This window comes from Suricata suricatta, chromosome 6, assembly GCF_006229205.1.
Source record: "Suricata suricatta isolate VVHF042 chromosome 6, meerkat_22Aug2017_6uvM2_HiC, whole genome shotgun sequence".
In the NCBI taxonomy this organism is placed as follows: domain Eukaryota; kingdom Metazoa; phylum Chordata; class Mammalia; order Carnivora; family Herpestidae; genus Suricata; species Suricata suricatta.
This window is the reverse complement of record NC_043705.1, coordinates 25,342,709-25,414,145: the sequence shown is the minus strand read 5'-3', so window position 1 is coordinate 25,414,145 and position 71,437 is coordinate 25,342,709. Positions and strand designations below refer to the sequence as shown.

General features: G+C 42.2%; 3 protein-coding genes across 5 annotated transcripts in view; all 3 read left to right on the top strand.

Moving 5' to 3' along the window:
• Positions 1 to 8,235, top strand: part of CDKL3 (cyclin dependent kinase like 3) — a 97,380-nt gene extending 89,145 nt beyond the window's left edge. The window contains exon 13 of the mRNA XM_029942427.1: positions 8,054 to 8,235. Coding sequence (XP_029798287.1) covers positions 8,054 to 8,101 — 48 coding nt within the window. The 3' untranslated portion in view covers positions 8,102 to 8,235. The remainder of the gene's footprint in view (positions 1 to 8,053) is intronic.
• A 12,465-nt stretch (positions 8,236 to 20,700) lies between these two features.
• PPP2CA (protein phosphatase 2 catalytic subunit alpha) lies at positions 20,701 to 46,552 on the top strand. Its single transcript, XM_029941918.1, has 7 exons — positions 20,701 to 21,049; positions 36,855 to 37,064; positions 40,811 to 40,984; positions 41,543 to 41,632; positions 42,089 to 42,250; positions 43,488 to 43,606; positions 44,333 to 46,552. The coding sequence occupies exons 1-7, from the start codon at positions 20,948 to 20,950 to the stop codon at positions 44,403 to 44,405; spliced, it is 930 nt and encodes a 309-aa protein (XP_029797778.1). The 5' UTR covers positions 20,701 to 20,947; the 3' UTR covers positions 44,406 to 46,552.
• Positions 46,553 to 64,954: 18,402 nt separating this feature from the next.
• The window catches only part of SKP1 (S-phase kinase associated protein 1), a 20,386-nt gene continuing 13,903 nt past the window's right edge, over positions 64,955 to 71,437 (top strand). For 2 of the 3 annotated variants that reach the window (XM_029941917.1, XM_029941916.1), the window contains exons 1-2: positions 64,955 to 65,085; positions 68,548 to 68,644. In XM_029941917.1, the coding sequence (XP_029797777.1) occupies positions 68,548 to 68,644 (97 nt within the window). In that variant the 5' untranslated portion in view covers positions 64,955 to 65,085. The remainder of the gene's footprint in view (positions 65,086 to 68,547; positions 68,645 to 71,437) is intronic. The other variant, XM_029941915.1, reaches the window with a different exon arrangement.

The window sequence follows — 71,437 nt, the reverse complement described above, 5'->3', positions numbered from 1 at the left end:
CCCATGAACGTGAGATCTGACCTGAGCCAAAGCCGGAGGCTTAACCGACTGAGCCACCCAGGCGCCCCATAAGTTAGCTTTATAAAATGTGCTCTTTTGGAAAACTTTAAAAGTAGGATTTGATTTAGGGAATTTTTTACACATAAATCTTTGGGAACTGCATAAACCAACCTCTGTGTTTATGTAATACTCTTTTTATTAATTTTAAAAAATGTTTATTTTTGAGAGAGCGAGAGTTGAGGAGGGGCAGAGAGAGAGGGAGATAGAATCCGAAGCAGGCTCCAGGCCCTGAGCTAGCTGTCAGCACAGAGCCCGATGTGTGGGGTTCGAACTCTTGAACTGTGAGACCATGACCTGAGCCAAAGTTGGACGCTTAACCAATCGACTGAGCCACCCAGGTGCCCCTGTGTTTATATAACATTCTTAAAGGAAACATTTGTCAATCAGTACAAAGGAATACAGGGAGTATGTATATATCCCTAATAAAAAACCCTCCCCCCCCTTTTTAACATGACTCTACTTTCTCTTCACTTCCTTATGAATGACACTAAAGGATTTTACAGGTCCAATAAATTCCTGTAATATTTCCAAAGAAACAGAAACCAGTAGAATTAGGCATTGGAAGACTCTCATAGACTGTTGCTTCTGGATTGTGGGCTGGATTTGCAAGTAATTCCCTCGCCCACGGTGCTCACTCACATTCCTGAGCTATGTGTATAGCTCTTGAGGGAACGTGAGTGACACCATGGCATTGGCTAATTACGTGGAGCCTCTAATCCAAGAGAACTGCTCATAAGGAGGCAGGCTCTCTAATTTTCCTTTCAGGGGGATTTCATCCCCTGATTTCCCCACCCTGAAGTTCAGAATAAACAAACAATAAATATTAGGTTGACTATGAGATTCCATCACCCACTCTCGGAGGTTTTATTGGCTAAGCTGGCAATGAGTCCCATTTCATTGTACAGTCTGTGGGAATGGCAGTATTTCACACCTCTCCTCTGGTCAACACCTTTTTTTCAAAAAATTTTAATGTTTGTTTGTTTGTTTATTTATTTTGAGAGACACAGAAAGAGAGACAGAGTGCTAGTGGGGCAGGGGCAGAGAGAGAGGGACACATGGAATCCGAAGCAGGTTCCAGGCTCTGAGCTGTCAACACATAGCCTGATGCAGGGCTAGAACTCACAAGCTGTGAGATCATGACCTGAGCTGAAGTCAGTCGCTTAACTGACTGATGAAAAGTTGTCCCCTGGTCAACACTTTTTATATGCTGACATGATGACCTGGATATTACAGAATTAATAGTTTCAAGTATGGGAGTGATTATGTTTAAAATGAGTTTTTATCTTTTGGAGTTACATATTGAATACTCATGAAATTATATTATGTCTAGGATTTGCCTCAAAATAACACTGGATGGAGGAAGTCAGTGCGGATGTAGATAAAATAAGGATGTGTATGAGTTGCTGGATGTTGAAGCTGAATAATGGGTGCATGGGGGATTGTTAAATTATTCACTATGTAAATTAGTGAATAATTATTTGCTTTATGAAAGGTTTACTTTTGTGTTTGTTTGAAACTATACACTATTAAATTTTTTTTTTACATTTATTTATTTTTGAGAGGCAGAGACAGAGCACAAGTGGGAGAGGGACAGAGAGTGAGGGAGACAGAGAACCTGAAGCAGGCTCCAGGCTCTGAGCTGTCAGCACAGAGCCCGACGTGGGGCTGGAACCCATGAACTGTGAGATCATGTCCTGAGCTGAAGTAAGATGCTCAAGCGACTCAGCCACCCAGGCATCCCAAACTATACACAATTTTTAAATGATCACTCTTTAGATTTTGGGTTGAATACTACAGTGAAAAAGAAACATTGATAAATTGTTTATAGAAAAATGTGCATAACCAGTCATTGTTCTTCTCAATGCATAGTACACTAGTCAGTCTGTTTCCTGTCTCCAAGCCTACACTCACTCTGTAGAGTTGTGATTAGTTTCCTATGCATTTGTCCATGCCTTTAATCTATATTCCTAGAGCTTTTTCTCCTCTGCCTTGTCTCTTTCATTAGATTAATCATCTCATCATGGCAGGACTTTTCATGTAACCAGCCCTTCATCTGTGGTAGTATGATTTCTCAAGAATGAAAAAATAAAATGTTAAAGATAAGAAAGGAGATCATATAGTATAAGCTAATATTTTTCAAAAAGGCTTGCAAAAGGTTGGTGATTATCTAAATGTCAGCTTATGTGTCAGGAACATCTGAGTCCAATTCAGACACAACAGTGATTCTCCCTGAAGCTGGGGGGGGGGTTACATCCTACTTTTTCTTCTTGTAAATCAGAAATAAGTTGGTCTCAGGGTAGAGAAGGGAGGGAAATGGGAAGGAAACAGAGATGAGAGAGGCAGCCATGTTCCCCGGTGAGCCAGTGATTATTCCAAAATTCATCCTCCAATGGTGGGGACTGTGGACCTGTCCCCCAGCGTCTGTATGCATAGCCCTGGGTCTCTGTCTTATTGGTGTGGCTCTAACACAGCTCTAGTCCTTCTAGGTTGGTGAAGTTGTCGCCAGAAGTCTTCTGTAGCAACTGCAGCCCCTTTTCCTCTTTTAGCCTACAGTTGTAGAAAATTTTATTGCTGAGAAAGGTCAAAGCATCATTTTTAAGGTTATCCAAAGGCCCTGAATGTGCACAGACTTGCTCCAGGTCATATAATTACGCACCAGGGCCCATAGTAGACAGCAGGTCTCAGCACTTTTGGCCAAGTCCCACCTCCTAGAAGTTCGTTTTGAAAATTTCAGGCTAATAAGAAGTAAAGTGATATGTTAAGAACTATGATCTGTAGCTTGGGCCTTGAAAGGAAGTGTAGGACAGGTGGCTCACCTGCGGAGATGTCTGAGTGAACTCTATGGGGAAGTGGTGATGTCGTCAGCCCTTTCTGGCCTCCACACTGAAACTGGAACTACATTCTCAGTTAGGACACAGAGGAAGTGAAGTAGATTCATCATTGCTTAAGTAGCCTGGTATGAGGAGCTGGGATTCTCGCTTCTCTAGATGTTGATGGAGGCAACAGGAGGAAACTTTCTCATGCACATGCTGGGCCCCAGCTGAGAAGGGCTGGGAACTGCCGGTTGTCAGAATGGACCCATTTACCCGTGTGCTCCGAGCAGCTCCCTGGGAATTGCGGTGGGCTCCTGTCTTCTCTATCATTGCTCAATTCCTCCAGGAAGTTTTCTTTAGGAGAAACCTTTTAGACTAGTTCTTTGTGGATAATTGCCAAATGTAGCTCTGCTACAACAGGTATGATTTATTTGATTATTTGAACATTTCTGCCACCAAATGGATATTAATATTTGAAAGAAAGAAAGAAAATTGGGGCACTTGGGTGGCTCAGTCAGTTGGGGGTCAGCTCAGGTCATGATCTCATGGTTTGTGGGTTCAAGCCCTGTGTCGGGCTCTGTGCTGGCAGAGACTGGAGCCTGCTTCAGATTCTCTGTCTCCTTCTCTCTCTGCCTCTCCTGCACTCGTGCTCTGTCTCTCTGTGTCTCTCAAAAATGAATAAACGTTAACAAAAAAAAAAATGGCCAAGAAAATCAACAGTGAGCACATTCGTTCTCCAGGGGCTCAGGAGAGCAGACATAGCAGGTTATCTGAGCTCTGGGAGTCCTAGACAGGCTCTCAGCACTCCTTTGTCCTCTAGGAATAGGTTTTTTTTTTTTACATTTTATTAATTTTTGAGAGACAGAGTGTGAACAGGAGAGGGGCAGAGAGAGAGGGAGACACAGAATCTCAAACAGGCTCCAGGCTCTGAGTGAGTGGTCAGCAGAGCCCGACGCGGGGCTAGAACCCGTGAACCGTGATATCATGACCTGAGCTGAAGCTGGCCGCTCAATCGACTGAGCCACCCAGGCACCCCTATTTATTTTTCATTAAGTAATCTTTATGCCCACTGTGGGGTTCAAGCTCATGACTCCAAGATCAAGAGTCACATGCTTCACCAGCCAGCCAGGAGCCCCTTTTAAAACTATTCTTATGAGCTTGAGCTTCTCAGAAGAAAGATACTTTTATTTAATTTTTAAAGGTTTTATTATTTATTTATTTAATTGTTTATTTTTGAGAGAGAGAGAGAGAGAGAGCACCAGTGTGGGAGAGGCAGAGAGAGAGGGAGACACAGAATCTGAAACAGGTCCCAGGCTCTGAGTTGTCAGCATAGAGCCCAAGATGGGACTCAAAGTCACGACTAAGATCATGACCTGAGCCAAAGTCGGACATTTATGACTGAGCCACCCAGGTGCCCCTGGTTTCCATTATTCTTAATGATAAAACCAGGGGACTGGGCTGACAGGGCTGGAAGTAACACTGACTTTGGATTCACATTGTGTAGAAGGCACCCCAGACCTCTTTAAAGGTCATTAAACATCAACAAGCCAATGGTGTGATTTAGGGACTCCATGATGTAGGGATGGGAAGCTAACCAAGAGACACTGTGGGTACAGGTAAGCTCCAGGACCCTGATGAGGTCATGGATTTCTGGTGGGAGGGATGGGAAGGGATGAAGTTATGTTGGAACCATTTGAGAAGGATGAGTCAGGTCTCAGTGGGTGGTGGATACCTTGTCCTGTGTCAAGTAGTCAGGCCATTTGTGAATCTCTGTATGTTTCCTGACATGTGGCAGCCATCTCTAGGTTTTCACCTGTGCTCCTCTTTCTGTTGTTGTTGTTTTTTAACATTTATTTATTTATTTTGAGAGAAAAAGAGAGAGAGAGAGAATGTGCACACATGAGCAGGGGAGGAGAGAGAGAGAGAGAGAGAGAGAGAGAGAGAGAGAGAGAGAGAGAGAGAATCCTAAGCAGGCTCAGCATGGAGCCTGACTTTGGGTCCTATCCCACAAACTATGAGATCATGACCTGAGCCGAAATCAAGAATTGGATGCTTAACCCACTGAGCCACCAAGGCGTCCCATGTGCTCCTCTTCCTAAATATGAAGCTTATGTTACAGTTTTTATGTCACAGGGCCACTTAGCGGTCTATATTTTCCAGACCCTCATGTTAATGCATAGAACTGATCTGTACTTTTGTTCTTCTGCATTGTTTCAAAGCCCACCCTTGCATATTCACAAAAGCACACATTAACAGTAATGACTGTGGTATTCAGTGTGGGTCACATCCTTGCGTGATTGACTGTTATCCAGGCTTATTTTTTTTTAAAATTTTTTAGTGTTTATTTTTGAGAGACTGAGAGAGACACAGCATGAGGTGGGGAGGGACACAGGGAGTGAAGGAGACACAGAATCTGAATCAGGCTCCAGGCTCTGAGCCGTCAGCACAGAACGCGGGGCTCGAACTCACAAACTGAGATCATGACCTAAGCCAAAGATGAATGCTTAACCGTCTGAGCCACCCAGACACCCCTATCTAGTCTTATTATAAATACTGAAGTGTAGTTCTAAATTTGCAAGCATAATCCAGAAATGCAGTTATAGATTGATTTTTGAAGTTGCCTTTCAGAAATCTGAAAATCCCATTGACTCTTTTCTGAAAAAAATTATAAATTAAGACTTCAGTCTTCTTCTAGATGTTCTCATTGTGATATCCTCATTGGACAACTGAAAAAACATCAGCATGAAAATAACAGCTTTCTAAATAACTTACGTGTTTCATTTATCTCCATACACAGTTATTTTTTTTAATGTTTATTTATTTTTGAGGGAAAGAGAGTGAGGGGGTAGGTGCAGAGAGAGAAGGGGAGAGAGGATCCCAAGTAGACTCTGCGTTGACAGCAGCGGACCTGATGTGGGGCTCAAACTCACAAACTGTGAGGTCATGACATGAGCCAAAGTCACATGGTCAACTGACTGAGACACCCAGGTGGCCCCTCCACAGAGAGTTATTTTAAGAGAGTTTAAATAGGAGCACCTGAGTGGCTTAGTTGGTTGAGCGTCTGACTTTGGCTCAGGTCTCAATCTCGTGGTTTGTGAGTTCGAGCCCCGCGTCTGAGCCTCTCTTTGGGCTCTGTGCTGACAGCTCAGAGCCTAGAGACTGCTTCAGATTCTGTGTCTCTCTCTCTGCCCCTCCCCTGCTTGCGCTTTCTCTCTCTCTCTTAAAAATAAACAAACAATAACAATGTTTACTTAATTAAGTGAATTAAAAAAATAAGAGGGTTTAGATATATCTGAATGGTCACTAAGAATTTCTGATGGATTTGAAACCTAACCTGTTTAAAAGAGTTGTCCAGGTTGGTTGAATTCTGGCCTGTCCGGGTGGCCTTGAGAAAGGACTGTCAGTTCTTACTTGTGTCAGTCCTGGGACGTTCACCAAGGGGCAAAGGCAAGATGTCTCAGGGCCAGATGTCCACTATTTGTGGCAAAGCCCCTCAGAGCTGCTGCCTTGCAGATATGAAGCCTTTTTGATGTTGCCTTTCTTCCAGAAATCCCATTGACTCTTTTCTGAAAAAAATTATAAATCTTTTTTTATACTTCACACGTGTCCTGTGACAACAGGACATTAAGCATTAAGAGAAAAGATGTTTCTCTGCCATTTCCAAGGCAGAGTGAGGGATTAAATTACTTGGGCTGTTTGCCTTGGGCTCAGGCAGGTGTATCTGTACTACCACCCATGTACTGTAGCCATGTCTGACACCCCAGTTCCTGGGCAGGTTGTAAACTGGCCATGGTGCTCCCACACACTTCTTCAGCCCAAGTATAAAGTGCCCAGGCAATGTAGCACTGCTTGATCAAATCAAGTAGACACAGATCCTACAATGACATTTCTGTGGTCAGTTGACAACGGTCCCCTTTCCCACACTAACCAGGAGTGATGTTGCAAACAGCTGAAACGTGGTAGAAGTGAGAATTGGGGAATGTTTGTTGGCAGGGCCACCTCCTACAGTTGTGCCCTGAATGAGACTCCTCCTGAGGGGGTGAGTTAGAGCTGAAACCCAGTCTGGGCGCCACCTTGCTGCACCTTGCATTTTACCGTGGGGCAGTTTTCTCCGAGACGAAGAGGTACCTTTTCTAATGCACTTAAAGACACTGTATGGGTGAGGGGTTCCCACTGTATGGGAAGAAATGGCTCCACAGGTCCAAAATGGGTCCCATATGAGGCTGCTCATGGCAGCATTGTTTTGGGTGCTGGGAAGTTACAGGCACTGGGAGTGCCCATTACTGGAGTATTCCGCAGCAGTCAGGGATGATGGACTGGATATGCACACAGCATTGTGGACAGGTCTTAAAAACAAAGTGTGGAGTGGAAACAATAAGACAGTGAGATCTGTAATACAATGCTACTGTGTAAATTAAAAGACACACAAACTGGACAACAATACACATCCACATGAACACGTACAGGCCAAAAAGTAAATTCAATGTATTAGAATGGTTCTTTGCAAAAAGAAAAGATAGTATTGAGGAGTGAGAATAGGAGAAAATGCAGACACACATACCTAAAAGAGTGACCTTGTCTGGACCAAGTGCCATGAACTAAACAGTGTGATTAATTTAATCCTCTACACCTGAGGCCTAGTAAGTTTCAAAAACTTCAGTGCCCTGGGCCTTGCCATTTGAGGCATTCCTCACCCCAACTGTTGGCCACCAGCATAGCTAGATCAGCATGATCACCACGTTTTAATAATCTCATTGACAGAGAATTCTATCTGGACTTGTGTGAGCTTCATTATAACATACCTGCCCCTATCAAACTCAGGGATGTCTGCTGCTATCCTGGTCCTTAAAAATCCTTGGAAGTTAACTTGCTTTATCTGTATTATTCTATTTTCCATATAGCCATAAACAGAAATGAAAGCATTTACTTCCTTAATGATTTTTTTTTTAAGCAGCCTTCTTGCAGCATGGAACACAAGCAGGGCTTGAACTCACAACCCTGAGATCAAGGTCTGAACTGAGATCAAGAGTCAGATACTTAACTGACTGGCCACATAGGCACCCCAATTCCCTGTGAATTTAATCAATCTATAAAAGCTATGTTAATGAGGAATAGGGACTGCAAAGAAGAAAAAAAAAACCTGAATTCTGTTTATCTTGGTTTCCACTTTTTGCTTTTAGCCAAGGCTTGCAGCAGAACGGGCCTATCGTCATTGTGACACAGTGTAGAAGCTTCTTTCAAGATTAATCTGGAACATTCTACATGAATGCAGTCGAAAGTACCTGATGCATAAAACTTGCACCATTTAACAAATATATGAGTAACTCCAGCACTATTTTTGAGATATTTCTTGGTCAACTCTGTGGAGTTTAAGCCAAAAAAAAAAAAAAAAAAAAAAAAAAGACCTAATATTCTTTGAAGAAAGTACCCTTTGAATAGGTTATCTGGTAAGTGCTAAGTTAGATTGAATGACCTTTTGCTATCCATTAAAGGACACCTCTTGCCCCTGTGGTATCTTACATGTATAAGAGAAGGTGCCTCCTGCCGGCAACGCAGCCCCACAGTCAGGCACGGGTGTAGCAGGTGGAGCTGGGTCTGAGCCCGGTAGCCCCTTTGGTTCTTAAGAGTATAATCTGCACAGCTGTAGGGTGTGGCCCTGCAAACAAATAAGCTCCCCCACCTTTCTCTCTTCCACTAGGTTTCCACGATTTGCAACTTTATTCTGGTGGGTGTTGGAAAGGCAGGCTTGAATGACCATCCTAGTCCCAAGTAGAGCAACAGTATCTGCCATCCCACATGCTCTTCTGGGACTTTGCCCTTGCCTCTGTAAAGCTGGGGTCTGATTCTACTCTCTTTGAGTCTGGGTAAGCTTTGGACTTGCTTGCAACCAACACAACACAACAAAAGTGACAAGGTAATTACTGAGGTTAGGCTATAAGAAGTGATGTAGCATTCACCTTTGTTGCCTGGAACCCTTGCACATGGAGCCATAAGCTGGCGTGTAAGAGATCGGACTATCCTGAGACCACCAAGCTGCGAGAAAGCCATACTACATGGTGAGGCTGTGTGTAGGGGCTCTGGTCACAAGTCCTAGTTTTTGAGTGCTCCAGGCTCAGACATCAGACATGTGAGTAAACAAACCTTAGATGCTTCTAGCTCCCAGTTTTGAAGTCTTCACCGGACTCTGAATCTCCTCAGCTCAGGCCCAGATATCTTGGAGCAAAGAGCAGCCATCTTCACTGTGCCATTCCTGAATTTCTGACACATGGAATCCACGAGCACAATAAATTGGTGCTTGTTTTATGTTACAGAGCAATAGTAACTAAAATGCCTATTATCTTCAGTAACGCCAAAAAGGAGAACAATTTTAAAAAGGAGAGGAAACTGTTATGAATTTAAAATTAAAACATTATAAACTACAGGATACTGACAAGATATATCAACAAATACAAATGACAGTGTTTGTCTCCTGATTAGAATAAACCATGACAGAAAGACACTTGTGAAAGGGCAATTTGACCTCTGACTGGATTCTATATGATATTAAAAAATTATTGTTAATTTTAAAGATGTGATGAAGTCGCTATTGAAAAAAGAGTCCTTATTTGTTACAGATACATACCGATGTATTTACTTATGAAAATATTTGATTTGCTTTAACTTGGATTTAAAGTGGAGATGAGGGGAGAGGAAGGTACTGATAAAACAAGGTTGCCATTTTTAAAAATTTAGTTTAATTTTATTAAAAATTTTTTAATGTTTATGCATTTTTGGCAGACAGAAAGAGAGAGGGAGAGAGAGTACAAGTGGGGAAGGGGTGCAGAGAGAGAGAGGGAGACCCAGGATCCGAAGCAAGCTTCTAATGTCAGCAGAGAGCCTGATGTGGGGCTTGAACTCACAAACCACAAGATCATGATCTGAACTGAAGCGGACCACCCCACCAACTGAGCCACCCAGGTACCCCTAAATTTAATTTAATTTTAGAGAAAGGGAGGAAAGGAGAGAGAGAGAGACAGAGACAGAGACAGAGACAATTTTAAGCAGGCTCCATGCAGAGCTTGATCCCAGGACCCTGGGATCATGACTAGAGCCAAAATTAAGAGCCAGATACTTGGGGCGCCTGGGTGGCTCAGTTGTTTAAGTGTCCAACTTTAGCTCAGGTCATGATCTCACGATTTGTGGGTTCAAGCCCCACATTAGGCTCTGTGCTGACAGCTCAGAGCCTGTGTCTCCCTCTTTCTCTGTCCCTCCCCAACTTTCTCTCTGTTTCTCTCTCTCTCTCAAAAATAAATAAACGTTAAAAAAAAAAAAAGAGTAGGATGCTTAACTGACTGAGCCACCCAGGTGCCCCAAGACTGCCATGTTTTAATAATTGTTGAAACCAGGTAATAGGTACATGGAGGTTTACTATCTCTACCTTTGTGCGTATTTGAAACTTCCCATAAGAGGGGTGAGACTCAGAGGTGGGACTTACTTGTCCTCTGTCCTGTTCTTCCGGGCTGTGGTTGTGTGCTAACAGGTGCCAATGATTTAAATAGATTGCCCCTCCTATAAGCATGACCTCTGTGTACTCCTGGAGGCTTCCTGAGCCCTGGGACCCTACACCAATGTGGGATTTCAGGTAGATTTCAGGACTGAAGAAGAGAGCATATTCTCAGGCAAATGTTTTAGACACTCCTCAAATCAGTGTAACTTTGGGAGGCTGGAAATCCCCCCTGAAGACTGTATTTTCTTTTCTGGTAATACCTAGTCCAGTTCTAGGTACACAGGTGGACATCCATGAATTCCTCGTAATTTGATTTAAGAAACCTCATTGTTGAGGATTTATTCATCAGCTTACTCTGAAGGTTAAGAAGTGTTCAGTTTTGGGGCACCTGGGTGGCTCAGTCGGTTGGGCCTCTGACTTCGGCTCAGGTCATGATCTCATGTTCGTGGGTTCGAGCCCCGCATCAGGCTCTGTGCTGACAGCTCAGAGCCTGGAGCCTGCTTCCAATTCTGTGTTTCCCTCTCTCTGACCCTCCCCGCTCATGATCTGTGTCTCTCTCTGTCTCAAAAATTAATAAAACATAAAAAAAATTTTAAAAAAGAAGTGTTCAGTTTTAAACTTTGAAATATATCTGTCACCAGAAAGACAGGCAAACAGGCTGTATGTTGCTATGCAGATGATGTACTTTGGAAGGTCCTTGTATTTGCTTGCAGGTTCCCTCCCTTGAATAAAGACTATTAACTCATGCTGCAGCCTGCTGCTCTCTGCTTGGCTTTGGCTATGTCACTAAGCCCAAAATAGAAAGTTCTTTTACTGCAGAGCAGGGAAAGAGGTTTAAATTTATCAATTCAAATAACAAAGGGAAGCATTATACTGGCTCTTCTCCGGTGGGGGTAGGGAAGAGATAATGCCTGCTTCATCAAGAGGGAGTGATCTGACACAGGCAGGGGCTGGGACCAGGAGACAAGCTTACACTGTGGTGAGTTGAGCTTGTTTCCCATCCTGGCTCCCCTCATTCCCTCCTTCCAACTATGTCACCTCTTTTAGGACATGGGAAAGCAGCTGAGCCACTCAGGAATCAGTCCCAGAAATGTCACTGAGGTTATCAGACTGGAAACAATTCTCTGAGCCAAACCCCTTCTCTCTTGGCTTTGAGGAGAGTCAGTATACTGCAACAAAGTTACACAGCAGGGAGATGTATCTTTTCCTTATCAAATGGTCACAACTTTTTGATGATCATTAGGGTTGAAAAGAGTTTGTGGAAATTGGCATTCTTGTATTTTGCTGGAGAGAGGTACACTGAGCCAGCCATCTGGAGAGCAACCTGACAACGTGGATCCAGGGCATACCAGAGACTGTGGGTCTAGAGGCTCTCTCGTTCATAGCTGGTGGGAGTGTAAATTGGGTCCCTAGACATACTCCTGTACATGTATAACAGGGAACATTTACGGTAGAATGTTCGTAGCTGCAGTGTGAACAAAGGCTAAATTTAGAAACAATACACTTATATGAATGAATTTTAGCAAAGTGAATGGGAAAGACAAACCCAAAACATGACTTACAGCTTGATGTCCTTTTTATAAAGCTAAGGACAGTTCTGAAAATTTGCTCTTTAGGAATATATACACATATAGAGAGAGCAAAACCACATCAAAAGAAAAGGAAATGAACTTAGGATTCAGAATAGTTCCCTTGGGTGGGGAACACAGGAAGATAGTGTGGAAAGCCTTATCCTTCAATATTGGTTATTGCCAAGGCCCTAGCTTTTGTTTTGGGTTGTGGATTGACAGGTACTGAATATCTTATTAAAATTAATGAATTGGGTTCCTGGGTAGCTCAGTTGGTTAAGTGTATGACTCTTGGATTTTGCTGAGGTCATGATCTCACGGTTGGTGAGTTCGAGCCCCTCATGGGGCTCCACGCTGACAGTGCAGAGCCTGCTTGGGATTCTCTCTCTACCTCTCTCTTTGCCCCTTCCCTGTTCATGCTCTCTCTCTAAATAAATAAATAAATAAACTTTAAAAATAAACTTAAAAAGTAATGAATTTACCACCTTAATTAACAAAATCCGGCCATTCAGTACTAATTATTAGAGTGCCAGAACAAAGGATTAGAGTTCATCCAACTTATACCAGACATTAAAACAAAACAAAACAAAACAAAACAAAAACAGTATATATCTTTTGACACAGTCGCCCCACTTCTAAGCATTTATCTTAAGGAATAAATAAAGATTCACACAGACATTTGTGAACAGGATACTTACCATGGTATTTATAAATATAAAAATAGGAAACAATCTAACTACCAAACTAAGGGATTAGTTGCTTGAAAACTAGGTAGTCTTTTAGAATTATTCTTTTCTGGGGGGTGTGGGTGGCTCAGTGGGTTAAGCGGCTGACTTAAGCTCAGGTCATGATCTTGATTGTGAGTTTGAGCTCTGCATTGGGCTCTGCACTAAGAGCTCGGAACCTGGAGGCTGTTTCAGATTCTGTGCCTCCCTCTCTGTGTCCCTCCATGACACACACACTCTCTCTCTCTGTCTCACACACATACACAAATAAGTAAACATTAAGCTTTTTAAAGAAATATTCATTTCTAAGAGTATTTAACTACATGGTAAAAAGGCCATGATATATCAGTTGAATAAAACATTACACAACAGACACATACAACATGAACTTTAGTTCATAGTTTTTAATTTCCGATAATATATATGTGCACCAAGAAAAGCTGACAAGGCTATACATCAAAATGATTATAGCCCGCCTTTCTGGATGTTATGATTGTTTCTTCCTGAAACTTGCCAGCAGTTCATAAATTTTCTGCAGTGATCATTAATTCTTTTACAACCAGAAATAGTTTTATTATAAAAATAGTTAATAATAATAGCTAATTTGATGGAATGCTTGTTATGTGCTACAGCCTTACATGGATTAATTTCTTTAAAGTTTAAAATAACCCTATGGGGATGGTGCAAATATGATCCCCATCTATGAATGAAAATACTGATGTTTAGGGGGTTAAATAACTTTGCATGAGGACACAGAGGCCATAAGAAGCCCTTCCTTGAATCAGGTTTGTAGGAGGTTCTTCAAAGGGTAGGCCTGATAGTAGGGTCTTGGTCTCCCTGGTGCAGGACGGCTGTACCAGAGAGAATGATCTCCCTGTGAGCAGTCCTGGGAATTGAACAGCCTGATGTAGAACCTGGTATCCACAATGAGAAAGAGGCCCCCAATGGATGTCTGAGCCTGAGCCCACAAAAGGCAGCCAACCATCAAATATGGGTTGGGGGGGACACACATAGGGAAGCCAGGGAACCCAGCCTCGGAGGGTTTCTGAAGAGCCCCTGTGAGAGACTCCAGAGCAGAGATATTTTACCCATGGCTCTGATTAGCTCTGTAGGATTGGCCTCTAGAGTCTTCGGTGGAGAGGAGGAGGGTGCTCTAGGGATGGGACAGAGCCAGGACTCAGTCCCGGTCTCTTTTCATCACTCATGCTTTAAATATAAGCTCTGATGTGATCAAGGCGCCAGAGATAAAATGCCTTTCTCAAGCTAAGCACACAGGATCTGGTATCCAATTTGGACAAGACCGTGGAAAACAGACTCAGGGGGAAAAAATCCCTTGGCCTCAACATGAACACACGGGAGCTGAAGAATCTGACACCTTAACATTGTAGAATAAACAAATGTAGGCATAGTTTCCTATGTTTTCATAAAAGCATCTAGAATAGATATGATTTAAGAGGTAGCGATTTTAACAGCCAGTTCTTTTCTTCTCAGCTGAAGAATTCTGGATTATCCTTTAAGATGTAGCTCAAGCCTCAGCTTCAGTGGAAGTACGTCCTAAGCCGCCCCACGCAACAAGGCCATTCCTCTTCTGTACATGTTTAATAAACGATGTTTACCTGTCGGAATGTCTCTCTTCCAATGTCAGTGGACTGTGTTTTTTGCATCTTTAGGTTTTCCCACTTTTCTTGTATTTCTTCCCATCACCTGTCCTCCACATGCATCCCTAGGTCTGTCATGTGGTAAGTGCCAATTAAATGTTGCTTTTGGAACAGAGAGCTATCAAGGCTTGGGGTGTGGTCTTCTAGAATTCTCAGAGCTGGGAATCAAACCCCTTTTTGCATCTACAATACTTGAGACAATCTGATAAAAGCTAGGAAACCTTTCCCCAGGGAAAAAAAGCATATACAAAAGAACATTCCCAGTATTATGGCAGTAAATGCCCTCCCCCTCAACACACAGACACACACACGCACACACACATGAGTGTACGTAAAACTGGGGACATCTGAGTAAGATAGGTAGGTTGTATCAATATCAATATCCCAGTTGTGATACTGTACTCCAGTACTGCAAGATGTTACCAGTAGGAAATCGTAGTTTCTCTGCATTATTTCTTACAACTGCATGAGAATCTAAAATTGTCTCAAGAGGAACGTCAATAAAAAAGAGAATTCCTATACATTATTCTCTGAAAGTCAATGGATCCCCCCTGAGTCCACCCATGAATCCTAAGTTAAGAGTTTCCCAGTATGGTCCAATCTCTACATTGTTGGATGGGGAAGCTGATAGGAAGAGATGTGCTCAGAGTCATGCGGATTGTTGGTGGCAGAAGTGAGGATGAGCCCAGCACTCTTTTCCTCACACTGCAACTGGTTTCTGGGAGGAAGAGAGTGCTGTCCGTGTGGTATTGTTTACTGGACTAACAGGCAAGACTAACCTGGTATTTCCTGTTGTGGAAAGAAAGCAGGGCCATTCATTTTCAGAACTGTTTGTTTGGTCTCTTTTTTCTTCTCATTATTTCCTAGGTTGCCTATGCTCAGCCTATGGATCAGGAAAGATCTCACCCCCAAAGAAGGTGGCTTGGGAATATGTAGTTGGGGGCCAGCAGGCTTTTTGCTTCTGCATAACAAAAGGGTCAAACCACGCAGGCTGGACAAATGAAGGAGTAGGAGAGAAAGAGAAGAAAAAGGATGAGGTGTATCACAGAAAGGAGAGCAGAAGGGCATGGGACAAGAAGACAGTGGGGGAGGGGATGAGACGGATGTATTTTGGGAATAGGATTGATAGGGTGGGCAGACCACAGGCCACTCACTACTAAGCTGCAACCTTTAAGGGCATGGATTATTAGTCTGTCCATGGAGATTTCTAGGCATTGAAAGATGGTTCAGTGGTCAAGATCTTCCATTCATGAAAATCATTTGTGATTTGATGCTGAAGGCACTCTAGTAGGACTTCGGACTTCGGGCACTGAAGCCAGACTAAGTTTGAACCCCGGCTCCTCTGCTTACTAGTTATCTTACCTTATACAAATTACTCAGTCTCTTTGTGTCTCAGTTTCATCATCTGTGAAATGAGGATAATAATAGTACCTGACTCAGGAGCTGTGAAGGACGAGGGACATAATACATATAAAGCACTTGGAAGAGTGCGTACGTGCTTAATAAATGCTGGCTTTATAACTGTCAACTACTTAACAGATTCATTTCCTATTCCCTGTTCCTCCAAAGATGGAGAAAACTGATTAACATCCTTCCTTTAGAAACCACATCAACCTGTAGGCACTAAGTTACCCGTCAGTTTTCTCTTTTCTGTACACAGTGTCTGTTCCTTCTTTTGTTGGTGGACCTGTTACCATCCACCACAATTTAAAGATGAGCATATAAATACCCGGTCATGGGGGGTGGGTCTCCCTGCCTGGTGTTCCTTCTAACAGCTTAGGGAATGAACACTCCTGTCAAGGGAGAATGTTTCTGTCCATCAGATAGAAGAGCAGTATGGTCCTATCTTCCTATCTTTGCAAATTAATTTTAAAGCAGTGCTTAGTTTGCAAATTAATTTCAAATCACTACTTAGATGCTTTTGTACTTGCAAATTCACCTGCTTTGGAGAATCTTATTTCTTTTGCCGGGGGCTGGGGTGATTTCTAAATCTTGCCTAGAGTCGAGCTAGAACACTGGTAAACTTGTTAATCTAGAAAATATGAACAAAATATAAACAGATTCTCATTCTGGCTCCCTGCAAAATGCCCCCCATCCTCTACAGCATTTCTGAAAGTCTTTGGGGAATACTCGTATGGGCTCACCAACAAGCTGTCCGTTCTTTCCCCTCTGCTCTGACAGGTGCCAGGCCTCTGTGCTGTTCCACCTGACTCCGAGGTTTTCCTGTTACTCTTCTAGGCACTCCCAATCAAGAGAGACCTCGAGTCATCAGAGAAGACTCTTCAGAGAGTATGGGGCTTGAACTGGTCTTGAAGGCCGACTAGGGTTCATATAAATACAAGTGGCTGTCTGGAGAGCAGGGACATGCTGAGAAAAGAAGAGAACGTAGGAATGGAGTAGATGTGTATAGCATTTGTCTGAGAGAGGAACAGGGCCACCTGACCTGAGGCTAAGATCTTTTCATGAGAAGGAAGGCAGGAGAAAAGGCCATATTGAAATGCTGTGTAAGGAGGCTATACAAGAGGTCCACAGCAAGGTTAGACTTCTTTTCACAAGGAAGTTGGGGCCCCTGAGTAATATTCCATGATAATGGGATATTTAACAGAACTATTGGCTACATATTGTTTGGGCCTGTGATTCCCCTGTGAGGTGCCTCGTCATGTCTACTCAGGATATATCAAGATTTTCTTTTCACAATTATGAGCAATATGTTTTCATTACAGAAGAATCAAGTACAGAAAAAGAAGAAAAAGAACTCCATTCACCAGAAGCACCTGCTATTATTATCTTGTGGACTTTTCTGAAGCCTCATAGCCATATATTTATTATATTTAACAAAAGTATGGTTATATCATACATGCTATTTTGTAAGGTTATTTTTGTCACTTAATACTATATTGTGCATAATGTTCCATGTCAATAAACATATTTCTATGGTAAGATTTTTAATACCTCCAAAGTTGGTGACAGTATTTTTAAGGTTTATCCAGCCTTTTGGGTCATAAACTTTGCCTTTCTTTTCAGAGATTTTTTTTTTTCCTGTAACAGAGAAAAAATAGTTCTTCTGTAACTGAGAATGTCCCTCCCCGTAGGGACATTACCAAAGGATACAGTCATTTCTTTTTTTCTTTAGCCAAACTGTAGTAGCTGAGGGAAAGAGCTATATTAGATCTGTGGCAAAATTCCTGGCCACAAAATTTGGGCCACATTTATAAAATTCTATTTACAGGTGAAATGTTCAGTCTAATTGTTCAGAACTGCAGAGGAGAAAAACTGTGATAGATAACAATGAGTTGCAAGTAGCACTGTATATCCTGAGTACTGAAATCTTCCTGCCCAACTATTCTGGTTCTTAAAGAACCAGAATTAAATCCAGGTCCATCTGACTCCAGAGCCATTTCTTACCTACCTACCTGGCTCTACTTTCTGTCTCAGGCAACCAGAAGGAACAACAACAAAATAAACCTAATGTGAGGCCAAGAGAATTGGTGACAAAATGATGTATCTCATTCTTTCTCCAGTGTTTAATGTCAATTTTTATCCTTTGGCTAAGAGTACCTATTATAAAGCTATTTGCTCAAGGTTATCTTCCTTCAACCCTGCCCCCATTATCAGATGATTTTTATTTATAGCTATGTTTAAACATCATAGGCAACACTTAGACTTTGCTGTATACCGAATTTGCCATCTGAGCAAAGACTACTTTCTCAAAGCATATTTGCTTTATTCACTCTCTGGTTTTTGTCAAGCAATGAAAAGGACAGTGATTTTTTTGATTTGCTTTTAACTTTTTGTTCCAAGTATTCCTTAGCTCTAGAATTCAGGCAGGCCCAGTGAGTCAGGACCAGATCCATCAATCTGAAGTTTCAGATCCATCAGCTAGTTTGAGGTCTGCAGAGTAAGAAAACAATCTAGATTCCTTCTAAAGGAAAAGATACTCTGATTTAGTTCTGTGTTATTTATAATCACATATGCTTTAATTCCTGGCTTGAAAGCTAATAAGAGCTTCCTCGAATTCATTCCTTAAGAAGTTAAGTCATGGCATCTAATTATTTGGCAGGATGTTTTAAGTATATATAATTATATCTTCCCTCCGTTTTGTGATGGTGGTGAGCCAAGTAATCTGCATCAAGAGAAATTAAATAATACCTACATTAGGTCTACCAACTAGGAGCTCATTATAATCCTAATGCATAGTAGGTGCTCAATACTTTTTTTTAAGGTCAATAAAACTCATGAAGTTTTTATTTTGTTTGCTTTTTTAATCACGATTTCTGAGAATATAGCATTTTGTAAATTTCCTTTTGAGTTTGTTTCTCACGGGAATCATGGTCCATGGAAACTACTTTGGAAAATGCTGCTGCAGATGCCTAAAATCTTGAGGTCCTCAGTACACATTTGCACCCATTCTGGAGCTCTGTCTCGAACATTTTACAATGCAGCCCTTAGGGGTTCAACACTTTTTAATGGACCAAACGAACATCACCCCACCTTTTAAGATAAGAGAATTCAGGCAAAGGGAAATCACATTCACCCTGTTCCTTATTTCAGTTCTTAGAGGTCAGTTGTGTGTGTGTGTTAGAGGCCCTGCACTTGGGTGTATAAAGTTTCAAATCCTGATTACTACCTTGGGCATGTCCCTGCTCTTTCCTGACTGTGTGCTTCTTGCCGTGTAAGAAAGGACAAGTTCTCAGACAGCTACAGGGCAACCGTGAAGCATAAGATGACAGCACACTGGGCAAGGCTTATAGTCATGAGCACTAAGTGATGATTTTTTCCTTATACATTCTCCATGATCTTAACTCTTACTCCTCTATTATCGGGGGATGTTAACTGTAAAACACATTCAGAATTGGGGCTTAAATAACTTTCCGGCTTGGCAAATTAAGTATGAGCTTTTAGGGGAGGAGAGCTGAAAGACTTTCCTCTGGGAATCTGTTGGGAGGAACGAAGGAAAAGCAGAATTGCCATTTTCAGTCTGGGAAGGCCAAGCCAGGCAACCTCACTAATCAGGTTGTCTTGGATGAAGGAGACTTTTCAGTCCCACCATTGCCTCATCCAGGCCTCTAGAGCCTTCTTTGGCTTATTGGTTGGGACGATATGCCCTCAGAGCTGCAGAGTGAGCGCTTGGATTCGGCAGGGTCAACTGCTACTGGGGGTAGGAAATCTAGAAGACACGTGGCTAGGTTCAGCTCTTGCCTTGTACTTTAAGGTTAAATGTCCTTTGGAAAGTTTGTATCTTTCAGATCTTGGGGACATCATAATCTCTCTTCCATCTAGTCCTAGACTACTGGGAAAATACAAGCTTTGACCAAGACAGGATACCTTGTCCAGTTGACCCCTCGCTTTCCTAAGGGTGGGATCCAGCACATAACTGCTGCGCTAACGGAGTCAAATATTTCTGTGAATGCAGAGATAATGGGATGTAAAAACATCTCGCAAATTTCAGAGAGATTCATAGTAGTCTGCGGTCCTATACTCAGGTATCCAAGCTTTCTTTAAAGCGCAGATTGTAGCCGAATCTAACACCGCCAGGCCAGAGAGGGCATGTGTGTGGAGGTACAGCGGATCCTCATTCCTTGGAGGAACCGGAATCGGGAGGAAGGAGCACACCTGGTGCGGAAGGCGACAAAAAGCGAGTTTGAGCGAGGAGTATGGAAGCCAGGCGCGCGGTCCTAAGCTTAGAGAAAAGCCCAAGGCTCGGCCCGCAGACATCGCGGCCGACAGGCACCTAGACTCGAAGACAGGTGTGCCGGAGGAGTCAGGTGCACTGCGCCGCGCTCCCAGGGCAGTTACACCCTCCTCCGCCCACGAGTGACCTAATTATAAGGTGCTTGCCGCGCCTAGAGGCGGAGGTGGCCACTCTAACCAGGCTACCACTTGGCACACGTTCCCGCCCTCAAAGATTTAGGAATTCCATGCAATTCTAGCGCACCGTGGGGTCACAATTCGAGTTTCTGTAATCTGGGTGCAAACGCAGGGTGAAGCGCCGAGCCGTCTCACCTTAGAAAAAAAAGCTCGTACGCGTAGGTTCTCCCCAACCTTCCCCCCCCCCCGCCCTCAGACTGCGCCTGCGCCTGCGCTACACCGGCGCCTGCTCCGCGCAGGACGCTGTGCTCTGGTATTAGCCCAGTTCCTTGCTGCAGGCATCGCGCTTGCTCGGACTTGGTCTTCCCTTCCCTCCCCCATCCCACCTCCTCCCTTCTGACCACCACACCCTAAAAGCGAAGGTTCTTCATTTACCAGCCGGCTACGTTGCGCCTGCGCCGTGGCCCCTGGTTCCCGCCCCCCGATTCTGGTCTGGCGGCGGACCAGGGTTGGCTCTGCAGTTGCGCAGCTCTTGTCCCGGCCCTTCTACCCCGCCGCACCCCGCCGCCTCCTGACGCCGCGCGTGATGTCACCACGCCGGTGGCCGCCATTACAGAGAGCCGAGCTCCGGGACTAGATCGAGTGGAGGAGGGCAGCGGCCGGCCGCCGGGTACTACAGGGAGAGTCCGCGGGTTCGCGCTAGCGCCGAGCAGCCGTCAGTAGCCACAGAAGTACCCCGGGAACCGGCGGCGGCGTGTGCGTGTGGCCCGTGTGCGGGCGGCGGCGCGGGAGTAGCGCGGAGCGGCAGCCGGTTCGGGCGGGTGGCATCATGGACGAGAAGGTGTTCACCAAGGAGCTGGACCAGTGGATCGAGCAGCTGAATGAGTGCAAACAGCTGTCCGAGTCCCAGGTCAAGAGCCTCTGTGAGAAGGTGAGCTTCTCTCCGGTTGCGGAAGCCGCCGCGGACCGAGCCCGCCGAGAAGGAGGCGGCTGTGGGGAGGGTGCAACATGGCGGAGGCCGTCGGCCCGGGGCCCCCCGAGCCTTCCAGACCGGCGCCCGGCGCGGCCCGGCGGCGGCTCCCGGGCGACCCGGCGCCCCCTGCCTCTCGCGCAGGGATTGGTTGTCGCCGCCACCGCCGCCTAAAATGGCGCCGTTCACCCGACTCCCGGGCTTCCGAGCCTCCAGCTTTGGTGCCGGGAATGGTGGCTGGGGGAGCAGAGACCCTGTATGTTAGGGTCGGGGACGGTTTTGAGATGGATGTTGAGGACTTCGGTCCTGAGGTCTGAGATAGAGGCCTGTAAGTACTGTGAGGTGGGTCAGAGGCTTTTTACTTGTTCTCAGGCCTGATTCTTCGATCCAAAACTGTCCAGAGGGTCCCCCAAAGACAAGCTCGGAGGTTACATACCAAGACCTGTCTAAAGGTCACGCAACTTTAGTACTGTTTTCGGTGGTTTGTGTTAAACTCACTGAGCAATCTTTGACAGAGACTTAAAAATGTGTGTTATAAGACTTTAAAAGTATATCTCTCACCTAATTTCTGCGAAGGTCATGGGGGTAGATGGAGGGAGGAGTACAACTTATTTTTCATAGTTGGAAGAAATGGAGAATTTGGTGAGTCATACTATATAAGGAGCTTTGGGATCAAAGTGTCAATTTAATCTGTGACTTATATGCTGACTCAAATTGGGTAACTATGAAACCCTTCTGTAAGCTGAACGTACTTGGCATTTTGCCATCTATTTTTAAAACGAACAGCGTAAACTTAGAACAGCAAATTTTGTATCCTGGCCCTTTGTTTGAAAAGTTGCTTGTTGATATTTTTGTGGCTTTAAGTAGTGGTAGTAATGGTGATGATAGTTGTAGGTTGAGCTTTTGTTGTGTCCCAGACAGTGTGCTTAGTGTTTAAATATTTTTCAGATGTTGTAAATGGGATGCTGTAGTTGCTTTAATAAGTCCATTTTAAATTACCTAATTCCCTTTTGATTTTCCCTCGGGGTTGGCTAACCAGGTAGTCTATTTAGCTATTGGCTGTGTTGTGTTTTTGGAGTCTTAGAAGTCAGTTTTCTAATGTATAAAAAATGCTTATCTCTACTATAAAGAGTTTAACTTTTGTCAAAATTGGCAGTATTTCGTTCTAGTACAGAATTGCAGAATACCATATCCGCATTTTGTGTTAGTAATACCGTATTTACATTTTGTGTTAGTATAGAGTTATTAGAGAGCAATTATGCTGACTCGTTTGTGGTTTGATGGGAAAATTAGGTTCATGAGTTTCATGTATATGCTTCTGAAGCAGGCTTTTTCAGAAATGGTGTGAATAATTGCAATCTAATGAGTCAAATTCAGATTTATTTTTCCTAAGCCTGAACAACTCTCCTACTAGTTGATGAGGTGGCACATGATCTATTGAAGCTGAATTTTACTCTTAGCAATGTGTTGAGTCTTTTGTTCCTCCTTTACCCTTCATTTTCTTAACATCAAATGAGAATGGTGTTTATAGTAAAGGTTTAGAAATAGGCTTCTGAAACATGTATATTGTCGGGTCTTAATTTCTAGGTGCTGTAAGTGATGATTTCAATGACTTTTAGAGATCAGTACTTCATATAAAGATATTGAGCCAGCATTTGGCTAGATGACTAGTCATTTATGTAGAAAACATTGGAAGAGATGTAATGATGTGATTGCAAGACCACTGGACTTAAGTTAGACCTGGACACTAATCCTCTTTTCTGCCACAGCGTAATTGTGACTGACCTTGGGACAGCCATTTAGTTCACATTTTCATGTCTGTGAACTAAAGACTTAGGAATAGATGTTCCAGGGGCCCTTCTAATAATGAGATTATATAATCCACTTTTAATGCGTACATTGTGTTTAAATATCAAACATCTAATGACTATCCAAGATTGCTTAACTTTTATGAAAGGAATGCAAAATAATGAAGTATAATCATGGTTATTCTCAAGGAGCCTGAATCTAGTTGGAAAACAGTAGTGGATGAACCTAGGAAGTAGAGGATTTGTGTTGGAGACTATGGGAGATAATACTAGGAGCTAAGGTTAGGTATCTATACTATATATATCTCTCACTATATAGTGAGATTAAACAGTTTATACTTAGATACTCGCTGGTTATCCACTGTGTCCAGATATTTTTTCTTAAGAGTAAAAAAGGTGGAGGGGCGCCTGGGTGGTTCAGTCAGTTAAGCATCCGGCTTCGGCTCAGGTCATGATCTCTCATGGTTCATGGGTTCGAGCCCCACGTCAGGCTCTGTTCTGACAGCTAGCTCAGAGCCTGGAGCCTGCTTCACATTCTGTGCCTCCCTCTCTCTCTGACCCTCCCCTATTTCCACTATCTCTCTCTGTCTCTCAAAAATAAATAAAAAACGTTAAATTTTTTTTTTTAAGTAAAAGAGATGGAAATAATATTTGAAGTTAGGTTTCTAAGAAATGGATCTTTTAAGGGGGAATATTATGCAGTCTTAATACTCTTTTTAACTTGTAAGTATTTCAGCTTCTGGAAGTATATTCATTTTGCAACCTATACTAATTTGAAAGCAGCTTTTTAGGTATATGAAATGAATTAGGATGCATGACTTGAAATTATCTTTTGTACTAGAAAAGTTAAAACCATTAGTTCTCTTTTCACTATTAATAGCCAAAACACATCTAGTGAAAGCTACTTATTTTTGAAAATCTTGAGGGAAACATTTTTACATTACTATAATAGTAGTTTTTTATTTCTTTTTAAAGAAAAAAAGTTGTTGGAGATAGGTATGGTAGTAGTTGGTCATTTCTTTCATTATAAGAAGGAAAATTATTTAAAAGCCTTCCTTCTATTTTCCTGAACATGCCTCATCTGAATGAAATATTTAAATGGTAAAGATAGAAGTATACCCTAGAGGTTACAGTGATTAAAAAAATTCAGAGACCATTATTATGGTATCCCTTCAGCAGTTAACAATGGATGTTCAAAATCCAGGGGCACCCTGGGTGACTCAGTCGGTTAAGCCTCCGACTTCAGCTCAGGTCAGATCTCACGTTGGTGGGTTCGAGCCCCGCCTCAGGCTCTGAGCTGTCAGCACTCCGGTTCTGTGTCTCCTCCTCTCTCTGCCCCTCCCCTTCTCATGCTCTGTCTCCCTATCAAAAATAAAAGCATTAAAAAAAAAAACAAAATGCAGAGAATCCAGTTGTGTATTAATTAGACAAAGGTGAATATGGTTTTTATGCCCTTGAGTAGTTAAGGGTTTTTTTTTCCCCCTCCCGAGATATGATCAAGGCTTATATCAAAGCCAAGATGGTTGTTTGTGAAGTTTACTTTGTCATTGTGGGGTTCATAATTTTAGTTGATTGTTGAGAAATTCCTGGTGAGTGCATGCAGTGTCGTCTTAAGTGCACTTCTATAGTCAGTAACATTACTACATTTGTCTAACTGGACTGGTATGTTTTCCATTTACAGATTGGAAGAAGTAAATAGTATCAACTTGCTTTTGCATTAATGACAGTAAACACTTTTATTATGTGGCTTCAGCAGTGGTTTAATTTAGGTATGATTTTTGGCTTTGTGCTGTCGGGTCTTACCAAACTTGTGGAGAATGTTGTGTGATAGCCAATTTTTTTTTCTTTCCCCAAAGGAGTTCTTTACCTAGGTATGCTGTTTTCCGTTGCTCTGCAAACACTATAAATAAAATGCAGTCATTAAGGCTTCGCATTTGTTACATGAGTATGGGAAAAAGCAAACCTTTCTAAACTGGATGAGCTGCACAATGTGTGATCAGGGTTAAATTTCTATATCAAGTGGGCAGTACATTTTTTTGAGTCTGTATGTGTGCTTAATTTAAAAGGTTTGGCTCATTTTCATAAAAGTAATTTGAATATTGAGAACAAATGGGGGAAAGCGTGAGGCAGAACATTATTTTCGTCATATTTTCACATATACAGTTCTCTTAAGTTTATGAGACATTTATTAGCCTTAGTTATAGATAGAAACCAGAGACTCAAAAAGGTACAGTGACTTGACTTCAGGGGCTAAAGTGCGATTGCATGGGCTTATGGATTCCGTGCCCAGGGTTCTAGTCTTGCTTCACAGCCTCCCTCCCCTGTTTTGTTAGAGAGTGTTAATAATGAAAGATCGAGATGAATTGGGGTCAAACTGAATTGTAGAATCAGTAGCTCTGTGAAATAAAACATTGTTTTTATTCTGATTGCTGTAAGGCTTCCTATTCATGTCACACGCTGTTGTCTCACTTTGTCCTGGAGAAGGAAACAGTAATTATTCTTCAGTTTTGAATATGCCTAATTGCATTCGCCCCTCACATAACATTAGTGAGAAGAAAACACCAGCCCATTTTCTATGTATCCTCAGTACAAATCATAATCTAGGAGGTGAAATCTAAAATATTCCAGGAAAGCATAAGTGACCTTTATATTGTTCACTATGGCTTGTAAAATGCCTTTTTATCAGAGCTTCCACAGTCAGACCTATTTGTGCTTGTGGGTGTTTCCTGATCTCCCAGTCATGAAGCTGTAATGAACTTGGTGTTGGGCTTAATGAAACACTGAAAAGGCGAACAGTCCTACTATTCAGACACACGGGTCCCCTGACTCCCCTTTTATTTTTCTCTGTCAGAGCCAAGGGTTCTCTCCGCAAATCTTGGCAGGTGAAACCCATGCTGTAGAAAGCATGATTGACACTAGAGGAGTGTAATAATTGTAACACGGGCCAGGTGTCTCTCCACCACTCCCACCCCCACTTTTTATGACCGCACATATTGCTGGTGATGTTGTAAGTCATTTGTCAGTTATCTGTGAAGTATTTGTTTAGTTTGGAGGAGCTGTGCAAGAAAGTCAGGAGACGTTAGAGTTGAGTTGAGGTAATGGTAGGGGAAGGGTCTTTTTTGATTAAAAACTTTTTTATATTTTATTTTTTTAATTTACATCCAAGTTAGTTACAAAATAGTGCAATGGTGGTTTCAGGAGTAGATTCCTTAATGCCCCTTACCCATTTAGCCCATCCCTCCTCTTACAACCCTTCCAGTAACCCTCTGTTGTTCTCCATATTTAAGAGTCTCATGTTTTGAGGCACCTGGGTGGCTCAGTCAGTAAGCGTACGACTTCAGCTTAGGTCATGATCTCATGGTTCGTGGGTTCAAGGCCCGCTCCCGGCTCTGTGCTGACAGCTAGTTCAGAGCCTGGAGCCTGCTTCAGATTCTGTGTCTCCCTCTCTCTCTGACCCTCCACTGCTCGCTCTGTCTCTCTCTTTCAAAAATAAATAAAAACGTTAAAAAAAAAAAGGGGGCTCTTATGTTTCATCCCCCTCCCTGTTTTTATATTCTTTTTGCTTCCTTTCCCTCATGTTCATCTGCTTTGTGTCTTAAAGTGCTCATATAACACTTGAAGTCATAGGATATTTGTCTTTCTCTAATTTCACATAGCATAATACCCTCTTGTTCCATCCATGCAGTTGCAAATGGGAAGATTTCATTCTTTTTGATTGGGGAAGGGTCTTTTTTGGAGGTACTGAGAAAGGAGAAAAAGTTAGGTGTGACAGAGAAGCCTTTTTTTTTTTTTTTTAACTCTCTTTTGACCCATTTCCTTTTTTTCTTCACTGATTTCCATCCTTGTCTGAAAAAACCTTCAACCTGCACTCCTACCCAAGCAAGGTATGAAATGGACTAGAACTGTTAAAGGGAAAGATTTTTGTGGGTTTTTTTTTAAAATTTTTTAAAATGTTTATTCATTTCTTAGGGGGAGAGAGAGAGAGAGAGAGAGAGGGAGGGAAAGGGAGAGAGAGACCGAGCGCGCATGGGGGAGGGGCAGAGGCAGAGGCAGAGGGAGACTGGAATCCGAAGCGGACTCCAGGCTCTGAGCTGTCAGCACAGAGCCTGTCTTGAGGCTTGAGCCCACAGACTGCAAAGTCATGACCTGAGCTGAAGTTGGATGCTTAACCAACTGACCACCCAGGTGCCCCGGTTTGTGTTGTTTTAAATAGATTTTCCTTCAGCTTTTGGAGCAGAAGTGGTAGAGGAGGCTCAAGTAGAGAGGTCTGGCTGCCAGTAAATGAATGGGGGAGATGGGTTTTGAAAGAATTGTAAAGAGCAGTCTGGAATTAACTGCCTCATTTCTTAGCCTTACAAAGTTACTGTTGCTTACTTATATTTTGGTGTAGTGTTTAGAATGGATGAACAGAACAGTGACAGAGATGTGTGTATGTGAATCTGGTATTTTCTGGGCACCTGGGTGGCTCAGTCAGTTGAGCATCCGACTTTTACTTTGGGCTCAGGTCATGATCCCACAAATCTTTGATGAGCATGGAGCCTGCTTACGATATTTGTTCATTTTCTCTCACTCTGTCTCTCCCCCACTTCTCTCCCCCCTCCTCGCTGCCACCCCCCTCCTCCACTCGTGGGCGCACTCTCTCAAATAAAAGTGAATCTGAATATTTTCTGAACTGTACATGACCACTTGGCCAGTCACTCTGGTACTCCCATGTCCTCACCTCTGCTTTAGTCATTTAGTTACTACAGGTGGGAGTATGGCTTATGTTGAGGGGGCTGAAGGAAGATTGAGAACCTTTTTCTAGAGTGCTCCTGGAAATGGTTTATTTACTTAACTAGAATTATATACAAAGTGTAATTCACAAGACTGTGAATGTGTACATTTGCTTTTGGAATTCAGTCAAAATTTATTAAGCCCCCATTGTGTACATTATTCATTTTCATTGTTCAGCTTTGTCTCAATAGCATTATTTTAGGAATGTTCATTGCTCTAATAGCGTTTTGTGTTAGGAGGTTGAGTTTATAGTAAATTCTATAGATAGGAAAGGTTTTAGAAAGTTTTTGCTAGTAGTGATCAAGTGGATTTTATTTCTCTGCCACCCATTGCGTCAGCTGACAGTATTGCCCACTACCTGTTTCTGTTGGGTGGCTCTGACTTCATGAAAAGGCTGAAGAATTGGCTTTAGTAAAATTTTAGTGATGGAGGGAACCTTAAAGACCATTTAGGCCAAGTCACCTGGTACAGATGAGGGAGCCCAGAGTGGTTGAATATTGTTCATGAAGGATTGTTGTGAAAATTTTTACACAACTATGTATATACCAATATTTCTGTGTTTAGTAGGTTGTATATATTTTTTCCTTTTTCTAGGAATGATTGGGAATGTTTAATCCGTGCACGTGTGTTGGTTGGTTAGTAAATACCTGGGCCAGTGTGTTGAATGGGAAACATTTTTCTTAAGAGATAACAGATGATTATTTGACAGAGATGGAAAAACATCAACCTATGTAGTATTTTCTTTTAATATAATTTTAGAATTATCCCTCATCCCTGACCTTTTTCTTTTGGTTAAATCCTAAGCCTGAAAACCAAATAGTAACTACTGGTTCCTAGAGCATGATGTGGAGGGGTACTTTTCTAGTACAGTCACACTGTGATGGCACATATACAGTATAATCATACAGAAGACCAAAATGTTTCATAAACTAGAGGCATCTCTTTGGAGTAATTAAAGAAAAGACAAGTAATATGAAGAAAGACTAAGATAAATATGAAGAAAGATTATGAAAACTAACTCGAGATTTATTTGCTTCCAAAGCCAAACACAGGGCTTAAACTCATGAACTGGGAGATTGATACCTGAGCCTAAGTCAAGATGCTTAACTGACTGAGCCACCCAGGCGCCCAAAGCTTCCACTCTTGATACGAGCTCAGGTCATCATCTCACTGTTGTAAAATTGAACCCTGTATTAAGCTCCCTGTGCTGGGCATAGAGCCTACTTGAGATTCTCTCTCTCCCTTTTCCCTCTGCCTCTCCCCAACTCTTTGTCTCTCAAAATAAACAAACATTTAAAAATAATAATTAAAAGGCTTCAAATGTTTTTAATTCTGAAACTAAAAGGTAAAATTCAAAAATTAATTATTGCATTTTTTCCACCTTTGCTTTTCTTATGCTTTATGGCTATGTCAGTAGAAGGTATACACAACTATGATTAAAGTATTGAATGTTTAATTTGTGTGAAGAAGAGTTCCAGTGAACATTGAATTAATAACCAGGTTTTTGACAGAAGAATATCTAAGAACATTATCTGGCTCTCTAACAATAGATATTCAGAGAATTTATGTGGACAATCTGTATGAGAGGAGAAATAACTGATAATAAATAAACATGGAGTAGAAAGTTTGAATTCCAGAATGAGTAGTCAGATGCTCATCTGACTGAGCCACCCAGCCGCCCCATGAATATGAACTTTAGGACACAGATGGAAATATTAGCCAATTTGAAGCATGAGGTCTATTTGTGAATAGTAGTTGGTGTGTGCCACAGTCTATTAACATTTTAATGTTCTCCAGTGTTCTCACATAAAGAATTTTTACATAGTTCTAATCATTTTGAATTTTTAAATGTTTGCTTGGTTTAATAAAATAAAAATGAATGAATATAGTGTACAGTACATGTTAAGTAGAAATAAGTGCTGTTATATGCCCTTAACAAAATTAATATATAAATTGTTGGCAGATCTGTTGTTGGTCCTGGTTTTTTTGGGTTTTTTTTCCCCCCTTTTACTTAGCTTCCTTGAAGTATTCAGACGTGGATGATCTGTGGAGTCTGTTTAAATTTGCTTTGGAGGACCTGGGTGGTTCAGTCGGTTGAGTGTCCATCTCTTGATTTCAGTTCAGGTCATGGTCTTGTGGTTTGTGGGATCAAGCCCTGTGTCAGGCTCACGCCTGGCAGTGTGGAGCCTGCTCAGGATTTTCTCTCTCTCCTTCCTCCCCCACTTGTGTACTTGCTCTCTCAAAATAATAAACATTTTTTTAAAAAGACAATATTATTTTTTAATTTTGGGGTGTGTGGTTTTTTTTTTTGTAATTTCATGTTGTTATGGTGGTTAGGGATAGCCCATGTACCAAGAAACCAGATTGTTTTTTACAGTAAGTTGAAAAATAAGCATTTAAGATTTCTGAATCTGAACTCAGAATACAGAGAGGACATTGATAATAAATTGATGCCCTTAAAGATTTCTTTTCTTCAAGTGAATCTCCAGATTCTTTTAATTTTAAAAGGACAATAGAACATTTTAACTTTTCACAGTTAAGCTCTTATTACAGGATTATCCTATTCCAGTTTTAACCTTTTTCTAGGAAGGTTTTGTTTTGTTTTATTTAAGGTCTTTTTATTTTGAGAAAGAAAGTAGGCCTGCTTGAATGGGAGAAAGGCAGAGAGAGGAGGAGAGAGAATCCCCCTCTGTGGGATCCACAATAGACTCTGCTGGGAACACAGACCAGATCATGACCTGAGCCAAAATCAAGAGTCAGAGGCTTTAACCGACGGAGCCACCCAAGCACCCCATTCTGGGAAGTTTTAAATCACATATTTTTTTCTTGAATTCACTGATGTCAGTCTTTGTCATTTGGCTGAATTTCAGTAGGATTCCAATAAATTAGAAAAATCAAGTTTAGTGTTAGCTGAACTTTTTAAAAAAACCTTTTCTTTCAAATGTTTGTTAGCTGAGACCCTTTGAAGGTTTGGAAAAGTGATTTAGGGAAGCCAAAAAAGTTTGGCGTGTGTGTCTTTTGCTTTTGTTTCTGTGCCTAATTCAGATGATATGAGGCTTTAAGTTATAGGAATCAATATCAAAAAGTGAGAAGGTAGTTATTAAAAGTATAAACCTCAAATGTTAATTAAGTTGCTTTGATGCTCTCATTCTCCCATTTACCTTGAGTATAAGCTAGAGAGTTGAAGTTGTGTAGCTACCTTAGAAACTAATGGTTGGTTAAAAAAAAGAAGAAGAAGAAGAAGAAGACAAAGAAACTGTGGTTGGTAAAGGCCTGCAGGTTCTAAAGGTGACTCGTTAGCAGTCCCGTTAGGTGACCATAGAGGGAGAGGTTTGGTTACTTGCATTTGAAGCCTGAAAGGCCTGACTCCATGTGATAGCACAGCTTCTCAGACATTTCTTTTTCTGTGGTTAGTTTTTCCTGACTGTAAAATAATCTTCAGTGAGAACCACCTCAACCTTTTTGTTCTGGTGATAGTGTAGTTTGGCATAGTTAATCTCCGAGGTGAGTTGAGGTGAAAAAAGGTATACTTACTTAAATTCTTTGTACGCTTGAATTTTTCTTGTTAAAATACACTTAATAGTTGGCTTGATGACATCTGAAACATAATACTCTTTTCTCCAGGATTTAATTATAATTGCTCTAGTCTGAAATGTGCTAGGAAGGGAAGAAGGAATTTGACTTTCCCAGATTTAGAAGTTAAAATGTTCACTTGATAAATACAGTGTCCGTTCCCTTTTAGAGGACAATTTGGTAACATCAACATAAAGAGAAGATAGTTGTTAGATGTGTTAATAGGTTCACTTCATGGTATCTTTCAGGAAAAGTGTATATGTATCCTAGGGAGCAAATACTAGGATATACATTGCAGTGCTTTCTCCTACTCCCACCTCCCTCGCCCCCGTCCCAGTCCAGTATTATAATTTCTCTACATCCATCGTGAGAAATTAACCAGGTCTATATATATAAATTATGATCTCCAAGATAGATTGTTGGAGACAAAAGCAGGCTGCTGAATAATGCTTTTTTTTTTTTAATGTTTATTTTTTGAGAGTGCAGAGAGGAGGGGGTGGGGCGGGGACAATCCAAAGCAGGTTCCAGGCTCTGACCTGTTAGTACAGAGTCTGATGTGAATCTACAAACATCGTCCTGAACCCACAAACTGTGATACCATGCTGTGCGGTAAAGTTGGATGCTTAACTGACCGAGCCAGCCAGGCGCCCTATACTCTTCCTAGTTTAAAAATGCAAAGGAAAACTCAGTATGTTTTTGTAGGCAAATAATACGTATGTAAAATTTGTAAATGAGGTTTTGAAATGATGCTCATCAGGATACTGTTGGTGATTACTTTGCCCAACCGGAGTGGGATTATGGAGAGTGGTCAAAAGGGACTTTTAGGTTTTTTTGTTTTTTGAGTCTTTAAATTTTATTTTCTTGTTTATTTATTTTTAGAGGGTGTTCTTGCAAACGAGGGAGAATCTTAAGCAGGCTCCATGCTTGGTGGGGGCAGAGGGGCTTGCACCCTCGACCCCGGGGTCTTGACTTGAGCTGAAAGCAAGAGTCAGAAGCCCAACCTCCTGACCAACCAAAGCCGCGAGGGAACATTTAGTTTTATCTGCTCCAAATATTTTTTCCAAAGATTGTCAATATAACTTTTACAGTTTTAAAAGTAAAATTACATTGTAAAGTAAAAGTAAAGATACAGTGTATGATTGTGATTTGCTGAAATTGAGATAAAAGGAACAAATAGCGTTTAGGTTTAAATGTCATTTTAGGAGTTGAAATTTTGAGTAGGTTGTTATAAGGACTTGAGGTGGTAGTGAGTGGCAACTTTTTATCTTTCACATAGAGAATAGCCTTCCAGGTAAGCAAGTGTCAAGTATTTTGGAATTTAACTTCTCATAGAATTGTAAGATTTGTATAGTTCTGACCGTATGTTTATGTCATTGTCCTGTTAAACCCTCTGAATAATTTGCAGATTTCTTTAAAGTATCATTATCATTTCATTCACAGCTATTTTCATTACTGTGTGCCAGGTGCTAAAAACACTGGACATGGTTTTAATCCCAAACAGACTTATTCATGGAATATGCTTAGTGAAATTCTGCCTTTTAGTAATAATATATCATGGGAGATTGAAATTACCCTAGTGAAATGGATTATTGTATTTCTTAAGAAATAACACTTTTTGGGGGGGCACCTGGGTGGCTCAGTCAGTTAAGCCTCCAACTTTGGCTCAGGTCATGATCTCATGTTTGTGGGTTCGAGCCCCTCCTCAGAGTCTGTGCTGACAGCTCAGAGCCTGGAGCCTGCTTCTGATTCTATGTCTCCCTCTCTGTGTTCCCCTCCCCTGCTCATGCACTGTCTCTCTCTGTCTCAAAAATAAATAAAACGTTTAAAAAAAGAAAAAAATACCACTTTTGGAGACCCAGTGGAAATTTGTTCTAAGTCTTAAAATGATGCTCAGTCTGTTGAGCGTCCCACTTCAGCTTAGGTGATGATCTTGTGGTTTGTGAGTTCAAGCCCTGGCCTGGAGCCTGCTCCAGATTCTGTGTCTGCCTCTCCCCCACTCACGTTCTCTCTCTCAAAAATAAACATTAAAATTTTTTAAAATAAAAATAAAATGTTAGGTCAAGTTAATGATTAATTTTTGTATGTCATTGGTTGGTCGTTGTCTTGAAATGGGCTCCCCAAATGTTTGAAAACTGGAAAATAAGAGTTCTTGAAATTTGCTGTACCTAAGAAAGCACTGGAGTAGAGTGAGGCCGGGAGACTTAAAAAAAATTTATTGATGCTTGGATCCTACTCACAAAGATTCTGGCTTAATTGAGAGGAGTAGTCTTGGCATTTGGTTTTTTTTTTTTTTTTCCAAAGAGCTTATCAAGTACTTTTTTTAAATGTTTATTTCTGAGAGAATGAGAGTTGGGGAGGGGCAGAGAGAGAGAGGCAGACAGAATCCAAAGCAAGTGCCAGGCCCTGAGCTGTCAGCACAGAGCCCGACACTGGGCTTAAACTCAAGAACCACCATATTGTGACCTGAGCTCAAGTAGGATGTTTCACAGACAGACTGAGCCACCCAGGCTCCCTTCTCAAGTGATTTATTTTTATTTTTATTAATTTATTTTAATTAATTAATTTTTTTTTTGGAGAGAGACAGAGATAGCGCAAGCAGGGGAGGCGCAGAGGGAGAGGGAGACACAGAATCCGAAGACAGGCTCTAGGCTCTAGGCTCTGAGCTGTCAGCACAGAGTCTGATGCGGGGCTCGGACCCACGAACCGTGAGATCATGACCTGAGCCGAAGCCGGATGCTTACCTGACTCAGCCACCCAGGTGCCCCTCAAGTGATTTTTTTTTTCCCAAATTTATTTATTTTGAGAGAGTGTGCTAGCCAGAGAGAGAGAGAGAGAAGAGAGCGAATATATCCTAAGCAGGCTCCTCTTGCTTTCGGTACAGAATCCAGTGTAGAGCTTGATCTCATGAACTGAGATCATGACCTCAGTCAGCTGCAATCTAGAGTTGGATGCTTAACCCAGTGAGCCATCCAGGTGCCCCTCAGGTCATTTTAAATGTGTGGGTAAACCATTACGTTTAAACCAGTCCTTGTTACCCTTGGTTGTCACTCAGAATATAATGAGCAGTTACATTAGGAGTGGTCCATGGTAGTTTTCACCTTCATGTTCTAGTGTGTTGCTTTCCCCTGACCCAGCTTCCCACTGTGCATTCTGGAGCACCATTCATAGTGCTAGCTGTGCAGAGAAAAAAATACTCAATGCATGTTGAGTTTCTGAAGTAAATATTTAAAACCCATTCTCAGAATAAATTTCTTTTACTTTCTTGGCTTAAATGAAATCTGACTCTTCTCTGGAAGTCCTATATTTCTCTAATAGCCTTCTCAGATAATGGATGGATGCTGCCTTCCTCTAGGATAAAATTCCCTATTTTTCAGGTTTCTGTTTTCTACCTAAATACCCAAGCACCTTTCCTTACTACTGTTACCTATTATTTCTTCATTCTTCACAGAACTTGGTACCAGTTTTTAGGCATGTACTTGATGTTGTCCTGACAGACATCCATGGTTTTCCCTCAAGATAACCTCTCTGGTTACACCAGTTTAAGTTCTTGACTCATTCAAAAAATACACATTAAGTGCCTTTTACACCTCATGCATTGTTCTAGCAAGGTTCTGTGTACACGATGGTAGATTAAAGGAATCTGGTGAACATTTTAAACTCTTAACTTTGAGGGACGTTTGGATGACTCGGTTGGGCTTCCCACTTTAGCTTAGGTCATGATCTTACAGTTTATGAGTTCCAGCCCCACCTTGGGCTCTGTGCTGACAGCTCAGAGCCCAGAGCCCAGAGCCTAGAGCCTGCATCGCATTCTGTGTCTCCCTTTCCTTGCCCTTCCTCATTCATCCATCCATCCATCCATCCATCCATCCATCCATCCATCCATCCATATTCTCTCTCTCTCTCTCTCTCTCTCTCTCTCTCTCTCTCTCTCAAAAATAAAGATTAAAAAACACTTAAACTCTTAACTTTGACAGTTACATGGAAAATGGAGGCAGGAAGCATGGAAGCAAGGAGTTCAGTTATGGAGGCTAGCACAGTAATGCAGGTGAGGCCTTGGTGGCTTGCACCAGGGTAGTGGCAAATACATACATACATACAGATTGATTTCAGATATGTTTTGGAGGGAAACTAGATGAGACTTGTGGATTGGTCTCTGAATACCAGTGGTCTTTTTAAGCTCTCTGTCTCAGATTTCCACATGTATAGGCCTACCTCTGAAATTATAAATACACTCATCAAGTTTTCTGACAGTGAGTCTTTGTTCTAAGACTACTTTAATTAGACTTGTTCTTGAGTCCATGTCCGTGCCCCATGGTTCACCTCTACATTTCGTACCTGGGATGACCAACTGTCATGGTTTACCTGAGCGCAACTGAGGCATATCTTGGGGTGCCAGACTTTGATAAAATCAACATAATTCGGTCACCCTACACCCACCCCAGTCTTCCCTCTTCTCTACTCTTGTGTGGTATACTTCAGCATGTTAACCTTTTCCTGGGAACTTCTACACATGATTGCATATTGTCTATGTTGGACCTTGTCCCATATCCTACTCCTTTCTTCTTTCTGTAACTAACTCCTGCCAGTTCCTTGGACCTCAGGCAGTTTTCCTAGCTTTCCCAGTGTTTCTGATCCTGAAACACAGCGACTTACTCTCGAGCTTGACTTAACACTTGGCCTGATCATTTTATTGTCTGCCTCTTCTGCTCCACTGTGCTTTTTATAGGCTGTCTTGTTTGTTGTGGTATCTTACTTCTCCATCATTTACTCTTTCCTTTTCTTTTACCACTTAACACAGCCGGTACTTTGTTACTTGTTTGCTTGTTTGCGGTCCCCTGCCCCAATGATCTATCTTGTACACTATGCTCCCAATGGCTAGGACAGGGCCTGGCACATAGTATCTCTTAGATCATTGAGCAAATGATGAATGAATGATGGTCTCCCAGTGCACTTTAGTTTTTGGGATATGATAAATGATTAATATGTGTTGAATGACTGATAGGATTTCTGTTGAGTGAAATGTTATGCTGCCCTTAATAGTAATGTTTGAGTTTTTATTACCTGGAGGAATGCATATTCTGCCAAACAACTTTATAAAAATCATGCATATTGAGTAGTTATAAAATAAAAGATTTGTATTTTGGTATAAAGAGTTTGTAAAAATACTGGCAAAATGTTTGTGTTTCAAAAAAAAAAAAAAGGTGAAGCAGAAATTAGAAACCTTTCCTCATAGCCTGAAATCCTAGAGTGCCAACATATTCTAATTAGACATTAAAGCTAAGGATCTAGGTATCTGAATGTCTTGTTCCATTTTCATTAATATGGCTGCTAATAATCTATTTAGCATTTAATTAGTTGGTAACTACTAGGCATAAAAACTGATAGTGATGACAAGAATAGAACTGTGCATCTTGATACATGTTTTTCCTAAGTATCAGGAATGAGATAGCCAATAGATGGAATCTGGCCATATCTTGCCCGATTATCAACTCCCACAATTTCATCTTCTACTGAATCTGCCCCTTATGTTACATTAAGTGTAAGTAACATATCTTTGATATCTTTGTTAATGTTGTGTCATACCAAATGTATTGGTTTTTCTCCATCTGTAGGCTAAAGAAATCCTGACAAAAGAATCCAACGTGCAAGAGGTTCGATGTCCAGTCACCGTCTGTGGAGATGTGCATGGGCAATTTCACGATCTCATGGAACTGTTTAGAATTGGTGGCAAATCACCAGATACAAACTACTTGTTTATGGGAGATTATGTTGACAGAGGATATTATTCAGTTGAAACAGTTACTCTGCTTGTAGCTCTTAAGGTAATTTCAATTTTGTTTGGGCATTTTGTACTGGTGAGACAGTGAGACAGTCTTGGATGCCTTTTTTTCCCCCCTCAGTGATTTGTGATTTTCTTTGAATGTTCAGTTTTAGAATAAAACTCTGTATTTAGGAATGTATTTAGGTTTGGGCCTTTAAATCAGAGGTCTGTCTTCATTCTGAATAATGGATGGTACAGGATAAAAGTGAGACGGTTATTCTCATGCAGGTTATTTGAAAAGTATTCGAGGGCTGGTTAAGTAGAAATGTAACTTTAGTTAATTGGGATGTGGAGGGGTAATATAATTACCTACCTGTATGTTTTTGAAATAAAATATATTAAATGTCAGAATGTTTATATCTTTTGACACAGTAATCCTGTAGACTTTTACTGAAGGAGAAATTCAAGAGGAAAAGAGCTTCATTTGCTTGAAAACCTTACTGGTGGCATTATTTTTAATACCAAAGATCTAAAAAGCCAACAAGAGTGAATATCTTAATTATGATTTAGTTCCGTGGAATAGTTTGCTGTCATAAAAACTTGGCAGTCTAGAACAATAGAAATGATAATTAAAGCAAGTTGCTTTATACCAATTCTAGCTTTGTGAAGTGTACAAAGATCTGAAAGTGCAACAAAGTGGTCACTACCTTTTAGAATGGCAGGCTTCTGTCTTTCCCTAGGAAGAAAGTATGACTTTTTTTAAAGGAGAGATTCTATTAAAGAACCTTCACATTGGGAACTTGAATGCTATGCTATGCTACATGAAATAAAGACAAATATCATATGATTTCACTCATGTGGAATTTCACAACAGATGAACCTAGGGTAAGGGAAGGAAAAATAAGATAAAAAGAAAGAGGGAGGCAAACCGTAGGGGGAGACTCTTAAAATACAGAGAACAAACCAGGGGTTGCTGGAGGGGAGGAGGAGGTGGGTGGCAGGATGGGTAAATGGGTGATGGGCATTAAGGAGGATACTTGTTGAGATGAGCATTGGGTATCATATGTAAATGATGAATTGCTAAATTCTCCTGAAAAGATAGATGTTAACTAACTTGGATTTAAATAAGTAAGGGGAGAAAAGAACATTTACAATGATAAAATGGCTTCCAGAAACTTCTAATACTGGGGAAATGGTAAAATGTAATTTTGGCAAGAGCTGAATTGTAGGCAGTTAATATATGTGTTCATGAAGCTACTTGTCTGAATCATGTAATGTGCTACATAACATTTTTGGAGAATAATGTGTTCTGCATCTGTAAAATGAAGCAGTTGGATTAAAAGTTTCTGTGGTGACTCTAGATACTATGAAAACAACCTTGTAGACTAAGCTGTACTTTAAGTCCAGGTTGAACCCCAGTGCTCAGAGGAGGAATGAATATGCTGCCTTTAAGAATTCATATTTGGAGAGCACCTGGGTGGCTCAGTGGGTTCATCGTCTGACCTCGGCTCAGGTCATGATCTCACATTTGTGAGTTAGAGCCCCACATTGGGCCCTGCACTCCCAATGTGGAGTCTGATTGGGATTCTCTCTCACCCCCTCTCTTTTTTCCATTCTCCCACTCATGCTTTCTCTAAATAATTAACTGGAAAAAAATTCATATTTGAAGGTTATTGGACTGAATTGTGCTGCATAACCTTCCCCCAGCCCCTTTTATACATTGAAGACTTAACCCCTGCACCGGTATTTGGTGATAGGACCTTTAAAAAGATAATTAAAAGAAATTGAGGTCATTTGGGTGAACCCTAATTCGATATGACTAGTGTCCACGTAAGAATACATTAGGACACAGATATAAAGTGAAGATGATCAGACATGTGGAGTAGATGACCATTTATTAGCCAAGTAGACAGGCCTTTAGAAGAAACTAACCCTGGCTCAGTCAGTTAAGCGTCCGACATTGACTCAGATCATGATCTCATGGTTCATGGGTTCAAGCCCCACGTCAGGATCTGTGCCGACAGCTCAGAGCCTAGAGCCTGTCTTCAGATTCTGTATCTCCTCCCCCTCTCTCTGACCCTCCCCTGCTTGTGTAGTCTCTGTCTCTTAAAAGTAAAAAAAACATTAGAGAAGAAGAAACTAACCCTCATCACATTTTGATCTGGACTTACAGCCTCCAGAACTGTGAGGAGATAAGTTTCTGTTGTTTAAGCTACCCTTTTGTTGTATGTTGTTACGGTAGCCCTTGCACACTAATATGGGAGGTCAGGAGGAAAAAACTTGAAGTGATGCTAGGATAGTTGGATATCCATCCATATGCAAAAAAAAAAAAAAAAGACGTAGATACCTCATACTGTGCAAATGAATCAAAATCAGAGGCCTAAATGTAAGAGCCAAAGCTTTAAAGCTTCTAGAATAAAACAGAAAATATTTGTAACCCTGGATTAGGCAGTGATTTCCAAGATAGGATACAAAAAGCATAGTCCATTAAAAAAAAGTTGTTAAATTGGACTTCATCAAAATTAAGAGGTTTTGTTTTTCAGAAGACATCACTAAGAAAAAAACTGAGGGGGTTCATTTCATAAAAATATATTCTCATTCAATAAGACAAAAAGGGACAAAATACTTGAATAGATATTTTACCCAAGAAGATAAACAAATAGTGAAAAAAGCACCAGAAAAGAGGTTCAAAATCATTAATCATGGAAATGTAAATTTAAGTGGTAATCACACCCATTAGAGTGGCTGTCATCAATAATCTGATAATATCAAGTGTTAGTTTATGGAGAGATTAGAACTTTCATACAGCAATCAATTTGAAAAATGGTTTGACAGTTTTTCAAAAAAATTAAGCCTGCTTACACTCATAAGACCCAGCAATTGTATTCGATTAGAAATATACCCAAAAGAAACAAAAATGTATTGTAATTTTTTTTTTAAGTTTTATTTATTTTGAGAGAAAGAGAATGAATCTCAAGCAGGCTCCACACTGTCAACGCAGAGCCCAGCATGGGGCTCGAACCCACGAACCATGAGATCATGACCCAAGCTGAAACCAAGAGTCAGATGCTCAACCAAATAAGCCACCCAGGTGCCCCAAGTAGATGGTAACTTTGTACAAAAACTTAATGCAAGATGATCATAGCAACATTTTCACTCAAAAACTGTAAGCCATCCAAGTATTCATCCTACTGGTAAATAAAGAAGCAAAATGTGGTATAATAGCCATACAAGGGACTAGTGTGCAGCAATAAGAAAAACAACAGAATAATCCACTGATTTATGTGCAGATGAGCCTCAGAAATGTTGTGCTAAGTTTATGAAGCCAGACACACAAAAAACTATTATTCCATTTATAAGAAATTTCTACAAAAAGCAAATCTCGAAAGACAAAGGTAGGTCAGTGGTTGCTGAAAGCAGTTGGACAGCTCATGGCGGGTATTTTTGGACTGGTGGAAAGGTTCTAAAATGATTGTGATGGTTATTTTATAACTGTCAATTTACCAAAAGTCATCTAATCTTATACCGAAATTTCATGGATGGAGTGTTAGAGCTGATGATCATGTTTTGTGTGTAAAAGTTAATAGTCGCAGGGGTTTGACTTTAATTGACATGGGGTTTGTTGATACCCCATGGTCAAATACCTCTAGATGTGGGATTTTATTTTGGTGTGGTGTGGGGGCATGGGGTGTTCCCACCACCACCACCAAAATTGCAGCTCTGGATTTTCTTGTAGAAAGTTTGCTGAATTGTCCTTTAGTTTTTGAAAGAGCCTGGTGTTCATATTGTTTTGTTTTCTTGTTTTAGGTTCGTTACCGTGAACGCATCACCATCCTTCGAGGAAATCATGAGAGCAGACAGATCACACAAGTATATGGTTTCTATGATGAATGTTTAAGGAAATATGGAAATGCAAATGTTTGGAAGTATTTCACAGATCTTTTTGACTATCTTCCTCTCACTGCCTTGGTGGACGGGCAGGTATGTAGGTCTTATATAAAGTTACATTGCTGATTGTTTTCAAGAATCTGCTTTGTTAATGTTTAGGGCCAGTTATTATCCACCCTCTCATCCCTTTTGGACTTCTGAAGTGCCTTCTTTGTATCAGGCACTGACTGAACTGTAAGTTGGGACCACAGGGATAGATGTAGCCCCTCCATCCTCTCAAGTTGTTTCTGGACAAGTCTTGAAGATGTAATTAGCTATTTACTCATCCAGGTAGGGAAGTACACAGAAGAAATTGCAAGAAAATTGTATGAGAAGGAAGATAGTCTTTGGTTAGGGTAAGGTCAGAGAAATGTGTCCTTGGGGGAGCTGATTGAAGTGGAGTCTGGGTGTAGTAGCAGTGATTTATCAGGAAGAAAGGAAGTGTATTCAGTAGTTGAGAGTGGGTTGGAAGAAAGACTGACCTTGCAGATACAAGCCTGGTTCTGGCAGAGCACAGAAACCCGAGTAGGACCAAGTGATGTGGGCTGCCTGAATGCAGAATGTTTAAATATTCTTCTATGTGAGGTTAACATTATAAACTACTCTTTTCAGATATTCTGTCTACATGGTGGCCTGTCACCATCCATAGATACACTGGATCACATCAGAGCACTTGATCGCCTACAAGAAGTTCCTCATGAGGTATTGACTCTTATTTGGTAAAGAGAGGAAAAATTTAATTGTCCTACCAGCAACCTCATTCTTCAGAAGAAGCTAATTTTAAGAAACCTGCCAAGATAACAGTGCCTTTGGGACTGGTCTTAGAATCTGGATAGTTGTCTTTAGAGCTTCTACCTTAATTATTGGACTATACTGCCCAATGTTGAAATTTACATACTATAGGTAGGATACCTAGTTAGGGCTTGTTGCCCTTAGGACTCATTGATGTAGGATGTACCTCTTAAAGATATCTGGAAATAGTTTTTTGCTTACTTGATGCACATAGTTGACTTCAGAGCAAATCGTAAGCTTTTTCAAGCAAATACCACTCAAAAAATAAGACTTGGTAGGCTGCTGCTCCTGATGAATTACTCAAATCATTTTTGCAAGAGGCAGTTTAAAACTTAATGTGCAATAAGACAAAAACTTGCTTTTTAGGGTCCAATGTGTGACTTGCTGTGGTCAGATCCAGATGATCGTGGTGGTTGGGGTATATCTCCTCGAGGAGCTGGCTACACCTTTGGGCAAGACATTTCTGAAACATTTAATCATGCCAACGGCCTCACATTGGTGTCCAGAGCTCACCAGCTGGTGATGGAGGTATGTTCTCCTTTCTGAAACCTGAAATGCTTTTTATGTATTTCTTTTATGTTTGTTTACTTATTTTGATAGAGCGCATGAGCAGATAATGGACAGAGAGAAAGATCCCAAATAGGCTCTGCACTCAAACTCTTGAATTGTGAGGTCATGACCTGAGCCAAAATCAAGAGTCTGACACTTAATGGATTGAGCCACCCAGATGCACCTGATTTGTTCTTTAAGTAAACTTAAGGTAGATGTAAAGGATGAGTTTTCTTTTTCTTGGTTTGGGGTTTTTTTTTTTTTTTGAGGGGGTTAGGTCAATTAGAGCTATTAATAAGAGTACTTCATGTGTTCCTTCCTAAATTTGCCTGAGCCTTTTCAGTAGGTACACACTAGAATTAAAATCTCAAGCCTTTTCTCCCTTCCTAAACCCCATAAAAACCCTACTCAGGCCTTGTTCGGGGCTCTCAGCACAGATCCACTGCGTTGGTGAAGGCTGTGAGACCAAACGTAGGCCCGGCGAGCCTAAGCCGTAATAATAAATGCCCTTTGCTTTTACATGCGTGGAAAAAAAAATAAAAATAAAAAATAAAATAAAATCTCAAGCTTTTGATCACAGTGAATTTCATAGTTGACATGTTTTCAGAGAAGTCTTAATAACTGGGTAGTGCTAAAAGCTTTAAAAGTGGGAAAGTAAGATTCAGGGAGCAGGAGAGGAGGGAATGTAGCATTTTTATGGTTTCAATTATGTTTCATGTATTTAACAGGTATATGTAAGGAGGGCAGATTGAGATGAAATAGTAAAATGTTTCATTGGTCCTTTGGATGGTAGGATTATAGGTGATTTTAAAGAAGAAACTAAAGGGGAAATGGCCGTATTCTTAGTATAGAACATTAATTAGCATACTTATAATATTAGGGCTCTATTTAGATTAATACTAAGTAGTTATTATAAAAGTATGATTTTGCCAGAGATATGGAAAGATATTTGTGTATAATACTTTAAATATAACCCATGTATTCAGGTGAACTTTGACAAAATGAGACTAGAGATCCTAGAGGCCTATTTTCTTTGTACCTTCAACTTGGGGACCTTCACCTATGGCTAAGAATTAATACTGTTTTAAATTATCCAGAAACAAAACATTAATATTTTTTTTAAGCCTTGTGGGAAGGAGAGAGCTTTTTTTTCTCTTGAGTCACATTTAATTGTAAATAAGGGAGTAAAATAGGTTTTTATCTCTTTTCATTGTAGGGGTATAACTGGTGCCATGACCGGAATGTAGTAACAATTTTCAGTGCTCCAAACTATTGTTACCGTTGTGGTAATCAAGCTGCAATCATGGAACTTGATGATACTCTAAAATACTCTTTGTAAGTATTTACACCTGAGTAGGTGGCTGCTGTTAGAGTCAAGTCAGACTGTGTCGTTTGAATGTGAGGTGTCGGAATTGAAGGGCTCATGCTGAATTCAGACTCCAATTTGATTTTTAGGTTTCTTTTAAAATGCTTATTTTGGGTGGGAGGGGCAGAGAGACTCTCAAGCAGGCTCTGCACTGTCAGCATAGAGCCTGAAGCGGAGCTTGATCCCCCAAACCGTGAGATCATGAATTGAGCTGAAACTTGAGTCAGGAGCTTAACTGACTGAGTCGCCCAGGCCCTCTTAATGTTTCCTTTTGAACAGACCTGTGATATGTTGAAGCACATCAACAGAAACTTGGTCCTAAATAGATTCTGATGTGTGAATTATTAGGGTTTTAACTTTTAAACACATGTTTTTATCAGGGAGTTAATAAAATATATTCTGAGGTGAGATTACAAATACAGTGCATTGGGCTTGTGGAACCCTCCGTTTACATAATCTTAGAATCTTAAAAAAATTCTGTCTGAAGTTGCATTGGCTCTTCGAGGTGGTGTGCCACTAGAAGACTTTTACTAAATGCATGATTAGGCTCCATACAGCTAGGATTCTGTTCCATTAAAGCAAGCTGAAATCTTACAGGAAGAGAAATTGTAGTTTGAAAGAATAATGTTCTTGATTCTGATCGTCTGTACATTGATATGTGCCATATAAACAGCAAATATGTTTTGTTTTTTCAGCTTGCAGTTTGACCCAGCACCTCGCAGAGGCGAGCCACATGTTACTCGTCGTACCCCAGACTACTTCCTGTAATGAAATTTTAAACTTGTACAGTATTGCCATGAACCATATATTGACCTAATGGAAATGGGAAGAGCAACAGTAACTCCAAAGTGTCAGAGAATAGTTAACATTCAAAAAACTTGTTTTCACACGGACCAAAAGATGTGCCATATAAAAATACAAAGCCTCTTGTCATCAACAGCCGTGACCACTTTAGAATGAACCAGTTCATTGCATGCTGAAGCGACATTGTTGGTCAAGAAACCAGTTTCTGGCATAGCGCTATTTGTAGTTACTTTTGCTTTCTCTGAGAGACTGCAGATAATAAGATGTAAACATTAACACCTCGTGAATACAATTTAACTTCCATTTAGCTATAGCTTTACTCAGCATGACTGTAGATAAGTATAGCAGCAAACAATCATTGGAGCTTAATGAACATTTTTAAAGTAAGTACCAAGGCCTCCCCTCTACTTGTGAGTTTTGAAATCGTTTTGTTTATTTTCAGGGATACCGTTTAATTTAATTGTATGATTTGTCTGCACTCAGTTTATTTCCCTTCTCGAATCTCAGCCTCATGTTGTTCTTTGTTATTGTCAGAACCTGGTGAGTTGTTTTGAACAGAACTGTTCCCCCCCTCCTATAAGACGATGTTACTGCACAAGAGCACTGCAGTGTTTTTCATAATAAACTTGTGAACTAAGAACTGAGAAAGTCAAATTTTAATTGTATCAATGGGCAAGACTGGTGCTGTTTATTTAAAAGATACATCAATTGATAAATTTTAGAATTTGTAGAATTCTAGGTAAAGAAAAATAAAAACCAAGGTCACTGTATAACCTCTCTGGTAACTCCTTGACATTCTTCAGATGATTTTCAAGACTTGTGATCCACATAGTACAATTTCTCAGATAGCCATCGTGCTCTTCGTGGGTTCTTCCTGCATATTAACTGGTCTGTGAGAAGGGAAATCTGGGCAACTTCAAGAAGACCGACTGTGTTTAAGTGTTCGGTTTTTATTTTAATAAAAAATCATGTTTTCGGGTAGAGCTTGATAAACTAATGTGTCTGCTTATCAGTCAGTGCAATTTCTGGTTATAAATATCCTATTGCTATATATGTTAGATGGACTCTACAATGATTGACACATTTTGTACATTGCTTGTCATGTGATCTTAGAGTTAACTTTGTCTCAGATAAAAAAAAGTTTTTAAAGCATTATCCTGTATTAAGCTCCTTAAGTGATACTAGTTAAACCAAATAGGAAACTGTTGCTAAATCTTGGTTTAGTGTTATGTGCATTCACCTAAGGACAAAAATGGCATTTGAAATGAAGTGGCAGTGCTAAGCGCTTAGTGAGTTTCCCACCCTTTTTATCCTTTGAATAAGATTAGGAAGTTAAAACAGTTCTTCTGTGGAAACTAATATCTGGTCACCTTAAGCTATCAGGGTAAACTTCAGGGCACTTAATCATTACTTGTGTGAATATAGTAATAAAAGTTCCTTTCCTTTGTATTGTATTGAATTCGGAACTGACAGGGAAGTTTTCTCATATCTAAGATGCTTGAGGAAATTACTCACAAACATTCTGTTTTAAAAATGGTCTAGTTTCGTCTCTCCTCTGATCTAATTGACGGTATTTCTGGTGGCTTCTGGAATTGGTGGTCCAAAGCAAAATGCCCTGTTTTTCTACCTCTCCATTCCATTTTATTCTTTTTATGCTTTCACAAGAAATACATCTCTTTTTTTTTTTTTGCTTTTTGCCCTTTAAGCAAATAATTTATCATGTGCAGTAATTTTAACCCAGTGTCCAATTAATTTAGATACCAAGCAGCTGGTTTTTAGGTGCTGTCGTAACAGAATTGACCTTGAAGGAATGCGTATCTTCTAATTAACATGTGGTACTGTCATCCAGATGTGCAAATTCTCTCATTGTTGTGGTTAGCAGAAAAGGGCTCGTGGCCAGAATGTCTTGGGGTTTGGAATGATTATCAGAACTTAAGTTAATTTTCTAATTGTACAGAATGACTGGGCTTTAACCGTCTTAACTGAAAATGAGTTATGAAATGAGTTTTAAAAATGCGTTGGTAAGTGTAGTAATTTCCTTTGATAATAATAAATAATTGCTGTTGCTGACATGTCAATTAGTAACATTAAAAGAGAATTTTTCTAATAAACTTTTTTAAAAGGTTTTTTTTCTTAAAGACTTGTCAACTAAAAATGTGTATTTTGAGTATTCTATACAGAGAACTTAACAGGAGTTTGCTTTGGAACTTTTAGGGTAAAATGAATTGGTAAAAGAGTCTGCTCATTTCTTAAATTGAATAGTCTAAGCAAACACACATGACTTTTTTCCTTTTCTTGGTTGCAGAAGATATGTTTTAAATGGAAGAATACTTAAATTATTTTTCAGAAAGACTTAGCTTTGGATGAGTAGGATAAGGATAGTTCTTCCTATGGTCCTCAGCCTTGGTGCCCACAGAAACTCTGATTTAAATTGTTTGGAGGCATATGTAGGGATATTTTTAAAGTTTCTCAAGTGATTTTAATTTACATTTAGATTTAAAAATCACTGCTCAGTTTTCCAGCTAGAAATTTCAGAAAACTGGCTTTTGTGGTAATTGGTGGTAGTTGTGGGTTTTGGTAAATAATTAAAATATATTCTAGGACTCTGGTTCAATAGTGACTTTTATCTGTCCTGTATAATAAGCAGTCCCCCTATTTTTCAGCCATAATGTGTTCTTAGAAACGGCCCTTAACGTTTAGTGATGGGCTTGTTTGCTTTGGGGTAGATTCTATTCCCTTTTTTTTTTTTTTTTTTTAGGGCTTAACCCATTCTCACAGATTTCTTGTCATATTTCTGGGTTTTGCAAATTGTTTTTAACTTCATTTTTTTCCCTTCACAGTTGTACATTTACTTTATGAAGGTTGTGGATATATGATTTCAGGCTTTCCTGATGATCTCCATGTTTGTTTCAATCTTAGTTTAAGTCTATGTTTTAGGATTATCAGTGTACTTTATTTCTGCTTTTCATTCTGTATATTTAATTACACAGGTATTGCCACACAGACAAAAATGGGATGTTTGCTGAAATGGTACTGTTGCAGTCCTAGTGTTATCCTGTACATATGTTCGAATGTTTTTAGCAGCTGGTGTATAAATTTGAGAGAAAGAAAATATGAATTATGGATATTTATAATGTACAAACTTGTTTTAAAAGTTGAACACACAAAGATCAGTGATAACTAAGTAAGTGGAATGAGCAAAAAACCCCAGATTTGTGATTCCAGTTATACCCGGACCAAAATTCCTCTTCTAGAGGGTAAAAGAGATAGATAGTGATTAAATGCTGGAGGAAAGGCCATGTCTTCTTTCTCTTTTCTGTTTATTTTTTTAATGTTTATTTTTGAGAGAGAGGGACAGAGTGCAAGCAGGAGAGGGGCAGAGACAGAGGGAGACATAGAATCCAAAGTAGGCTCCATGCTCTGAGCTGCAGCACGGAGACCGGTGCTGGGCTCTAACCCACAAATCATGGGATCATGACCGGAGCTGAAGTCCAATGCTGAATTGACAGAGCCACCCAGGCACCTTTCTCTCTCTCTCCCTCCCTCTCTCTCTCTCTTTTTTTGTAATGTTTTATTTATTTTTGAGAGAGAGAGCGACAGTGTGAGCAAGGGAGTGTCAGAGAGAGGGGGACACAATCCAAAGACAGGCTCCAGGCTCTGAGCTAGCTGACAGTCCAGAGCCTGAAGTAGGACTTGAACCCACGAACCTTGAGATCATGACCTGAACTGAAGCCAGAGGCCTAACTGACTGAGCCACCCAGGTGCCCCTCTGTTTTTTTGTTTTGTTTTGTTTTTAAGACAAATCACAAATACTCATGGCTGAAGGTTTTTTTTCCATTGTAGTTAACACGCAGTTCCCTCTCTGGTAACTGTAAGTTTGTTTTCTATATCTCATGGTTGAAGTTTGATTGTAAGTAGTTTGTATCCTCAACAGGTTTGAGTTAAGTACACGGACTGTTGAGTTTTCTTTCTCTAAAATGCTTCTAATAATGCAACATAAGGTTCCTATTGCTATTTAGACCCCCAGGGAATCTCTCTGGAGATAGCCTTGAGCCATCCAGAGTAATGTCACTGGCGAAACCCATTTAGGCATCTAGGCTACCATGGACAGTACCAATTGTGTTCTTTCAAGAATTGGTTAGCGGACATTTCCTAATGCAGTGGTAAGCCATAGCTGCAAGTCCAGTGCCCTTTGGTGGAAGTCAAAGACCAGAATTGTGATGGAAAAGGGAGTTAAGAGTGCTTGCTGTGGAGACCATGACCAGAGAGAAAGGTTCAATGAAAGCTTTTGGAAATGTCAAACATGGAGTGCCTCTACCTCAGTCAGGGCTTACAGCAAGCATTCCGAGCTGTAAGGCAACTCTGGTCTCATTTGGCCAAACTGCAGTAAATCCAGAACTACACAGCGTGGCAGTGGTACTAGGGGCAGGGGCAAAGGCTGGTAGTTAGGTTTGGTCAGCCTGGACAAGGGTTGGCTTCCTGACTCCATAGTCAGGTGTGTCCACACATGTCTCAGAGAAAAAGCCTCTGATGTGACTAGCTTTCCTTTCAGGTGCCTTGCCAGCAATAGTGAGGGTTTGGGAGGTGTGTTAAATGCAGGCAGCAGAGGAGTAGGGTGAGAAACTAAATAATCTTAGTTGGTCTTTTTTTTTTTTTTTTTTTTTTGAGAGAGAGAACATGAGCGGGGGAGAGGCAGAACGAGAAGTGGGGGAGAGACTGAATCTGAAGTAGCACAGAGTCTGACACGGGACTCGAACTCTGGGACTATGAGATCATGCCCTGGGCTGAAGTCGGAGGCTTAACTGACTAAGCCACTCAGGTGCTTCTAGTCTTAATCTGGTTTTGAGCATACTTTGCTTCCCAAAATCATGCAAAAGAAGGATGATTAATCTCTACTTTGGTTCAAATAAAATTACCATTTTTATTTTAATCCTTTCACTGATCTGGGGCTAAAAGTAGACCACAAACACAGGCATAATCCTCAGCTCACTACCTCCCCAAAGGTTGGTTGAAGTAAAGGTCTGGAGTTGGTTATACAGTAAAGGTCTGGAGAGACAGCACATTCAAATGTGAATCAATAACTCTCCTGACTTATGAAGAGGTCAAGTGATAAGTGATCTGGTTACAGCCTCTGCCTGGTGCTACTGTGGCATGTTTTGTCTTTAGCTTTGGATTCCCTTTAAAAGGGATTTTTTGAGAGAGCATGAGCGGGGAAGGGACAGAGAGAGAGACAATTTGAAGCAGGCTTCAGGTTCTGAGCTGTCAGCACAGAGCCCAACGCAGAACTCATATACATGAATCGTAAGATCATGACCTGAGTGGAAGTTGGATACTCAACTGACTGAGCCACCCAGACACCCCCTTAAAGAATTTTGAAGGACAGCTGCCTGGGTCATTGGTTAGAACATGTAACTTGATCTTGGGATTGTAAGTTTGAGCCCCATGTTGGGTGTAGAGATACTTTAAAAAATTTTTAAAAAACAATCTTGATTGTTACAACCTTTGGGTATTTCTAATTTCACTTCACATCCTAGAAAAAATAACCCTACTCTAGAAGTCAGAAACCAGGATTTTAAAAGTAGTGCCAGAGTGGGTTCTTGGGTGGCTCCATTGAGCATCCGGCTTCAGCTCAGGTCATGATCTCTCAGGGTTCATGGATTCAGGCCCCACATCGGGCTCTCTGCTGCCAGGGGGGAGCCTGCTTTGGATTGTCTACCCGCCTGTATGTGACCCCCCTCCACTTGTCCTTGTTCTCTCTCTCAAAAATGAAACAAAAACTTAAATTAAAAAAGTGCAGAGTAAGCACATGACTTGTGGCTTCTGAAATACATAACTTTTGTGTTCCAGTCCTAAAAACAGTAGCTGACATCCTGAACTAGGTTAGCGTTCTGATGCTCCCAGCATCTGAATGAGGAGAGTAGATGCTAGAATGACCATTACTTAATGAAACGTGTACTTGAACCCAGAGTGTGACTTGGAAGAGCAGTAGGATTTGGACATTCAGCCTTTGAAGTGGCAGAAATAGCTAATGATGAATAATGTCTCAGAATTTTCCCATGTGCCGGGCATTTTATATGAATTATTACCTCATCAGTTTATAAGGGCCAAGAAGGTAAAACTGCTCAGGTTGTCCTGACACCAGAGTCCCATACTTAGAGAAAACATTAGTTTCCTTTGCTGAGATGAGTATTTACTGGCCTTTGAAGAGTGAGCAAAACCCTACACAGCTTTTGGTTCCAGAGAAAACAAGCTGTGCCTGTGCCTGACCCCTGCTTCTAGAAGCTGAGAATGTGCCTGGTGGCCCTTGGGAAATGGCACAGGAGGTTTGCACTCTGGCCTTAAGGTCGACTCAAATCAAGTATCCTCGCCATTGCATTCCTGGAGCTCATAGAATGACTTTATTTGTGTGTCTCAAGGACATTTACATGAACTAGATTTTGAAAGAGCTCGGGGATGCCTGGGGGGCTCAGTAGGTCAGGCGTCTGACTGGATTTCAGGTCAGGTCATGATCTCTAAGTTCTTACATTCAAGCCCTGCATCAGGCTCCACACTGACACTGTAGATCCTGCTTGAGAGTGAGAGCCTCTCTCTCCCCAGCCACCTGCTTCTCTGCTGCATGCTTTCTCTAAAAAATAAATTTTAAAAAGTAAAAGACTGAGGCAATCAAGAAAATGATTTTCAACTCAGCATCTTACACCGCAGCTTATTATTATCTGACCATAAAGGAACTTTCATTTTGGCCTTGGATTGACAGACATGTTTATTAATTTTTTTATTAATGTTTTATTTATTTTTGATACAGAGAGAGACAGAGCATGAGAGGGGGAGGGGCAGAGAGAGAAGGAGACACAGAACCGGGAGCAGGCTCCAGGCTCTGAGCTAGCTGTCAGCACAGAGCCTGACATGGGGCTCGAACCCATGAACGTGAGATCTGACCTGAGCTGAAGTCGGAGGCTTAACCGACTGAGCTACCCAGGCGCCCCCAGACATGTTTAAAATGGCAAGAAAAGCCCATGGTTTCTTTTAAGGAGGTATTTATATGGATTAGGACACCTCATCCCCAGTTTTCAAGACTTGCAGAGAAGTTGAGGGTTCACCATCCTGTCCCTACATAAGCATGGCCTCCCACATGGCCAGAATGGTTGATTTGTTAAAATTGGTGAAGCTGAGGTGCCTGGCTGGTTCAGTCAGAGAAGCATGCAACTCTTGTTTTTGGGGTCATGAGTTCAAGCCCCACATTGGATGTAAAGATTACTTTATAAATAAAACTTTAAAAACTTTACGAGCCTTACATTGACATAATCACCCAGAGTTCCTGGTTTACATTAGGGTTCACTCTTGGTGATATATATTCTGTAAGTTTGGGCACATGTATGATGACATACTACAGTATACCATTACCATATACCATACAGTATGCCATGACAGTGTACAGAAGATTTTCACTGCACTAAGTACTTTGCCAGTTCACTCCCACCCACCCCACTGTGTCCCATTACATCTGCGTGAAAGAATTCCTCCTTTTCTCCTGGGAAGCCCAGATGATTTGTGGGTATTCTTCTAGCAGAGGAATGACCTTGATTTTTCAGACTCTCTTAAAAAAATTTAATGTTTATTTTTAAGAGAGCACGAGCAAGGGAGGGGCAGAGATGGTGACACAATCCAAAGCAGGCTCCAGGTTCTCAGCTGTTAGCACAGAGCCTGACACGGGACTCAAATCCACAGACAGATCATGGCCTGAGCTGAAGTCGGATGTTTAACCTATTGAGCCACCTAGGCGCCCTTTGATTTTTCAGACTCTAGTAAACTTCAGGTATTCTGTGCAATTAGTGGGAACTAATCAACTATTTGGGTTTTTAGGGTTTTTAACAAGGTTAGTAAGTAGAAGTGCTAGCCCTTTATCACCTGACCATTACGTTTCTGAAGACCCTTGCTTTGTCGTCTGAGGGAGCCAGAAGCCAAGACCAAATTACTTTCTTGTCCGGTCTTGTGCCCATTTAATGACCTACAAACTCTGATAGAAAGGACCTGATGCCAGAAATACTGCCCCTCTGATGTTATGGGTGCCCAGTCTTTTAAAAAATTGATCTTTTCTGGGGCGTCTGGGTGGCTGTCAGTTAAGTGTCCGACTTTGGTTCAGTTCATGATTTGTTGGTCCGTGGGCTCAAGCCCTGCACTGGGCTCTGCCGAAAGCTCAGAGCCTGGAGCCTGCTTCAGATTCTGTGTCTCCATCTTTCTCTGCCCCTCCCCGGCTCGTGCTCTGTCTCTGTCTCTCAAAAATAAATAAACATTAAAATTTTTTTTAATTGATCTTTTCTACTATCACTATAAGATCCATGGTTGTAAAGGCAGTGCAACAGAGATGTATATTTTTAAAAAGTCTATCCTTAAACCTTACTCTTCTATTACTATTAATGGTTTGTGGGTACCTTCACAGTCATACATACTAGCATATAAGCCTACCGGTTGGTAGAGTGGTGATCATAATCATCATGTAATTTAAGTTGTTTGGGAGCGACTTAGGTTGTATGTGTATTACTCCTCCCCCTTTTAGAACATAGTAGCAAACCCTCTTCTACATTGCTTTTTTAAAGTTTAACATCTTGAGTATTGTGACCACTATTTGACCAGTAACTAGTGAGTTGGTGAAAAGTATGCTGGGTCTCTGGAGTAATTTAATGTTAAACAGGTCAGCAAAACTAAGGTTCATATGTGGTCATGGTTGGGCACAGCTCAACTGTGACCACTTGTCTTGATTTGTCTAGAACTTAAGCGTTTTCCAGGATACAGTGCTTTCAGTTCTCAAACTGGGACAGGTGGTCTACCCCAAAAGCCTTTCCCACCCTCACCAACTTTGCAGGAGCCAGGCTGTAAAGACCTACTGTGGCTCTCATCCGAGTTCCTGGTAGGACAGTGGGAGAGGTGGTACCTGGGTGGAGTGATTCAGACCTGAGTCCTAAGTCCATCTGTTGCCTGGCCTGGTATCTTGGGGTCAGCAGGAACCAGTCTTTGTATTTATAATTAAAAAAAATTTTTTTAAATTTATTTTTGGAGAGAGAGAGACAGTGTGAGCAGGGGAGGGTCAAGAGAGAGGGAGACACAGAATCTGAAGACAGGCTCCAGGCTCTGAGCTAGCTGTCAGCACAGAGCCAGACGTGGGGCTTGAACCCACGAACCGTGAGATCATGACCTGAGCTGAAGCCGGATGCCCAACCAACTGAGGCACCCAGGTGCCCCCAGTCTTTGTACTTAAAAGCTTATGACTGTGGGGCCTGCAGACTCATTACATTATAAGTCTTGTGCTGTATTGATACTCTTGTTTGTGAGAGAATTTCAAGGCTTTGCAAGTCCTGAAGCAAAGGATAGAGATATTTGTTCAAGGGGGAGATCAGAAGTAGTCATAGATCGACAAAAAGAACAGGAAGAAAGGGGGAAAGCAAGAGTGTGGGGGCGAGGTATGTGATTGTAGCAAGAGGGCTTGGTTCCCAGCCAGAGTGTGGTAAGGGCCTGCTTCCGTGTGGGGGAGCCTAGCAAGTGAGGGCAAGAAAACATGTTAAGTGTTTGAGTAATGTCCATGGAGTAAGCAGGCCGCTGCCAGGCACCTGCTGAATTGCATGGTTTGTTAGAGTGTGAGGCTGGTGCAGGTGATATATCACAGGTACCTTGAGTCAGACAAGTGACCGATGGCCTCAATGGGCTTAGGAGCCATTTTGACCTTCATTGCAGCATGGGGCTGTGTCCTGTCCCCCTAAGACAGACCAGTGTGGTGCGTGGTGAAGAAGCGGAAGGACATGGTGAGGCCCCTGATCCCAGGTGTGTTGTCCTGGATTTCTTTCTTAGCACTTCTCCATGTCAGCCAGGAACCTTTTAAAATATATACCTTTAAAAGGGCAAATAGAAATAGATTTAAACACTCACTCACCACCTCCTTACTGAGTACCTATGACATGCCACGTACTATAAGGCACTGGGAATAGATACGCTTGTACAGACGTACACCAGCAAGTGTCTGTCCTTGGGAAGCTTACATTTCTGAGAACCATGCAAAAGTCAGATAGGAAGAATGTGCTACAAAGAGAAATAAAGCAGGGTATAAGAAAGGCGGGTAAAAAGAGGTATGCTTTTTGCCACAGCCTGCACATACATGCACAAGTTGTCCATAACTCACCAAATTGGTGAATTAGGACAATCTTATATCTGTGGCAATAATATATTTTGATGTGGCTTTCAAATGTTTCAATTTATGGGGTGCCTGGGTGGTTCAGTCGGTTAAACATCTGACTTCAGCTCAAGTCCTGATCTCGCTGTCTGTGACTTCAAGCCCTGTGTTGGGCTCTGTGCTGACAGCTCAGAGCCTGGAACCTGTTTCAGATTCTCTGTGTGTGTCTCTTTCTCTCTAATCCCCCCCAAAAGTAAGTAAACATTAAAAAAAAAAAACAAGAGAGCCAAGTGGAGTGCAGTTTGCAGAGTAAAACTGGCCATCACCTGACGTCTCCAGAGATTTTTTCTTTTTTTTTTTTTTAAGAAACAGACTCTTGTTTTATTTTTTACATTTATTTATTTTTGAGAGACAGAGCACAAGTGGAGGAAGGGCAGAGAGAGAAGAAGACACAGAATCCAAAGCTGTCAGCACAGAGCCTGACACAGGGCTGGAACTCACAAACTGTGAGATCATGACCTGAGCTGAAGTCGGATGTTTAACCAACTGAACCACCCAGGTGCCCCTGATATCTCTAGAGATTTCTGCTCTCGCCTGCTGGGGGCAGGAGATCAAGGGCAGCAGGAAGGAAGCTGTGGGATAAGAACCGGTCGTGGTCCAGGCTGGGATTTTATGTCCAGAGTCTGATGCCTGTCAGCAGCAGGACATGGCTAGAGAAATGGATGCAACTGTACTGGTAGGGACTCCTCTATACAAATGTCAAAGTGACTATAGTTACTACTGGACTATCCCCTCTGCTTCCTGAGATTCCTTCTCAGACTTCAAGAAGACGATTCACACGGTGTCTCCTCAGATTGCCAGCATCTCTCCTGGACTCCAGAACTCTGATGACCTTGCCAATTTATACTTTCTTCTTCCAGTCACCACCTCCACCAACGTTTCTGCACCTGTGTTTGTAATGTTGACCTCAATTGGCTTATTCCCAGCAGCACACAAGCCTGGCTTCAGTATCTTCAATCCTGAAAACAAAGTCTGTTGACCTCACAGCCCCCTTTAAGTGTCTACTCCTTTTCCAAGCTCCTCTTCTTAGCAAAACGTTAAAGAACTGTTACCTATTCTCTGTCTCCTCTTAATATTGTTTTCTTGACACATTGCTCCACTTAAATAACAGGTTTTTCAAGACTATTTTTACATTGCCAAGTATAGTAGACATTTTTGTTTTCTCTTATTTCAATGTTTATTTTAGAACGAGAGAGTGTGAGTGGGGGAGGGGCAGAGAGAGAGGGAGACACAGAATCCAAAGTAGTCTCTAAGCTCTGAGCTGTCAGCACAGAGCCCGATGTGGGGCTCAAACCCACACACTGAATCACGACCTGAGCTGAAGTTGGAAGCTCAACTGACTCAGCCACCCCAGACGACCCGACATTTTTCTGACTATAATAATTTCCACTTTTTAGGGGCGCCTGGGTGGTTCAATGGATATGGCATGCAGGTCTTGATCTTGGGCTCGAGAGTTCAAGACCCACGTCGAATGTAAAGCCTACATTTAAAAAATCCAGCTTTTAGCATTGGAAGCAGTTGACCAAAACAACTTCCTGGAAATCATTTCTTTGCTTGTCTACCATGTCACTAGATGTGCTTGTTCTCCTCCTGCATCTCTGTCTCTCTTCTACCTAAGCGATCTCATCTAGTCCCATCTGTATGCTGAAGAACCCTAAATTTGTATCTTTAGCTCATTTTCTTCCCTGAGCTTCAGAGTTCTATATCCAGCTGCCACCTCGCCATGACTCAGATAATCTAACATGTGTCTCACACTGAATTCCTGATCTCCTCCTACCCAAACTCCTGGGGTTCCCTGTCTCAGTAAATAAATGCATGCAGTTGTCTTCCACATGTAAGCCATTAGCTTTACCTCCAAATATATCTTTCTGCTCACCTTCACTGCCAGTGCCCTGGTTCAAGCCTCCTGAAGGATCTTACTACTTCCCTTCTTCCCACCAACTACATTCTCCACACAGTCACAGAGTGATCTTTTTTTTTAATGTTTATTTATTTTTGAGAGAGACAGGGAGCGTGAGCGGGATGGTGCAGAGAGAGAAGGAGACACAATCTAAAGCTGGCTCCAGGCTCTGAGCTGTCAGCACAGAGCCCAGTGGAGAGCTTGAACTCATGGACCATGAGATCATGACCTGAGCCAAAGTTGGACGCTTAACCAACTGAGCCACCCAGGTGTCCCTCAGAGTGATCTTTCTAAACTGTGCATCAGATCAGACCACTTGCTGCTTACCCTCTATCCCCTGAAGTGGCTAAATGCAAATAAAATAAAATAAAATCCAATTTGCTTATGACGTCTGCCCTGCAAAGCTCTTCATGCTTTGGTCCTTGCCTGTTCCTCTGCCTTCCCTGCATTTCACCGCCCCCCCCCCCCTTAAGCACTGGCGATGCTGGCCTTGCTGTTCCCGGATCATATGAAGGTCATTCTTAGAATCTTTGTACTCCTTGAATAGCTGTCCCACTTATTTCCATGGCTGGTGCCCTTTTCAGCGGGTTTCTGCTTTCATGTACTGCTGCCCCTGCCACCCCCCACTTCACTTTCTAGATGAATTTTTATCTTCTTCACACCACTTATCTACTTACCATTTTCTTATTGGTGTGTGCTTATCATCTCTTACCCTGAGACTGAAGTCCTTCTTCTGTCTTGTTTACCACTGCCTGTGACATGGTGGGTGGAGAGGCTTACTAGGTAAATATTCACTGAGGGACTGACTGGCAACTTTCTGGGCCAGTTAGTGGGTCATGGGTTGGGTTTATACTCAGGAGATTCTCCTGGGGATGTCCTTGCCAATCAGTGGCTCCTTGGCAGGCAGGCCTTCCTAACTAGGCATTCAGCCGTCACAAACTAGCACTTCGTTTGTAAGAGATATTAAAGTCATACTTGCTTTCACTTCACTGATGTTGCCCAGAGTCTGGCTTTTGGAACGTTTAGCATCTCAGGGCCTGGCCTGGAGCTCCATGGGCAGTCAGCTGGCAAGGTGGGCTCTGGACCTTTCAGAGAGATTGCCCTCTCGTCGTCTGTGCTTCAGTGTGCTGGCTCCAAATGCCATGCTGGTGCTGGTATCTCCTGGTTCCCATAAAGAGGACACAGTAGGAGATAGTAGGACATGCCTGTCATGATTTTGTCACCTATAAAAGAGTCCTCGATGGCCTGCACTGCCCTGCTTTTGAGTGAGCCTACCCGGCCCCTGTTGCCAGGACTTGTGCATGAATTTCATTTCACAGAGGGACTGTTCCAGGGTCACACTGTGGGTGTGTGGTCAAGCCGTACTGGCATTCAGTTTCTGATGTTCATACCAGGGATCTACATAGGACTCTATCTGGTGAGAAGAGAAGGCAGCTTCTGAAGGCATTTCTGTGAGGGGGCAGGTTTAGTGAAATGCTCTATGGCTGCCTGGCCCTCTGGCACCATCTGGTGGCCAGAGCCAGTCAGCGCTTGGAGATTGGCTAGGACTACACTGTAGGGCAACCCCATCCCTGTCCCTGACTTTGTTGGGCCCTGTGTAGCCACTCTGAGCCCACAGAGGGTACTGACGTATCACCATAGACTTTCTCTCTGGGAGAGGCTGGAATAGAGGCTAGCCCATGGACTCCCCTTGTGGTGAGTCCGCCAGACCTAGATTCAGTCCCTCTTCTTTCTATGTGGCCTGGGATGGCTTCATGGGCAGGCCCACTCCTGTGATAAAACCTTCAGTCCAGCCGAGGCCCACGGGTCTCTGATGGTGTTGGGCACAGATAGGAGTCAGGAAGTTCTCTCCTCTTCCATTTAGGTGTGGATGCCACTTCTGCCTAAAACTTTCATAGCACCTTCCTTCCAAGGATGGGTCCATAGCCTTCCGTTGGAGGCACAGCACCTGCTGGCTGAGGGAGAAGCAAGGACGCTGATGAGTGGCCCGTTCTTCGGCCTTGTCCACGGACTCAGTTGGATTCTTGGATCCTGGGCAGATGAGTCCTCCCTGGGCACAGGGGCCTTACAACAATCTCCCACCTCCTTCCCGGTTTCTTCCATTACTCTTCCAGCTTTGGCTGTGAAGGGTTGGGCACCACGTGCAAGGAGAGGCTACAAGGGCTCAAAGTTCCTTGGGGAACTGGCATGGCACCATGCTAAGCATGCAACATACATGTTTTATACCTCCCCAAACACTTCTTAAAAACTTGAGATATTACTTGTATGTAGTACACAAATATGATTATAGCTCAGTGAGTTTGAAAAAATTTTTTTAATGTTTATTTATTCTTGAAAGAGAGAGCAACAGAGCATGATCAGGGGAGGGGCAGAGAGAGAGGGAGACACAGAACCTGAAACAGGTTCCAGGCTCTGAGCGTTCGTTCAGAGCCTGACACAGGGCTTGAACCTATGAACTGCGAGATCATGACCAGAGCTGAAGTCAGATGCTTAACTGACTGAGCCACTCAGGCACCCCTGGTCAGTGAATTTTTATATATGCGCATACTCATGAAATTGCCACCTGGATCAAGATAGTTTCTAGTATCCCAGAAGCTTCCTGTGTCTGCTAAAGGTAACCATTATGTTATCTTCTCTAAATTGGTGTGGGGTTTTTTGCCTGTTTCAGTCTTCATTTCAGTGGCCTCATACAGTGAGTACTCCTGTGTCTTGCGTCCATTGCTCGTTATGTCTGTGAAATTCATCCATGCTATTGCTGACTTGGGTAGTTTGTTTTTCATTGCTGTTTACTATTCCATTTTGTGAATATACAAAGTTATTTTTTTCATTTACATTTGGTGGATTTGTTAGTTTCTAGCTTTGTTCAAAGTTGCTGTAAACATTTTTTTATTTTAATGTTTATTTTTGAGAGAGAGACATACAGAGTGCAAGTGAGGGAGGGTCAGACAGAGAGAGAGACACACAGAATCTGAAGCAGGCTCCAGGCTCTGAGCTGTCAGCACAGAGCCCAGCTCACAAACGGTAAGATCAAACCTGAGCCAAAGTTTGATGCTTACCCAATTGAGCCACCCAGGTACCCCTGCTATGAACATTTTTAAAGATACTTTTTGGGGGACAATAGAATTTTTCCCTGTTGGATATTTGTCCATAATTGGAATTGCTGAGCCACTTGGTATGTGTATGTTTAGCTTTAGTAGATCCTGCCAACCTTCTGGGGTACGAATTTGGACTCCCACCAGCAACATGTGAGAGTTCCAATGGTTCTGCATCCTTACTAATACTTGGTATTGTCACTCTGTTCAGTTTGGCCCGTCTGGTGACTCAAATAATTCATGTTCACAAAAATCCTATGAGGTAACTACCGCTATAAGCCCCATTCTACAGACAAGAAGACCGAGGATAGAAAGGGGAAGCCATCCATCCCGCTCAGATAACACAGGATGTGAGCAACAAATGGGCAGCAGCAGATCTGCATGATCCCTGTGCACTTGGGCCAGATGGGATTTTAAAGTTAGAAAACGTGGGCATGCCAAAAGTTATAGGTCTTTCATTTTCTTATTTTCTAACTATCTATTGCATTTGGTAGCAGAAGTGTAATCTGGTCCCCTCCTGGCACGGAAGTCAAGTGAGTATATGATCATTCAGTCATTTCAGGGAGACACACTCCGTCAGACTGAGGGTTCTGTCCCTCTTCTGCTCTCTAGGGTGAGAGCTCCATTCTGCAGACATAACCCCCCTCCCCCGCCAGTTGTGAAGTGTCATCCTTGATTTCTGCTGTGCCCACAGACGGCTGAATTTGTGTCATAGCTTCTGGCTTGGTCGGTGTAGGTGCACTTAGTTCATCCGGGTTCCCTTGATTATATCCCACAAGCCTTGTCCTGGTTCATCTATCCCTCTCCAAGCAACTTCCATGCTGCTTTAGGGCTTCGGGGCATACTTAGATGCTCTCTGGGATCCATCCACATGAGGCGTGAGCCTGGGACACTTACAGGCCCATGTGCCTCGGCACACCCAGCTGCCATTTCTACTTGACTGATCCCATATTTTCTCATCAGGGAAGACTTGAGACCTTTCTCACAGATCAAGGCATAGATTCTCTCTACTTTCAGAGCCTACAAACCTTTCTGAGGGTCCTAATTTCTCCCTATTCCTGTGCAGAGGGGATCAGAGGAGGGAGTGGGAGAGAGACCTTTCTCAGACAGCCACCCCAGTAGCTGACTGCAGTGCTTCCTTGGCTTCAATTCCTCCCTTCCTCCACCCTTATCATTGTGGAAAATTGGTTCCGGTATCATCATACCTTCTTTTTCCTAACTCTGCTGTTGCTAGTATAAAATTTAAGATTTGAGTCCTTCAGCCTCTTGGGCTTTTAGTATTCTCCTCTCTAAATGGAGGTGCCAGAATTTGGGTCACTTAAAACACAAGTTTTTCTTTATGTTGTTGACAGAACGTACTTCATTCCAGTCATGGAGGAGGATTTAATTTTCAAGATCAGGAACTTAAGAAATTGTCTTGAAACCCTGTCAAATCAAAATCTCATCCATTATCAGTATTACAATTTTGCACCAAATTCTAGCTCTATGACATTAAAAAAAAGTTGTCTTTGAGTATTAAGTTTGGCATCATCAAGTACATTCAGCATTCTCTCTTCTGGAGTAATAAGGTAGTCCTTTTTAAATTTATTTTTAATTTTTTTAAATGTTTTTATTTTTGAGAGAGAGAGACAGAGCATGAGCAGGGGAGGAGCAGAGAGAGAGGGAGACACAGAATCTGAAGGAGGCTCCAGGCTCTGAGCTGTCAGCACAGAGCCCAACATGGGGCTTGAACTCGAAAACTGTGAGATCATGAACTGAGCCGAAGTCAGATACTTAAACAACTGAGCCACCCAGGCGCCCAGGTAGTCTGATTTTTAGATGGAAAGCTTGAAGTTTGGAAAGAGGAAGAAGGAAGGCCAGAGAGCTCCTGGTGACTGGATTACTTCTTAGGTCACATGCTGTCCTATAGGCTGGGACACACACCCAGAGTTCAGAGTCTGTCCCTGGGGTTGGTGCCTGACAAAGGGAGCGTGAACTGAATTCTGGGCAGCAGAGTCCCATTTGAGATGTGCTGAGGGATCTGGTCCTCATAGGAATTCTCCTGTGAACACTTTACAGCAATAAAACTCGATTTACAAAGGGAGATAATCTCTGGAAATGAATTCACCATAAAAAGCAGATTTTCCAGGGGCACCTGAGTGGCTCAGTTGGTTAAGTGTCTGACTTTTGATTTGGGCTGGGGTCATGATCTAACAGTTTCAGTGAGTCTGAATCCCACCTCACTGGTATCAGCTCAGAGCCTGCTTTGGAGTCTCTGTCCCCCTGTCTTTGCCTCTTTCCCACTTGAATGCGCACATGCACGTGCTCTCTCTCTCAAAAATAAAAAAATAAATAAACATTAAAAAAACAAACAAACCAGGAGTTCCAGGGTGGCTCAGTCAGTTAAGCAGTTAAGCATCTGACTTCAGCTCAGGTCATGAGCTCAGGGTTTGTGATTTCCAGCCCTGCAACTGGCTCTGCTCTGCCAGTGTGGAGCCTGGAGCCTGCTTTGGATTCTGTTTCCCCTTCTCTCTGCTCCTCCCCCCACCCCTCAAAAATAAACATTAAAAACTTTTTTTAAAAAAAGGCAGATTTTCCCATCTGGACTTGAATATGGGCCCTTAGCTTCCCTGTAACAGTAGTAAATTAGAAAATATTCCCGGCATTTGCGGGCTGTAGCTAAAATTCAGTATCTGTGCCCTGGTGGTAGAAGTATGGCTGGGGCTGGAGCCTCAGCCTCGCTCTGCAGTGGCTGTGTGATAGTGCAAAATCTCTTCTCTTTCGTTTCCTCCATCTATGGAACAGGAGCTATGAGTCTGTGGTGTGTTGAGTAACCAAACTTAGGACAAGACCTCCGCCGTCTCGGGGCCAGCTTTGAAGCCAGCAAAACCTCTCTCTCCTTGCACTCCTACTCACCAAAGCGACTCTGTGGAGGCCAGTCCTTTCTGACCTGGGCTAGTGATTATGGTTAAACAAGAGGGGATGGGAGTTCACCAGCCTAGACCCCAAAGTCCTGCAGCTGCCCTGTCCATTCTAAGAGGACAGTCTGAAGGAGGGGAGGGTTGATTCAGAAAATGTGGAGCTGAATGAATCACCATTGACAGACACTACTGGCCCCTTTTTTAGCAAGGCTTCATCACTGAGACCCGACTGCAGAGGTTTCTCTACTTAACCTGGGCTTAAGAATCACTTGGAGGGGTGCCTGGGTGGCTCAGTTGGTTGAGCGTCTGACTGTGGCTCAGGTCATGATCTCACGGTTTGTGGGTTTGAGCCCCGCTTCGGGCTCTGTGCGGACAGCTAGCTCAGAGCCTGGAGCCTGCTTCAGATTGTGTGTCTCCCTCTCTCTCTGCCCCTCCCCTGCTCATGCTGTCTCTCTCTGTCTCTCAAAAATAAATTTAAAAAATTAAAAAAAAATCACTTGGAGAACTTGCTTAAAAGGCAGAAAAACCTGCCACCAGGGAATAGGAGTCATTAGATTGGACCCAGGAATCTGCATTTTTCTTGACTCGATGCCAACTTATTTTTTGAGGTAAAACATTTTTTAATACATAACACATTCATATGAATTTAAATCCAAAAGATGGAAAAGGTTATAAAGTGAACACATCACCCCAACCCGTCCCCGTTCTCCTCCCCATGAGGCAAACAATTTCTTGTGTATATTTCCTGAGATAATCTATGAATATAATATAGATGAATAAATGAAATCTGCATTTCATTTTTGAAAAATGTCTATTTTTTGAGAAAGAGAGCACACACGCACGAGCAGGGAGGGGCAGAGAGAGGAGGACAGAGGATCCAAAGCAGGCCCTGTGCTGACAGCCTAGAGCCCGATGCAACGCAGCGGTTGAACTCACAAAGCATGAGATCAGGAACTGAGCTGAAGTCAGATGCTTAAAGGACTGAGCCACCCAGGCGCCGCTGAAATCTGCATTTTGGAAACCAGCATTTCTTGATGATTCTAATATTGGGGGGGTCCCCAGACATATTTGGAAAAACATACACCTACTTCATTATGGGTCCTCAGGCTGGATGCGTGACCTGGCATTGCTCAGTCCTGCTTAGGATGCTTAACGAGAGTTTACTAGGTGCCACCTTGTGTGCCATGGTCAAGGGAGCAAAGGAGCTACAGTGGGCCTTGCCTAGGGAACCTGAGGCTGGAGGTGCAGAGGGCAGGGCTGTGTTGTGGAAAAAAAAGTATGAGAGCCCTAGGTCCTTTCATCTCCCTGCCATCAGCTGCGGCACCTGGCAGACACTGGATACCACAGCTTGTAGACAAAGACCTGGTAACCCAAGAAGCTGCTTGGCCTCCCTGCCCAGTCCCATCCCAGAAGAGATGGAGGCCTCTGATTTCTTTAGGGGGCCCTGTGTGGAAGTGTCTTTTGTCTCCCTGGCGTCAGGAATCTCATCACATGCCTGGTGGTTAGGTGAGCCAGGCGCCTTAGTCTCCTAGGGAGGGGTGGCAAGGTTCACAGGAGCAGCAAGAGGGTGGAGGTGGGCAAAGCCCCTGACCAGGTGGCAAGGGGCTGGGGGCGTAGTGTTTTGCCAAGCACTAACCCCTTTCCTGTAGCGCTGGTTCCATCCTATGGACCCAGACAAGAGTTCTGTGCAGGCTGCACCCAGGCTGCCTGCTCATCCCAGAATCCCCCAGCACCGCCTCACACACATTTTGATCAATGCAAGTTTGCGGGAGAGGCCTGGACCTCGGGATTTCTCCGCCACAAAGGTTATTTTTGGCCTGGAGGCCTTTTCAGAAAACAAGGAAACAATGGTTAGGAGCAAGCACTAAACTGTGGCGTTCTGAAAGCTCTCAGGTATAAAATAGGGGAAAGGGCTAACAACACTTCATGGGTTAGTGTGGAGAGTGAGCTGACGCATGCTGGGCACAGGGGATGACTGGCACCCAGCGGTGGGTGACAGCAACCCCCATCTGCCATTCTTCCTCTCAGCCCTCTCTCGGTCGGGACAGGGGAACCACGGCCCCTCCCGAACCCGACCCCTCCCCTCCCCGCCGCTCCACACACCCACTAGCAGTTTCTAGGTTTTTCACGACTGGGGTCTTTAATTCGGCTTAGGCCAGTCCCTGCCTGAAGGACCCTTGCAGGCAGCGGAGAATGCCAGCCAGGCCCGCGCTCCTGCTTTCAGGTCAGCTAGCCCGCTCTCTCGGGGGTGGGGTGGGGTGGGAGGGTAAGGACGAAGCCCCGCCCCCGCGCCTCGCGTCCGCCGCCTTTCCGCCCCGCCGCCCTCGGCCTGCGTCAGGCGATCTCCGTGGCCAGCCCCGCGGCTCTGTGACGCCTCGGGCCCCGGGGTCCTCGGCGCCTGCGCCCGCTTCTATAAAAGCCGACGCCGCGCCTCGCCGCCGTAGTGGCCTTGTTCCCTGCCTTTTTCTTCTTTCTGTGAGGCCGCCCTGATCTAGTCAGCCTCCGGCCCGCAGTCTCCTTGAGGCCGAGCATCGTGAGTAGACGCGGGCCGAGCGGGAAGGGGCGGTAGCGCTGTGGATTGCGATCTGGGTGGCTGCCCCGCTGCGGCCCCGGCCTGCCGGAGGCCGGAGGCACCTGGGCCTGGCGTTCCTCAGGCCCAGTGGAACCTGTCGCCGGCTCTGTTCTCGGAGCTGCCGGAGAGCCCTGTTCTCCCTCACCACCTCCCCCTCCCCCCGGACGGCGCGGCCTCTTTGGGCCGCGCGTCCTCACGACGCCTCGTGGGCGCCCAGGCCGGCGGGCGGGAGAAGGTGCGAGCCGGGCCCGAGATTGGTCCTTCCCCGAACCGGGCGAGCGTCTGCCTGTGCGGAGCTGGGCTGGGAGGCCCAGGCTGCGGCCCGGGGCCTCCCTTGGGCGGGGGTGGCTGCGGGGCTTTCAGTGCAGGTTCCTGGGCGGGCGTGGGCGTGGTGTGCGTGTTGGTTGTTTTGGTGTCTGGAGGGAGCGTAGCGGTGAGGGTATGGGAGCGCTGGATTTTTGGTTCTCGTTCCTTTTCTCCCTTGTATCTGGCGTCACTAGTCACCCGTCCTGGCTGTGTTTGGGCCGCAGGTTTACAGATAGCCGCCTCCTTATTCAGAATATTTCTCGCCATTATTTTGCCCCAGCCTAGAGTTGCTGAAACAACTGTTGAAATAGCAGATGCCCTCGTCAAGGTGGTGGGACTTTTAGGGAGGCCTAACTCTTGAAAAGCCAGATGCTTCGAGTTACGTTTTACAGGGTTAGGACGTTCACCTGGATAGGACCTCACATTTGTGTTTTGGGATCGTTAATTTATCAGAGTGTCACAATAGAATGTATCTGTGTCTTAAAGCAATGCAGACTTCGCTCTCCTTCTCTAAAAGGCGGTGCCAGAATTCGGGTCACTTAAAACACAGGTTTTCCTTTAGGTTGACAGAACCTACTTAATTCCAGTCATGGAGGAAGATTTAATTTACAAGATCAGGAACTTACGGAATTGTCTTTAAAGCCTGTTAAGTCAAAACATTTTCCTTTATCATTATTACAGTTTTGCACCGAATTCTAGCTCTCTGACATTAAAAAAAAAGTTCTCTTTGAGTCTTAAGTTGGGCCTCACCAAGTGCATCCGATTACAGATTAACCGATTGCCTCCCTGCTTATTTAATAAGATCTCAACTCCCTTAAGAGTAACCTAATACAGGAATTTGACTATGACTAAGCAGATCTAACTATCAAGAGTTAGAGAGAAATATGAAATCATTTTCCTTAAAACTAATTTTATCAACTTAAGTGCCAGACTTATTCTGTAGCGTTCATTCCAGTACTATAGAGTATAAAAAGAATGTAGGATGTTTGTAAGAAAAATTGAGTTCACGTTGAAATATTCCCTTTGGGAATACCTTTTGTTAACTGCCTTGTCACAGGGGAGGTTCTCTGCACCAGGCCCTTCTCTGTTGAACTGGAAAACTGCATTATTGGCAAGCATTAAGCGACATGGAGGAACAGACATTTGTGAACTGAAAAGTTAAATGCGATTCTCTCTAACAATTGATGAGTGAGAGGAGAATATTTCAGTGGCTGGTTTTATTATTTTATTTTTAAAAGCTTTTAACATTTTTATTTATTGTTGAGAGAGACCAAGCATGAGCATGGGAGGGGCAGGGAGAAGGGGTGACAGTATCTGAAGCAGGCTTCGGGCTCTGGTCTGTTAGCACACAGCCTATTGTGGGGCTCGAACTCACAAAACACAAACCGTGAGATCATGACCTGAGCCAAAATCGGACACTTAACCCACTGAGCCACCCAGACACCCCTCAGTGGCTGGTTTTAAAACATAGCCTTTCATTTTTGTTTCCTTTCTCTAACAGCTTTGTTTATTTGGGGGGAATGGAGATAATTGGGAAAAGGCAAATGAATATATTAGCTGATTTAATGTGTTCGAAGTCTTTGATCCTAAAATAGGTGCGGTGAATGTTTGAAAATCTTTTTAGTGTTTGAGAGAGAGAGAGAGAGCGAGCGAGCGCGAGCGCGAGCTGGGATAGCGGAGTTGGGATAGGGTGGGAAGGGGCAGAGAGAGGGAGAGAGAGAATCCCAAGTAGGCTTTCCCGTGGCAGCACAGAGCCCTGTGTAGGGCTTGAACTCACAAACCATGAGATCATGACTTGAACTTAAATCAGGTGTCAGGTGTTCAACCGAGCCACCCAGGCGCCCCACAGTGAATGTTTTAAATGCCAGATTCTGCAATTTCAAGTTACTAGTGACATTGCAGGATTATGAACACACAGAAGCATGGGACTTTAAATTCTATATTTGAAATTTGAAGAGATCGTAGATTAATGTTGAGAGTCAGGTGTTGCTGCCCTTCCTGCCTCCCCCAAGAATCTGAAGATAAGAAATTGATGGCTTAGTACTTTTAATTTTAAAAAATATATTTTTTAAATGTTTATTTTGTTTTTGGGAGACAGGGAGACAGAGTGCAAGCAGGGGAGGGACAGAGAGAGAGGGAGACACAGAATCCGAAGCAGCCTCCAGGCTCTGAGCTGTCCGCACAAACCCATTGCAGGCATTAACCCATGAAGAAAGGGATCATGACCTGGGCCGAAGTCGGACGATTAACCGCTTGAGTCACCCAGGCACTCCAGAACTTCTCATTTTAAAGAAGTGTGTTTTTTAGTTTTTGTTAGAACTCAAGTCCTTTGTAGTTAAATACTTAATTAATTTTTATCTAAGAAGTGTCTTTTCCCAATGACTTATAATTAATCTGAGATAAGAAATACATTTTTGGAGCAAGTAATGGGTTATTTCTTTGAGGATTTTAGCAGAACTCAAACTTGGAAACCTGGACAGTCAGTAATGAAAGATAAGGACTGTTAAACTTAGGTACCTTATTTGGTTTAGTGAATTAGATTGACACTTGTTTATCCTTAAATGTTTTATTGTCTTGTATATTTTACATCAGTGCAAACATATGGAAGTATATTATCCTATACTCCTTGGATTTGAACTCATTTTTCACTTTAAGTCTCACTATTTGAAAATGAGTAACTTATTTGTTAGCTTTCTTTGTTTTGGACTGACCACCCTCAGGTTTGCAGGTTTTTTGTGGCAGTTAACTATTCAGATGAAAATACTCAGTACTTAATAAGAGTAGAAAAGCAGGCAAAGACAAAATAAATAAGTTTATTTGAAATACATTTTGCATCAGAAGTATAGAATGTAACTCTTAAAGTTATACCAGTAATAAGTTCATTAGGGCAGCCCTTAAAAACTTGTGTTCCTAGGAGTTATACTTTGAAAAGATTTTGTCCACACTTCTATGCTAGCCATGAATAACCACTTGCAATGTTTAACAGGGTTTTATATATACTACAGGTCCTTGGGATTTCGTACTTAGTAAAATAGAGGTCTTCTAACAGCCTGTAGTTGACCAAATGTATAGAGCTAATATCTCAAATTTCAAGTTCAATATAATACTTTTTTTTAGATGCCTTCAATTAAGTTGCAGAGTTCTGATGGAGAGATATTTGAAGTTGATGTTGAAATTGCCAAACAGTCTGTGACTATCAAGACCATGTTGGAAGGTAAGTTTATTAGAAAACCTGGGTGAAGGGAAAGCAGAAGTAATATTTAGGCAGCGATAACCCGTGAACATTGAATTTATTATACAAGGCACAGTTGTCATTAAGTGCTCAAGAGTATGAAGGGTAAAGTTTACATTTTTTTTAAATTAAAGAATTAACTAGTTTTCTGATGTTACAGGATATCCTTGCTATATTGTCTGAATTAATGAGGTTCCCCCCCCATTACTAAATAGGTAAGGCTATAATACTGAAGTGATTTCTAGGCATCAGACAATAGCCCAGTTCTCTTTGACGTAATTTGGGTTCAGTGTTTGTAATGAGAAAAAAGCCTGCGGAAAAAGAGATACCTTCCTATATGGTAGCTAAATGGAGTACTTTGTTTCAGCAGAGGGAGTAAGCTGAGTAGATGGTAAACTGAGAGGTTGGTCTTTTTTTTTTTAAACTACATTTTCCCTTTTGTCTATTTTGTCATTCTTCTGAAACTGCTGCACAGCATATATACCACACGTTGAAGAAGTAAGGTTAGAAAACGGTCCTGAAACATTTTGAAACTTTTACTGGTTGACATGAATCCTTTCTTAATATTACCAGTGGGCTGGTAGACAATAGTATATGGACACATTACAAATCAATTTTTAGCATTGGTGAAAAAATATTAATAGTAATAAGAATGTTCTTCAGTAGTCAAATATCAAAGGTTTTTAGGTAGCTTATTCAGCGAAGAGAAAAGTTACATGCCAAGCACTAGCTGTATGCTGGGGGAAGGAAGATAAGTCAGAAACCATCTTTGCCTCTGACGGATTAATAAACTGGGAAGGGAGAAAGACACCAAACAAGACAAACTGTCACATGGTGTAATTAGTGCATTAATCAAATGTGCCAAGAGGTGCTGGGGAAATATCTTGGCTGATACTATTTTTCAGGCTTGTGTGGAGACCATTGTGGGTAGTACTAGTGAGGTGATATTTCAAGTCTGGTAAAGTTAGGATGTCTTGGGAGGCTATTCTTAGGTAAAGTGGACAAAATGTGTTAAAGTAAAATGAAGTTTCTGGTTGGGGTTTATTGGTGTGGAGTAAGATTGTGATACTCTAGTTGGTAGAGCTGAGCAATGGGCTTGAGAGAAATAGAATGAACATAACTAAGAGCTTCAACATGTTATGTGTGTTTGGTTCCGTCTGTTCTCCCACCAGAAGATTTGTGTAAGTGTACTTGGCAGTTGAGTGTGTGGATTGGTCCCTGAGCTGTAGACCGCTAGAGATACATAGACTTTGTATGGTGGGTTGTAAGAGTATTTATCTGTGAGAGTAAATTGAGGTTGGCAGTCAGCCATATTGGAGTGGGAGATGGTTGGTGTTAAGAGAGTAGAAGTCAGAAGTGGAGAGTGAGTGGAATAAGATTTGTGGAAGCCAAGGGAGGCGTTTTGAGGTGACCAGAGTGATTATCACATTCATCTACTATAGACTGGTCATTTGGGAATTCATAGTAAGAGGATTTCTTACCGCACATATGAAGTTTGGTAGAGGCAAAAGCTAAAAAAAAGCTGGTAACTTCTGTTTGCTGATAAAGGCTGAACTTGTAATTCTTTTTGGTAATTGGTACCAATCATGTGGCATTTACAGCCCTGTATCCTGGTAACTTCTATACATAGATCACTTCTATTAAGTTGTAAATCCCTTGGTACATCGCACAGTCACTGTTCATCAAGTACCTGTTGAATGAAGAACTATGGTATGGTCACTAAAAAAGAGTGTGAAAGCAATCCAAGTGTCCCTAAAGGCAGGTGAGTAAGGCTTTATCTAGAAGATGTAGAAACTGATACCCAAATTGCTGCCTGAATACTTGATTTGGTAATGAAAATGTTCTTTATTTCATCTTAGTGGTGTCTGGCACACCAGTCTGTCCTATGCTGCTTCAAAGAAGCATTTGCTATATAAGAACATAGGGCTCTGTGAAGCCTCTGATCACAGAAGGAAGTTGAGTGATAGCAGCAGTTAAATGATTCTTTGCCTTCATAGCCTTTGGGCATCGTAGGTGAATGGTTTTTATCTTAAGTACCAGTGGTTTATATAAAATTCTAGCCTCTGCAGGATTGGAGTCTCTTGGATTCGACAGCTTACTGCTTTCTTTGTTTTGCATCTGCAGTATCTCTGATTATGGGTTTTTTTGTGACTTAGAAGACAAAAATAAAACCTAATCACAGGATAATGAGAACTGAAAACCTTGGCATGTGTAAACGTGTACTGACTGATTTGTTCAGGTCCAGGATGTGGTATCAGGATACAGGTGTCTTTCAGAGGTCCTTGAAACTAAATAGCTTAAAGGAATGACTGTTGATACTTGTGAATTCAGTCTAAAAGCGGAAAAGACACTGTACGTCCTTAGTTTAAATGCTAGGGAAGTGATCCTTGATAACTGTTCTATTTATTTTGAGAGCGAGTGAGCAAGCAAGCACATTTGAATGCCTTAGCTGGGGAGGAGCAGAGGGAGTGGGAGAGAGAGAATCCCAAGCAGGCTTCGCACCTTCAGTGCAGGGCCTGATGTGGGACTCGACGTCACCAACTGGTCTGTGAGATCATGACCTGAGCTGAAATCAAGAGCCAGACAGACCCTTAAACAACTGAGCCACTCAGGTGCCCCATTAAAGCCCTTATTTTTAACAGGAGTTAACCCTTCTTCCAAATAATGTTTGGATTTAAACAAATTGGTCTTCTGTATTATGGTTTCTCTACTATCTTAATTCTCCAAACAAGTATTTTACATAGTATAACCTCTTTTACTCCCCTCTGATTAAAA

What these genes read in the sequence shown, in the direction of transcription:
- PPP2CA (XM_029941918.1), top strand. Translation starts at nt 20,948, where the DNA reads ATGGACGAGAAGGTGTTCACCAAGGAGCTGGACCAGTGGATCGAGCAG. An exon ending in CTCTGCTTGTAGCTCTTAAG is followed by an intron (nt 37,065 to 40,810) that starts GTAATTTCAATT and finishes TTCTTGTTTTAG; the next exon opens with GTTCGTTACCGTGAACGCAT. An exon ending in CTGCCTTGGTGGACGGGCAG is followed by an intron (nt 40,985 to 41,542) that starts GTATGTAGGTCT and finishes TACTCTTTTCAG; the next exon opens with ATATTCTGTCTACATGGTGG.